The sequence below is a fragment of the Triticum aestivum genome, chromosome 1B (genome assembly GCF_018294505.1).
Source record: "Triticum aestivum cultivar Chinese Spring chromosome 1B, IWGSC CS RefSeq v2.1, whole genome shotgun sequence".
Lineage (NCBI taxonomy): Eukaryota > Viridiplantae > Streptophyta > Magnoliopsida > Poales > Poaceae > Triticum > Triticum aestivum.
Window position 1 is genome coordinate 346,240,985 of NC_057795.1, and position 72,089 is coordinate 346,313,073.

A 72,089-nucleotide genomic window follows, 5' to 3' on the forward strand; every position below is an offset into this window, starting at 1 on the left:
GTGGATAATAAAGCCTAATATTGTCCAAAACAGTAGATAATGTAGCATGGAGCAATCAAAAATTATTGATACGTTGGAGACGTATCAGGCATCCCCAAGCTTAATTCCTGCCCGTCCTCGAGTATGTAAATGATAAAAACAGAATTTTTGATGCGGAGTGCTACTTGGCATAATTTCAATGTAACTCTTCTTAACTTTGGTATGAATATTCAGATCCGAAAGATTCAAGATAAAAGTTCATATTGACATAAAAATAATAATACTTCAAGCATACTAACTAAGCAATTATGTCTTCTCAAAATAACATGGACAAAGAAAGTTTATTCCTACAAAATCATATGGTTTCGCTATGCTCCATCTTCGTCACACAAAATACTCAAATCATGCACAACCCCGGTTTCAGCCAAGCAATTGTTTCATACTTTAGAATTTTCAAACTCTTTCAACTTCCACGCAATATATGAGCGTGAGCCATGGACATAGCACTATATGTGGAATAGAATATGGTGGTTGTGGAGAAGACAAAAAGAGGGAGAAGATAGTATCACATCAACTAGGCGTATCAACAGGCTATGGAGATGCTCATTAATAGATATCAATGTGAGGAGTAGGGATTGCCATGCAACGGATGCACTAGAGATATAAATGTATGAAAGCTCAACAAAATGCAACTAAGTGGGTGTGCATCCAACTTGCTTGCTCATGAAGACCTAGGTCATTTGAGGAAGCCCATTGTAGGAATATACAAGCCAAGTTCTATAATGAAAATTTTCCACTAGTATATGAAAGTGACAAAACAAGAGACTCTCTATCATGAAGAACATGGTGCTACTTTGAAGCACAAGTGTGGTAAAAGGATAGTAACATTGTCCCTTCTCTCTTTTTCTCTCATTTTTTGGGCCTTCTCTTTTTTATGGCCTTTCTCTTTTTTTTATTCCTCACTTGGGACAATGCTCTAGAAAATGATGATCATCACACTTCTATTTGTTTACAACTCAATGATTACAACTCGATACTAGAAGAAAATATGACTCTATATGAATGCCTCTGGCGGTGTACCGGGATATGCAATGAACCAAGAGTGACATGTATGAAAGAATTATGAATGGTAGCTTTGCCACAAATACTATGTCAACTACATGATCATGCTAAGCACTATGACAATGATGAATGTGTCATGATAAAGGGAATGGTGGAAAGTTGCATGGCAATATATCTCGGAATGGCTATGGAAGTGCCATAATAGGTATGTATGGTGGTTGTTTTGAGGAAGATATATGGTGGGTGTATTGCACCGGTGAAAGTTGCGCGGTACTAGAGAGGCTAGCAATGATGGAAGGGTGAGAGTGCGTATAATCCATGGACTCAACATTAGTCATAAAGAACTCACATACTTATTGCAAAAATCTACAAGTCATCAAAAAACAAGCATTACGTGCATGCTCCTAGGGGGGAGGTTGGTAGGAGTTAACCATCGCGCGCCCCCGACCTCCACACAAGGGAAGACACTCAAAGAACATCTCATGTTTCAAATTTGTTACACAATGTTTACCATACGTGCATGCTACGGGACTTGGAAACTTCAACACAAGCATTTCTCAAATTCACAACTACTCAACTAGCATGACTCTAATATTAATACCTCCATATCTCAAAACAATCATCAAGCATCCAACTTCTCTTAGTATTCAAAACACTCATAAGAAAGTTTTTACTAATCTTGAATACGTAGCATATTAGGATTATTTAAGAAAATTACCATGCTATTTAAGACTCTCAAAATAATCTAAGTGAAGTATGAGAGATCAATAGTTTCTATAAAACAAATCCACCACCGTGCTCTAAAAGATATAAGTGAAGTACTAGAGCAAAAATATATAACTCAAAAGACATAAGCGGAGCACATAGAGTATTCTAATAAATTCCAAATCATGTATGGATCTATCAAAAGGTGTTTACAGCAAGGATTATTGTGGTAAACTAAAAAGCAATGACTCAAATCATACAAGACGCTCCAAGCAAAACACATATCATGCGGTGAATAAAAATATAGCTCCAAGTAAAGTTACCGATGGAAGTAGACGAAAGAGGGGATGCCTTCCGGGGCATCCCAAGCTTTGGCTTTTAGGTGTCCTTAGATTATCTTGGGGTGCCATGGGCATCCCCAATCTTTGGCTCTTGCCACTCCTTGTTCCATAACCCATCAAATCTTTTACCCAAAACTTGAAAACTTCACAACACAAAACTCAACAGAAAATCTCATAAGCTCTGTTAGCGAAAGAAAATAAAACACCACTTCAAGGTACTGTAATGAACTCATTCTTTATTTATATTGGTGTTAAACTTACTGTATTCCAACTTCCCTATGGTTCATAAACTATTTTACTAGCCATATAATCATCAAAATAAGCAAACAACACACGAAAAACAGAATCTGTCAAAAACAGAACAGTCTGTAGTAATCTGCAACTAACGCAAACTTCTGGAACGTGAAAAATTCTGCCAAATTAGGAAGTTCTAGATAATTTGTATATTGATCTACAAAAAAAATAATCAACTAAAAATCACGTTCCTGTGATTTACGAAAACTAATCTCGTGCATGCAAAGTTTCTGTTTTCTGCAGCAGAATCAAAATAACTACTACCGTAGGTTATCCTAACGGTTTTACTTGGCACAAACACTAATTAAAACACAAAAACAAATCTAACGAGAGGATAGAAAAATTATTTATTCCTAAAAAGAAGCAAAAAGCAAAAACTAAAATAAAATTGGGCTGCCTCCCAACAAGCGCTATCGTTTAACGCCCCTAGCTAGGCATTGAGATTTCGGTGATGCTCACATGAAAGACAAGAATTGAAGCACAAAGAGGGCATCATAAAACATGTGAAAAACACATCTAAGTCTAACTATGCATAGGCATCTTATAGGCAAACAAATTATCATAGCAAGCAAAAACTAGCATATGCAAGGAAGCGGAAAGAAACAATAACAATCTCAACATAACGAGAGGTAATTTATTATCATGAAAATTTCTACAACCATATTTTCCTCTCTCATAATAATTACATGTGGGATCATAAGCAAATTCAACAAAATAGCTATCACATAAAATATTTTCAACACGATCCACACGCATGCAAAGTTGACACTCTTCCAAAATAGTGGGATTAACATTAACTAAAGTCATGACCTCTCCAAACCCACTTTTCTCAAAAATTTCATAAGATTGAATATTATCGAAATATGTGGGATCTAAAGTTGACACTCTTCCAAACCCACTTGCAATATTATTGCAAACATTATTATCAATCTCATATTCATCATGGGGCTTAAATAAATTTTCAAGATCACAAGAAGAATCAGCCCAATCATGATCATTGGAACAAGTAGTAGATATAGCAAAACTAGCATCCCCAAGCTTAGGGTTTTGCATATTATTAACACAATTGACATCAAGAGAATTTATAGTAAAATCATTGCAATCATGCTTTTTATTCAAGGGGCTATCGTGAATCTCTTCATAAATTTCTTCATCACAATTTTCAGATTCACGAATTTCAAGCAAAACCTCATAAAGATAATCTAATGTACTCAACTCACTAGGAATAGGTTCAACATAATTGGATCTCTTAAAGAGACTAGCAAGTGGATGAGGATCCATAAACTCTTAGCAAGCAAAGATGCAAGCAAAAAGAAGGCACATGGTAACGCAAGATCAAACGAAAGAAGGGCGAATAAAACGGCAAAGGTGAAGTAGGGGAGAGGAAAACGAGAGGCAAAAGGCAAAAGATGTAGTGCAAGGGAGATGAGTTTGTGATGGGTACTTGGTATGGCTTGACTTTTGCATAGACCTCCCCGGCAACGGTGATGGATTCATGTACCTAGGGTAGGGTCATAGACCTGATCTAAGTACCCTAGGCAAGGACACCCTTAGAAGAGATCACCTTCCAGTCGACCTACGAGGAGCCCACTCGACTGACTTGAAGAACTCGACCATGAAGACTCACTCGACCACCAGAAGGTCAAGAGGCACTCTGTACTGCAACAGTCAGTAGTTAAGTAGACTTTATGATAGTTAAGACACTTTATGTGGGGCGTTACCAGTAACGTCCCGGACTTAATGTACTTTAAACCCTTCATTACGTGGGCTGGCAGGGGTCCTGGCGCACTCTATATAAGCCACCCCCCTCCACAGGCAGAAGGGTTCGCACCCCTGTAACTCATATACACATAATCCACTCGACCGCCTCCGGGCTCCGAGACGTAGGGATTTTACTTCCTCCGAGAAGGGCCTGAACTCGTACATCGCTTGTGTTTACAACTTCTCCATAGCTAGGACCTTGCCTCTCCATACCTACCCCCACTCTACTGTCAGACTTAGAACCACGACAGTTGGCGCCCACCGTGGGGCTGGTGTTTTAGCGATTTTTTGGAGAAGTTGCGATTCTTCCGAGTATATTCATCATGATGACTGCTGGAGTTTTGGTCGAGGGTCGCGAGATCCGTCTCGGCGCTCTCACCTTCATCGCCGACGACTCCGCCTGGCTCCAGGAGGCTCCACTCGACGTTGATGCGCTCCCCGTCCGCGGTGCGACGCATTTTCGCGCATGTATCCGCGGTGTTCTGCTGCGACAACCGTCGACCCCGTATCGGTCGACTCCCCTATCGGTCACCCTTCTGGTCTCCCACCAGCGCAAGCGCTCTGGTCGGTCGAGGCTCCAGCGGTGGGTGAAGCACGTGGTGGCTCGCCAGACGACCACCGCCCAAGTTGCGGCAATCGAGCCCGACGAATCTCTCTACGGCCTGTTCGATCTGTCGACTGGCTCCGTAGAGACTGCATCCGAGTGCGATAGCAGTGATCCGGTGGCGGAAATCCTGATGGTCAATGGACCCCGCAGCCCTCCTGGCTTCGCCCATGAGGGCGGGGCAGGCGGCGGAGGCGACCCCGTACGGGACCACGAAGAGTACCAGCCTGAGGCACTCGACTCTCTGCAGAGGGAAGAGCTTCGCCGTAGGAACATGGATGCTCTGCACACTCCCATCGCAGGAGAAACCCCCGAGGCTCGCGCCTTGGAGGAGGCACGTGTGGCCAATCTGGCTGAACACGCTCGTCTGGAGAACCTTCAGCGAGCACTCGACGAGCGCGCGCGGCAACGAGTTCCCGACGCCAATCGACGTCAACTCTTCCCGCCGACTCAGGTATATCGAACCCCAATCCAGAATTTAGCAGCTGCGACTCGTATAGCAGAGTCCATCCAGCCCTCTCAGTCGGAAGCTGGCAGAGGACTGATGCAGATCAGGGATTTGCTCCGGGCAGCAGGGGACCAGAATTCAGCCGTGTCGCAGTCGCGCAACAGAATTCACAGTCGATCCGTCACTGCGAATACGGTTCAGTCGGCTCATAGTCCCAGATCGCCTCCGCAGCGTGAAGGACGCGAGAATCGGCGAGACCAGTACGGAGACCGACACGACCGAGATGATAGGCATCGAGTGCCCACTTCCCCTCCGAGGGGTGGGTCTTACGCTCCTCAGCAGTAAGATGATAGGCGTCAGCTCAGTGTGGGGCGAAGAGCTCCAGTCAACCCCAGGGAACCAGGCTTCGACGCGCGATCTATTATCGTGCAAGGCTTGGTCGACCGTAACAGAGCCCATCGGGTTGGGCCCGACAGAGATGCGCCCACGAGCAGTCGAGTGCATGTTTCTGGTCCAGAGTGTTTCAGCAGGGCTATCAGAGCCGCAGTGATTCCCCCCAATTTCAGGTTGGCAACAGGAGTCAGCAAGTTCACTGGTGAGTCTAAGCCTGAAACTTGGCTTGAGGACTACCGAGTGGCGGTTCAGATTGGTGGTGGGAATGACGAGGTGGCCATGAAGCATTTACCCCTCATGTTGGAAGGTTCTGCCAGAGCGTGGTTGAATCAGTTACCTCCTAGCAGCATTTACACTTGGGAAGATCTGTCCCGAGTGTTCGTCAGAACATTTGAAGGAACTTGCAAGCGACCAGCTGGATTGACGGAGCTGCAAGTCTGTGTGCAGAAGACGAATGAGACTCTCAGAGAGTATATTCAGAGATGGATCACTTTGCATCATACCGTGGAGAACGTGTCTGATCATCAGGCAGTCTGCGCCTTCAAGGATGGTGTCAAGAATAGAGAATTGAGTTTGAAATTTGGTCGAACCGGAGACATGACCCTGAGTCGGATGATGGAGATTGCTACCAAGTACGCCAACGGAGAAGAAGAAGACCGACTCCGAAGCGGCAAGTACAAGCCGAGTCAGTCGGAGAAGGGAAACACCAGTCGGAAACAGAAGCGGAAGACTGAACCAGCAGCTCCTGGAGAGGCTCTGGCCGTGACTCAGGGAAAGTTCAAAGGGAAACCAAAAGGATCCTGGAACCCTAAGAAGGTAAAGGATAAAGAAGGGAATGCCGTGATGGATATGCCGTGTCACATCCACACGAAGAAAGATGAAGAGGGGAATATCATTTACCCAAAGCATACCACTCGCCAATGTCGACTCCTGATCCAGCAGTTTCAAGGAAAACAGTCTAAGGACAAGGAAAAGGAGTCGGACAAGGCGGAAGACAAGGAGGACATTGAGGAAGGATATCCGCATGTCAACTCCACTCTAATGATCTTCGCAGATGTGGAAAGCAAGAACCGACTGAAGGTCATTAATCGTGAGGTGAACATGGTTGCCCCAGCAAAACCAAGTTATCTGAGATGGTCCCAAACACCCATCACATTCGACCAATCTGATCACCCGACTCATATTGCCACCCCTGGGAGGCAGGCTTTGGTGGTCGATCCAGTTGTCGAAGGCACTCGACTGACGAAAGTGCTGATGGACGGTGGTAGTGGGCTGAACTTGTTGTATGCAGACACACTGAAAGGAATGGGCATTCCGATGTCCCGACTGAGCACCAGTAACATGAGCTTTCATGGAGTTATACCCGGGAAGAAAGCCGAGTCACTCGGCCAAATAGCTCTGGACGTAGTGTTTGGTGATTCAAAACATTTTCGCAAAGAGAAGTTGACGTTTGAGGTCATGGATTTTTAGAGTGCGTACCATGCCATTTTGGGGAGGCCAGCTTACGCACGGTTCATGGCTCGACCATGTTACGTGTACCTCAAACTGAAGATGCCCGGCCCCAAAGGAGTGATCACTGTCACCGGTGATCGGAAAAAGGCAGAAGAGTGCTTTCAGAAGGGCTGAAAGATTGCCGATTCCCAGGTGACAGCGGTCGAGTTTGAAGAATATAAACAAAGCGCAGATCCGAGTGATTTGCTACGATCCAAGAAGCCCGCCACAGAATCTGCATTTCAGTCGTCCGGTGAGACGAAGCCTGTCCACGTTCACCCGACCGATCCCAATGCAGCCCCGACCCACATCTCCACAACACTCGACCCGAAATAGGAAGAAGCGCTCATCCAGTTCCTCCGTGAGAACTGGGACATTTTTGCATGGAAGCCAGCTGACATGCCAGGTGTTCCCAGGGGACTGGCTGAGCATCGCCTTAGAGTCGACTCATCAGCAAAACCAGTTAAAGAGCATCTTCGGCGGTCCGCCGTCCAGAAGAGAAATGCTATTGGTGAGGAAGTGGCTCGACTGTTGGCGGCAGGATTTATCCGAGAGATATACCACTCCGAGTGGCTCACTAATGTCGTCATGGTTCCTAAGAAGGACAAATCGCTCCGAATGTGCATTGATTTCAAGCACACCAATCGGGCCTGCCCGAAAGATCATTTTCCTCTCCCTCGCATTGATCAAATTGTTGACTCGACCGCGGGGTGCAAGAGATTGTCTTTTCTAGACGCCTATTCTGGGTACCATCAGATCCGTCTGTATGGACCCGATGAGATAAAAACAGCTTTCATCACTCCATTCGGGTGCTTCTGCTATATCACCATGCCATTCGGCCTCAAGAATGCCGGAGCCACATTTATGCGAATGATTCAGAAGTGTCTGCTCACTCAAATCAGTCGGAATGTGGAAGCGTATATGGATGATATCGTTGTCAAGTCACGAAAAGGTTCCGACCTGCTCGCTGACCTCGCCGAAACATTTGCCAACCTCAGAAGGTATGATATCAAGCTCAATCCATCAAAGTGCACATTCGGAGTTCCTGGTGGCAAGTTACTCGGTTTTCTCGTTTCCGAGCGAGGGATCGATGCTAATCCAGAGAAGATCGGCACTATTCTCCGAATGAAACGCCCTGTGCGAGTGCACGATGTCCAGAAGCTTACTGGATGCTTGGCCGCATTAAGTCGATTCATCTCACGACTCGGTGAAAAGGCATTGCCTCTTTACCGACTGATGAAGAAGGCAGACAAGTTCGAGTGGACTCCAGAAGCTGATGCAGCGTTTGCCGAGCTAAAAGCTCTGCTCTCCACCCAGCCGGTGCTTGCTGCTCCAATCAGCAAAGAGCCTCTGTTGCTTTATATCGCAGCCACATGACAAGTCGTCAGTACAGTGCTTACGGTCGAGCGGGAAGAAGAAGGAAAAGCCTTCAAAGTTCAGCGCCCAGTGTATTATTTGTCTGAAGTCTTGACTCCATCCAAGCAGAGATACCCTCATTATCAGAAGCTTGTGTATGGAATATACATGACCACGAAGAAGGTTGCTCATTATTTCTCTGATCATTCCATCACAGTCGTCAGCGACGCTCCACTTTCAGAGATTTTGCACAACAGAGATGCAACTGGTCGAGTGGCCAAATGGGCGATTGAACTTCTTCCCCTTGATATCAAGTTCGAGGCAAAGAAAGCCATTAAGTCCCAGGCAATAGCTGATTTCCTCGCCGAGTGGATTGAACAACAGCAGCCGACTGAGGTTCACTCGGAGCATTGGACCATGTTCTTTGATGGCTCTAAGATGCTGAATAGTTCCGGTGCTGGGGTTGTCCTGGTTTCCCCCAGAGGAGATAAGCTCAGATATGTGCTCCAGATTCACTTTGATTCCTCCAACAATGAGGCAGAGTATGAGGCCCTCTTATACAGATTGCGCATGGCCATTTCACTCGGCGTCCGTCGCCTGATGGTCTATGGCGATTCAGATTTAGTGGTCAACCAAGTGATGAAGGAGTGGGACGTGAGAAGCCCAGCCATGACTAGATACTGCAATGCAGTGAGGAAGCTGGAAAAGAAGTTTGAGGGGTTAGAGCTCCATCATATACCCCGACTGAAAAATCAAGCAGCTGATGATCTAGCAAAGATAGGTTCCAAGAGAGAAGCCATTCCGAGTGGCGTGTTTTTGGAACATATTCATACGCCGTCAGTTAAGGAAGACCCTTTCACTGAAGAAACCCCACAACCCAAGAGTGCCACAGATCCGACTGAGGTAGAAGTCCCAGCAGTGGTCGACTTGGTTATGGAGATCTTGGTAGTCACACCTGACTGGACAATTACCTATATCGCGTATATCCTGAGAAAAGAGCTCCCAGAGGATGAGGAAGAGGCTCGACAGATCGTCCGTCGATCCAAGGCCTTTACCGTTATCAAAGGACAGTTGTATAGAGAGAGCGCGACTGGAGTTGGTCAAAAGTGCATAACGCCGGAGGAAGGTCGAATCATTCTCAATGATATCCACTCGGGGACCTGTGGTCATCATGCGTCCTCTCGGACCATCGTGGAAAAAGCATACCGAGCCGGATTTTACTGGCCAAAGGCGAATGAGATGGCAAAGGAAATAGTGGACAAGTGCGAAGGATGTCAGTTCTACTCAAATATGTCACACAAGCTTGCGTCAGCTCTGAAGACCATTCCACTCGTCTGGCCTTTCGCAGTATGGGGGTTGGACATGGTCGGTCCCTTGAGAACAGGTCGAAGTGGCTTCACGCATGTACTGGTGGCAGTCGACAAGTTCACCAAGTGGATTGAGGCTAAGCCAATCAAGAACCTTGACGCCGGTACTGCTGTTAGCTTCATCAGGGAACTGATATTCAGATATGGAGTCCCGCACAACATCATTACGGATAATGGGTCGAACTTTGACTCGGAGGAATTCAGAGATTTCTGCAACTCTCAAGGCACACGAGTCGACTACGCTTCAGTCGCCCATCCGCAGTCGAATGGACAAGCAGAGCGAGCCAATGGCCTGATCCTCAAAGGATTGAAACCCCGACTGATGCGTGATCTCAAGCATGCGGCTGGAGCGTGGGTCGACGAACTTCCCTCGGTGCTTTGGGGACTGCGGACCACACCTAATCGGTCGACCGGAAGAACTCCATTCTTCTTGGTCTACGGAGCTGAGGCAGTCTTGCCGAGTGATCTTCTCCACAATGCTCCTCGAGTTGAACTCTACAACGAAGCAGAAGCTGAACAAGCACGGCAGGACGCAGTCGACCTTTTAGAGGAAGAAAGGGAGATGGCTCTGATCCGATCGACCATCTACCAACAAGACCTGCGTCGCTTTCACGCCAGAAATGTGAGGGGTCGAGCCTTCCAGGAAGGGGATTTAGTAATCCGAGTGGATCAGCAGAAACAGCATAAGCTCGCTCCTTCTTGGGAAGGGCCCTTCATCGTCACCAAGGTTCTCCACAACGGGGCGTACCGTCTTTACAACGTCGAACACAATATCGACGAGCCCCGAGCTTGGAACGCGGAACTACTCCGCCCATTTTACACTTAAAGTTTTCACTCGGAAGAGTTGTAATAAAGTACTCCTGTAGTTCATGGATTACAAAATAATAGTGTCATAATTTCTCCATAATTTTTGTCACTTTTTATTTGTCCAATAAAATTTCCCCCTCAGTGGGTGACTTAGCCGCGAATCCGCTTCGCCTAAGTTTGTAAAAAAAAATCCTTACCGAGTGGTGAGCCAGGCTCCCACTCGGGGGCTTAGCTGCGAATCCGGTTCGCCTAAGTTATAAAAATCCTACTGAGTGGTGAGCCAGACTCCCACTCGGGGGCTTAGCTGCAGTCCAAGTACTCGCCTAAGTTATAAAAATCCTACCGAGTGGTGAGCTAGACTCCCACTCGGGGGCTTAGCTGCAGTCCAAGTACTCGCCTAAGTTATAAAAATCCTACCGAGTGGTGAGCCAGACTCCCACTCGGGGGCTTAGCTGCAGTCCAAGTACTCGCCTAAGTTATATAAATCCCACCGAGTGGCAAGCCAGACTCCCACTCGGGGGGCTTAGCTGCAGTTCAAACACTCGCCTAAGTACAATGTATGCTCGCAAGGAGGACGAGGCGCAGGTCGACTGCGACCCTCTCCTCTGAGCTACGCCATAAGTACAATGTGCGCTCGCAAGGAGGACGAGGTGCAGGTCGACTGTGACCCTCTCCTCTGAGCTACGCCATAAGTACAATGTGCGCTCGTAAGGAGGACGAGGTGCAGGTCGACTGCGACCCTCTCCTCAGAGCTACGCCATAAGTACAATGTGCGCTCGTAAGGAGGACGAGGTGCAGGTCGACTGCGACCCTCTCCTCTGAGCTTCGCCACAAGTACAACGTGAAAATCCTACCGAGTGAAGAGCAAACCCTCACTCGGGGGCTTAGCTGCAGCCCAGTGCTCGCCTAAGATATAAAAATCCTACCGAGCGAAGAGCAAACCTCTCACTCGGGGGCTTAGCTGCAGCCCAGTGCTCGCCTAAGATATAAAATTCCTACCGAGTTAAGAGCAAACCTCTCACTCGGGGGCTTAGCTGCAGCCCAGTGCTCACCTAAGATACAAAAAACCTACCGAGTGAAGAGCAAACCTCTCACTCGGGGGCTTAGCTGCAGCCCAGTGCTCACCTAAGATATAAAAATCCTACCGGGTGAAGAGCGAACCTCTCACTCGGGGGCTTAGCTGCAGCCCAGCGCTCGCCTAAGTGAATTAAGCAATAAGTCGACTGCAGTGAGCGTCTTGCTTTGAACCTGCAAAAGACATTTCGAGCCAAAAGCAATCATATTCAAACATCAAATCCAAGTTCAGATCGATACCTAAAAGAACCGAAAGTGCTCAGGCGCTAAGCCTGTTAAGGTTTATCGGTTACAACTCCACTCGGCATGCCGAGGCAAATTTAAAGTGTCGAGCTTAAAAGAAGTTTTTTACCCCTCCTGTGGAGGGCTGGAAGGTGCAACGAACTCATCAAGGTCGATTCCGTCTGCGATCCGAGTGGCAGCAGTGATGAAGGTTTCCATGAAGGACCTGAAGTCGTGTTTCTTGGTGTTGGCCACCCGGAGAGCCGCCAGCTTGTCTTCTCGTGCATCTTTGCAGTGGACTCGGGCCAGACACAGAGCAACATCTGCACCGCACCGAGCCGAGGACTTTTTCCACTCCTGCACTTGATCAGGAACCATGTTCAGTCGAGCCATCAGCCACTCGAGGTCGTTCTGGAGTGTCTCCCTGGGCCAGAGCGTTGAGTCGATGCGAGAAGTGGCGACCTTCAGCCTTGCAAGATAGTCCACGACAGCTGCAACACGGGACTCCAGTCGGAAAACATTCATGGCAACTTCATCGTTCACTAGAGAATTGACGGGGTCAAGGTTTGGTTCCAGCTGGCTAGTCTCTTCTTCAAAGTTTTGCAAAATTCTGCAAGGACAATCACCGAGTCAAGACAATGGTCGAATGGAAAGATCACAGTTGAAAATGATTGTCGAGCGTAAAGGGTTACCTTCGAGCATAAGGAACAACTTCTTGGCAAGTCCACTCAGGAAGGCCTCTAGATCATTTTTCTTCCCAGTCAACTGACTGATCTTGTCGGTCAGGGCAGTTTTGTCAGTCTTCAGTTGACTGACTTCCTTGTTGGCAATCCCAAGAGCAGCTTTCAGATTAGTATTTTCTTCTTCGAGCTTGGTGACTGAAGCTAGCTTCTCGTCAGCAAGCTTGATCTTCTCAGCCAGCTCAAGGTCTTTTTTCTTCTGGGCCTCCTTCACCTTACCTGCAAATTACGGCAAGATTAGATTTTGAAACAAATGAAGGGAAAAAGCAGTCGTCGAGGTCTCACCAAACATACCTTTGGTCTCCTCCTTCGCCTTTGTCAGATTCTCCTGAACCAGCTTCAGATCCAGCTCGAGCTGAATGTGCTTGTTTTCCAGCTCGGTGTAACGAGCCGCAACGTCACAGGATTTCTGCGAAGAACCAATCGACAAAATGTCAAGGATAATTCACTTCAGAGTGAATAAGAGAAAATCATACGTTTCTAAGACTACAGCCGAATACAAACATTCGACCGTAGTCTCGGGGACTACACCCAGTGGGTGCACTCAGCGTGCCCCCACTAGTTCTATTAAAGACAGAGTCAACCAGTCGACCCCCCCCCAAAAAAAACAGGACGTATTCTCTAGACTATAATCGACTGCAAGCAGTCGACCACAGTCTCGGGGACTACACCCAGTGGGTGCACTCAGCGTGCCCCCACCAGTTTGGGAAATCCATTCGCCTCAGTCGAATGACAGAAAAATGTTACTTATAAAGCCTAAGGCCGACTGCCAGCAGTCGACCTTAGCCTTGGGGACTACACCCAGCGGGTGCACTCAGCGTGCCCCCGCTAACACGGAGTTTCAATCGACACACCCACTGGGTGACTGCTATGGATTCCAGAAAGAAAAGTTTTTGATAGCATATCCTAACAGAACAAGCGATGGTCGACTGACCTGAACATTGCTTTGAAGGGCGGAGCTGGCGTCATAAGCTGCTTGACTTGCTTCCCGGATGGCCTTCACCTGCTCCATCATGACCCCTGCTTGGCGTATAGCTTCCTTCGCAGCGCTGGCTTGGTCCTCTGGGACGTGGTGCGTCGTGAAGAGAGAAGGTTGTGCAGCACTCGACGAAGCAGGATGAGCACTCGTCAACGACACCGCGAAAGACACGGTGTGTCGAGTGGTGTTCTCCTCCTCCGCGACCAGAGTCTCGGGCGCCGTCACATCCTGGCCACCCTGCCGGCAGACGCTTTCCTGCTCCTCCTGTGCTTCAGTGGTTCCTCATCGTCATCATCATCAGGAAGAGTGATAACGACATTGGATGAGACTAAAAAAAAGAATCAGAATTAGGGATGAAGAGTCAATCGACTAAAAACAGAATTAAGAAGTATAGTACCAGGGTTTGAGGTTGCTGCATCCTCCATCTCATGGTCGTCGGCCCTGGCTGAAGTCTCAGAAGTAGCAGCACTGCAATTCCAAAGAATCAGTCAGTTAATTCAAGTGTCAGTCAGAGATAAAGCTCACACAAAACAAGAAGACTTAAGCAACATGTTTACCCTGATATGGTGGGGATGGACACCTTCATCTTCGGCAGGAGCTTGGTCGGCTTTGACGGGGCCACCTTGGACTGCTTCGGCGCCTTTTCAGTCGGCACCGGAGAAGTGGTCCGAGGGCGCTTGGTCGACTGCGCGACAGTCGCGACCCCCTTCCCACGCTCAGTCACAGGGTCATGGGCAAGTTTCGACCGCCTCTCTGAGCGCGGTGGTGCGACCTCCTCCTCCTCCTCTTCTTCTTCCTCCTCATCATCATCGTCATCATCATCATCTTCGGCGACGTCCGAGTCCCACTCCTCCTGGCTCTCGCCTCCGCTTGCTTCTCCCTCTTCAGTCGGAGCCTGAGCTCCATTGGGCATCGAGTACAGCTCGGTGAGGGCCTGATAGACGTCAAGACAAAGATCAACCGACCAATTTGCGGAGAAAACAGAAATGAATATGACAAGAATACAATGGAAGGTAGAGCGGACATACCTTGTCTGGAACGCTGTGATGGTCGAGTGGAGGGATCCTTCTGGCTCCACGGGGGTTATCCTTGTTCCCAGTGACCGCAGCCATCCACCTTTCCAGCGTGGCATCGTCGACTACTTCTGGGTGGATCCGAGTCTCGTCTTCAGTCCCGCAGTACAACCACATGCAGTGGCTCCGGAATTGAAGGGGCTGGATACGCCGCCTAAGGAAAACCTCCAAGAGATCCATACCAGTTACTCCATCTCGAACCAGCTGAACTACACGCTCCATCAGCATCTTCACGTCGGCTTTCTCCTCCGGAATCACCTTCAGTGAAGAAGGTTTGTTCACTCGGTCCATGGTAAACTGAGGGAGCCCACTCGACTGCCCCGGCGTCGGCTCATTCTGGCAGTAGAACCAGGTCGACTGCCAGCCTCTGACTGACTCGGGAAATGACATGGCTCGGAAGGTGCTCTTGTTCCTCATCTGGATCCCCAGACCACCGCACATCTGGACAACTTGGGTCTTTTCGTCGCCTGGGCTTGCCTTCTTCACGGTCTGAGAGCGACACGTGAATATGTGCTTGAACAAGCCCCAGTGCGGTCGACAGCCTAGAAAATTCTCACACATGGACACAAACGCGGCAAGATAGGCGATAGAATTCGGGGTGAAGTGGTGGAGTTGGGCTCCAAAGAAGTTCAAAAAACCACGGAAGAAAACACTCGGTGGCAAAGAAAATCCGCGGTCGACGTGGGTAGCCAGAAGCACGCACTCACCCTCCGCCGGCTGGGGCTGCCATTCTTTCCCCGGAAGTCTTGCAGCTCCGTGGGGGATCAGACCGTCGTTGGCCATGTCGAGGAGATTCTTCTCCGTGATGGTCGACCGAATCCAGTCTCCCTGGACCCAGCCGTTCGGCAGACGGGATCTGGACGAAGACCCGCCGCGGCTGGTGGATCTCCCCTTTGCCTTCTCCGTCGCCGACGCCTTCTTCACGCGTTCCAGCGCCGCCGTCTTCTCCTTCACCATGGCTGCCGGCGAGACGAGTGAGGAGAAGTTGTGCGGAGGCGAGAGCGGGCGCGTTGGGCGGAGACGAGGAGAGCAGAGAGGGAATGCTGAGGCACTGTTCAAAAACCCTCGCCGGGCGCATTTATAAGATCCCTTCCGAGTGGATGACAGGTGGGCCCGGTCGATCTAATCATATCCCGAAACAGTTGCACGGACGCGATACGTGGCGAAAAAAGCGGCGCGAGGATCGAGGCGTCTATGCCCTATCCCATCCGAGCACCGTGGTTCGCCCTGCTTCGCGCGCTTCCCCAAATTTCATATCCCGCAGAATCCGCGAACGGCAGATCGGTCTGTCAGACGCGGAATTTCCTGCGATCCGTCGCTCGGAAATCAGCAAAGTCCAAAAGATCACTCGACGAAAGAAAAGAATGGATCGAGTCGACTGAAGAAAAGTTGCTCGTTATCAACAACGAGATTCTTAGTCCAAAACAACGCATGACCAGTATGCAAAAGTCAATCGGAAACTGCATCAACTCCTTCCTCACTCAAGCCTCAATCCATTCGGGGGCTAATGATGGATTCATGTACCTAGGGTAGGGTCATAGACCTGATCTAAGTACCCTAGGCAAGGACACCCTTAGAAGCGATCACCTTCCAGTCGACCTACGAGGAGCCCACTCGACTGACTTGAAGGACTCGACCATGAAGACTCATCCGACCACCAGAAGGTCAAGAGGCACTCTGTACTGCAACGGTCAGTAGTTAAGTAGACTTTATGATAGTTAAGACACTTTATGTGGGGCGTTACCAGTAACGTCTCAGACTTAATGTACTTTAAACCCTTCATTACGTGGGCTGGCAGGGGTCCTGGCGCACTCTATATAAGCCACCCCCCTCCACAGGCAGAAGGGTTCGCACCCCTGTAACTCATATACACATAATCCACTCGACCGCCTCCGGGCTCCGAGACTTAGGGCTTTTACTTCCTCTGAGAAGGGCCTGAACTCGTACATCGCTTGTGTTTACAACTTCTCCATAGCTAGGACCTTGCCTCTCCATACCTACCCCCACTCTACTGTCAGACTTGAACCACGACAAACGGCGCCAGAAATCTTCTTGCTACCTCTTGAGCACTGCGTTGGTTTTCCTTGAAGAGGAAAGGATGATGTAGCAAAGTAGCGTAAGTATTTCCCTCAGTTTTTGAGAACCAAGGTATCAATCCAGTAGGAGGCTACGCGTGAGTCCCTCGTACCTACACAAAACAAATAACTCCTCGCAACCAACACGATAAGGGGTTGTCAATCCCTTCACAGTCACTTACAAGAGTGAGATCTGATAGATATGATAGGGTAATATTTTTGGTATTTTTGTGATAAAGATGCAAAGTAAAATAAAAGCAAAGGAAATAACTAAGTGTTGGAAGATTAATATGATTAAGATAGACCCGGGGGCCATAGGTTTCACTAGTGGCTTCTCTCAAGAGCATACATATTTTACGGTGGGTGAACGAATTATTTTTGAGCAATTGACAGAATTGAGCATAGTTATGAGAATATCTAGGTATGATCATGTATATAGGCATCACGTCCGAGACAAGTAGACCGACTCCTGCCTGCATCTACTACTATTACTCCACTCATCGACCGCTATCCAGCATGCATCTAGAGTATTAAGTTCAGGAAAACAGAGTAATGCCTTAAGCAAGATGACATGATGTAGAGGGATAAATTCATGCAATATGATAAAAAAACCATCTTGTTATCCTCGCTGGCAACAATACAATACGTGCCCTGCTGCCCCTATTGTCACTGGGAAAGGACACCGCAAGATTGAACCCAAAGCTAAGCACTTCTTCCATTGCATGAAAGATCAATAAAGTAGGCCAAACCAAACTGAAAATTCGAAGAGACTTGCAAAGATAACCAATCATACATAAAAGAATTCAGATTTGACTCAAATATTGTTCATAGATAATCTTGATCATAAACCCACAATTCATCGGTCTCAACAAACACACCGCAAAAAGAAGATTACATCAAATAGATCTCCACAAGAGAGGGGGAGAACATTGTATTAAGATCCAAAAAGAGAGAAGAAGCCATCTAGCTACTAACTATGGACCCGAAGGTCTGAGGTAAACTAATCACACTTCATTGGAGAGGCTATGGTGATGATGTAGAAGCCCTCCATGATGGATGCCCCCTCCGGCGGAGCTCCGGAACAGGCCCCAAGATGGGATCTCATGGGTACAGAAGGTTGCAGCGGTGGAATTAGGTTCTTGGATCTGTATCTGATCATTTGGGGGTACGTCGGTATATATAGGAGGAAGGAGTACGTCGGTGGAGCAACAGGGGGCCCACGAGGGTGGAGGGCGCGCCCCCTACCTCATGGCTTCCTCTTTTGTTTCTTGACGTAGGGTCCAAGTTTCCTGGATCATGTTTGTTCCAAAAATCACGTTCCCGAAGGTTTCATTCCGTTTGGACTCCGTTTGATATTCTTTTTCTACGAAACTCTGAAATAGGCAGAAAACAACAATTCTGGGCTGGGCCTCCGGTTAATAGGTTAGTCCCAAAAATAATATAAAAGTGGATAATAAAGCCCAATATTGTCCAAAACAGTAGATAATATAGCATGGATCAATCAAAAATTATAGATACGTTGGAGACGTATCAATAGGACTATGTATTGGAGGGCAAGAGTGACAGAAGCTTCAACCTAGCATAGAAATTGATGCATACGGGATTGAAGGGGGGCCAATATATCTTAATGCTATGGTTGGGTTTTACCTTAATGAACGTTAGTAGTTGCGGATGCTTGCTAATAGTTCCAATCATAAGTGCATAGAATTCCAAGTCAGGGATGACATGCTAGCAGTGGCCTCTCCCACATAAAACTTGCTATCGGTCTAGTAACATAGTCAATGCTTAGGGACAATTTCGCAACTCCTACCACCACTTTTCCACACTTGCTATACTAACTTTATTGCTTCTTTACCTAAACAGCCCCTAGTTTTTATTTACGTGCTCTTTATATTCTTGCAAACCTATCCCGTTACACCTACAAAGTACTTCTAGTTTTATACTTGTTCTAGGTAAAGTGAACGTCAAGCGTGCATAGAGTTGTATCGGTGGTCGATAGAACTTGAGGGAATATTTGTTCTACCTTTAGCTCCTCATTGGGTTCGACACTCTTACTTATCGAAAGAGGCTACAATTGATCCCCTATACTTGTGGGTTATCATAGAATTTGATGTAGTCTTGGGAACCCACTTGACCAAGGCCTTGGGAGCTTCTTCAAATGCATCAATCTCCTCTTGATGCTTATCCTTGCCTTTTTGCTTGTGGTCTTGTGGTGGAAGATCATCTTGAGCTTGTGTCTCTTGGAAGGAAGTAGGATCATACTTCTCTTGTTGTGGAACAAACTTCGTCTTGGGGTATTGATCTTCTTCCCACTCAACTTCATTAGCATTGAACTTTCGTTCAAAACCAATACCTTGATTCTTCCGGTGCCTTCCTTGCTTGCGTACAATTTCCTCAAATTGCTTACTTTCGGCAAGGCTCTTGTAAACATCTTTCTCTATAATTCCCTTCAATAAGCTATTTTCTTGCTCAAGTGTAACTTGGCTAAGAGAATCATTAGTGGAATTAAGAGAACTACTAGAAGCAACAATATTGGATTTAGCATGATTATTGTTACTACTAGAAGAAGAATCTTTCTTGTTCTTGTTGCTAGATTTGACTTGTGGCATGTAAGTAGACAATAGTAAACGCTTGGCAATGTAAGAAGAACTTTTCTTGTGAAGATCATCATTGATTGCTTTTAAGAACCCATGCTCTTGCTCAAGGTTGAGCTTCTCAAAGCGTAGCTTCTCATGAGTCTTTAAAAGTTCTCGATGATATTTCAAGGTAGTTTCATGAGCTAACTTAAGAGTGTTTAGTTCTTTAGTTAATCAATCTCCTTCTTATCATCACCATTCGTTTTATCTTGATTAGCATGATTAATAGAAAATTCATCATAGTTTTCATCACTAGAGTTGTCAACAAGAAAATCATCATCACCTAGCAAATCATCTTCATCACTATTGAAATCAGCATACTCGGGGTGTGATACCTTTGGGACTTTAGCCATGAAGCATCTTCCAATTCCTTCATTTGGTGAGTCAAATATGTCGTAGGAGTTGGTTGACACCAGTGCTAGACCGGCAACACCTTCATCTTGAGTTTATTCGGAGTCGGAGTGATAACTTCTTTCGGAGTGATGGTCGGAGTCGGAGCCGGATACCCATTCACCAACATGAGCTTGATGTCTTCGTTTTGTGTAGCTCTTTGATGATTTGTCCTTCCTTTCCGAATCCTTGCTTCTCCGAGAGGTTCTTCGTTCATAACGATCATCTCTACTCCTTCTCTCTCTTGGTGGTGATTCTTCTCTCCTACTTCTTCTTTTGGGAGAATCTTCTCTTCTTTTGTAGGGAGCTGCACACTCATTTGAGTAGTGTTCGTGTCTTCCACAATTGTAGCAATTACGCTCACGACTAGAAGATATTTTATCATTGTAGGACCTTGACTTGGAACTTCTTTCCTTGCTTATACTCTTGTAGAACTTATTAAAGTTCTTCACCATTAGACTCAATTCTTCATTGAAGGTTTGTTTCTCACTTGATGATGTGGGAGCATCACATGAGGCTTTGTAAGCACCACTTGACTTGTTGTGAAGCTCTTCCTTATCCTTGAGTGACATCTCATGAGCAACAATTCTTCCAATGACTTCCGTATGCTTGAGATCTTTGTAGTTGGGCATCATTTGGATCAATGTGCACACTGTTTCATATTTTCCATCCAAGGCTCTTAGGATCTTCTTGATGATGAATCTGTCGGTCATCTCTTCACTTCCTAAGACGACAATCTCATTTGTGATGAGAGCAAGCCTAGAGTACATTTCAGCGACACCTTCACCATCCTTCATTTTGAACTTGTCAAGTTGACTTTGAAGCACATCCAATTTGGATTCCTTGACGGAGTCGGTACCTTCGTGCATATCAATAAAAGTATCCCAAATTTCCTTTGCATTCTCAAGATGGCTGATTTTGTTGAATTCTTCGGGGCACAATCCGTTGAAGAGGATATCACAAGCTTGAGCATTGTATTGCAGCATCTTCCACTCTTCTGCAGTAGCTTCACGGTTTGGTTCTCTCCCATCAAAGAATTCACCTTGCAAGCCAATACACACAATATCCCAAACGGTGGGGTTATGTCCAAGAATATGCATTTTCATCTTATGCTTCCAACTAGCAAAATTAGTACCATCAAAGTAAGGACCTCTATGGTGGTAATTTCCCTCGCTAGATGCCATACTCTCCTAGACGCCACACTAGCAAAATTAGTACCATCAAAGTAAGGACCTCTAGAGGGGGGGTGATTAGACTGCTTGACCAAATAAAAATCTAGCCTTTTCCCAATTTTAAGTCTTGGCAGATTTTAGTAACTTTGCACAAGTCAAGCAATCAACCTACACATGCAATTCTAAGAGTATAGCAGTGGAATGTAAAACAATTGCACATGAAGGTAAAGGGAGGAGTTTGAGGGAGCAAACACAATGAAGACACGGAGATTTTTTATCTGTGGTTCCGATAGGTGGTGCTATCGTACATCCACGTTGATGGAGACTTCAACCCACGAAGGGTAACGGCTGCATGAGTCCACGGAGGGCTCCACCCACAAAGGGTCCATGAAGAAGCAACCTGTCTATCCCACCATGGCCATCGCCCACGAAGGACTTGCCTCACTAGGGTAGATCTTCATGAAGTAGGCGATCTCCTTGCCCATACAAACTCCTTGGTTCAACTCCACAATCTTGATGGAGGCTCCCAAGTGACACCTAACCAATCTAGGAGACACCACTCTCCAAAATGTAATACATGGTGTGTTGATGATCAAATCCTTGCTCTTGTGCTTGAAATGGTAGTCCCCTCAACACTCAACTCTCTCTCATAGGATTGGATTTGGTGGAAAGATGATTTGAGTGGAAAGCAACTTGGGGAAGGCTAGAGATCAAGATTTATGTGGTTGGAATGGAAGATCTTGGTCTCAACACAAGTGTAGGTGGTTCTCTCTCTATGTTGGAAGTGTAGGCATATTCTGATGACTCTCTCCACGAATGAAGAGTGGGTGGAGGGGTATATATAGCCTCCACACAAAATCTAACCGTTACACACAAATTACCAAACTCGGTGAGACCGAATCATGAAATTCGATCGGGCCGATTTGGTTCAAAATGTGAATGTTAGGATTTTCGGTGGGACCGGCATGTCAACTTGGTGGGACTGATTTCATTAGGGTTAGGGCATAACGTAATCTCGGTGAGACCTATTACACAAACTCGGTGGGACCGATTTTGGTAATAAGCTAACCAGAGAGTTGGTCAGGCAAACTCGGTGGGACCGATTCGCTCATCTCGGTTAACCGAAACGTTACGAAGGGGAAACATAGAGTTTGCATTGTGAACTCGTTGGGACTGATCGCTCATCTCGGTTAGACCGAAATGTTACGAAGGGAAACAAAGAGTTTGCAATCCCATCTCGGTGAGACCGAAATGACTACGGTTTGTGGCAGTGGCTATGTCAAGAGAACTCGGTGGCGCCGGATAGAAGGTTTCAGTGGGGCCGAGTTTGACTTTTTGGTTTGGGACATATGTGGATATGAGAAAGTGGTTGAGGGCTTTAGAGCATATCACTAAGCATTTTGAGCAAGAAACCCATTAAGCAACACCTCATCCCCTTTTAATAGTATTGGCTTTTCCTATGGACTCAATGTGATCTTGGATCACTAAAATGAAAATGTAGAGTCTTGAGCTTTAGAGCTTGAGCCAATCTTTTGTCCTTAGCTTTTTGAGGGGTCCACATTTCTGATCCATGCCATGCCAACCATTGAACTTTCCTGAAATATTTATCTTGAAATAGCATTAGTTCAATGAGCTATATGTTGTTGACAATTACCAAAACCACCCAGGGATAGTTGCACTTTCATGTCTCAACGAATTTAGATGGTGCCCTATTTAACGTGAATGCAGCCGTCTCTAAAGCATAACCCAAAACAATAGCGGTAAATCAGTAAGAGACATCATAGATCGCACCATATCTAATAAAATGCGGTTACGACGTTTGGACACACCATTACGCTGTGGTGTTCCGGGTGGCGTGAGCTGCAAAACTATTCCGCATTGTTTCAAGTGAAGACCAAACTCATAACTCAAATATTCTCCTCCACGATCAAATCGTAGAAACTTCATTTTATTGTTATGATGCTTTTCCACTTCACTCTAAAATTCTTTGAACTTTTCAAATGTTTCACACTTATGTTTCATCAGGTAGATATACCCATATCTGCTCAAATCATCTGTGAAGGTCAGAAAATAAAGATACTCGCCGCGAGCCTCAACACTCATCGGACCACATACATCAGTATGTATTAGTTCCAACAAGCTCTGTTTCTCGCTCCAATGTTCCGGAGAATGGAGTTTTAGTCATCTTGCCCATGAGGCATGGTTCGCAAGCATTAAGCGATTCATAATCAAGTGATTCCAAATCCCATCAGCATGGAGTTTCTTCATGCGCTTTACACCAATATGACCCAAAAGGCAGTGCCACAAATAAGTTGCACTATCATTATTAAACTTATATCTTTTGGCTTCAATACTATGAATATGTGTGTCACTACTATCGAGATTCAATAAAAATAGACCACTCATTAAGGGTGCATGACCATAAAAGATATTACTCATATAAATAGAATAACCATTATTCTCTGATTTAAATGAATAACTGTCTCGCATCAAACAAGATCCAGATATAATGTTCATGCTTAACGCTGGCACCAAATAACAATTATTCAGGTCTAAAACTAATCCTGAAGGTAGATGTAGAGGTAGCGTGCCAACGGCGATCACATCGACTTTGGAACCATTTCCCACACGCTTCGTCGCCTCGTTCTTAGCCAATCTTTGCTTAATCCATAGTCCCTGTTTCGAGTTGCAAATTGATACATCTCCAACGTATCTATAATTTTTGATTGCTTCATGCTATATTATATTCTGCTTTGGACATTATTGGGCTTTATTACACACTTTTATATTACTTTTGGGACTAACCTACTAACCGGAGGCCTAGCCCAGAATTGTTGTTTTTTGCCTATTTCAGAGTTTCGCAGAAAAAGAATATCAAATGGAGTCCAAACGGAATAAAACCTTCGGGAACGTGATTTTCGGAACGAACGTGATCCAGAGGACTTGGACCCTATGTCAAGACATCAACCAGGAGGGCACGAGGTAGGGGGCGCGCCTACCCCCCAGGCACGCCCTCCACCCTCGTGGGCCCCCTGTTGCTCCACCGACGTACTCCTTCCTCCTATATATACATACGTACCCCCAAACTACCAGGTACGGAGCCAAAAACCTAATTCCACTGCCGCAACTTTCTATACCTGCGAGATCCCATCTTGGGGCCTGTTCCGGAGCTCCGCCGGAATTGGCATCGATCACGGAGGGCCTCTACATCATCTCTAAGGCCTTTCCGATGAAGTGTGAGTAGTTTACCTTAGACCTTCAGGTCCATAGTTATTAGCTAGATGGCTTCTTCTCTCTTTTTGGATCTCAATACAATGTTCTCCCCCTCTCTTGTGGAGATCTATTCGATGTAATCTTCTTTTGCGGTGTGTTTGTCGAGATCCGATGAATTGTGGGTTTATGATCAAGATTATCTATGAACAATATTTGAGTCAAATCTGAATTATTTTATGTATGATTGGTTATCTTTGCAAGTCTCTTCGAATTATCAGTTTGGTTTGGCCTACTAGATTGATCTTTCTTGCAATGGGAGAAGTGCTTAGCTTTGGGTTCAATCTTGCAGTGTCCTTTCCCAGTGACAGTAGGGGCAGCAAGGCATGTATTGTATTGTTTCCATCGAGGATAAAAAGATGGGGTTTATATCATATTGCATGAGTTTATCCCTCTACATCATGTCATCTTTCTTAATGCATTACACTGTTCTTCATGAACTTAATAATCTAGATGCATGCTGGATAGCGGTCGATGTGTGGAGTAATAGTAGTAGATGCAGAATCGTTTTGGTCTACTTGTTTCAGACGTGATGCCTATATACATGATCATACCTAGATATTCTCATAACTATGCTCAATTCTACCAATTGCTCGATAGTAATTCGTTCACCCATCGCACATACTTATGCTATCTTGAGAGAAGCCACTAGCCAAATCTATGGCCCCCGGGTCTATTTTCCATCATATTAATCTTCCAACACTTTGCTATTTCCTTTGCCGTTTACTTTGCTTTATCTACTTTGCATCTTTATCATAAAAATACCAAAAATATTATCTATCATCTCTATCAGATCTCACTCTCGTAGGTGACCGAGAAGGGATTGACAACCCCTTTATCGCCTTGGTTGCGAGGTTCTTGTTTGTTTGTGTAGGTGCAAGGGACTCGTGTGTGGCCTCCTACTTGATTGATACCTTGGTTCCCAAAAACTGAGGGAAATACTTACGCTGCTTTACTACATCACCCTTTCCTCTTCAAGGGAAAACCAACGCAGTGCTCAAGAGGTAGCAAGAGGGATTTCTGGCGCCGTTGCCGGGGAGTCTACACTCAAGTCAAGCCCTACCAAGTATCCATCAAAAACTCATCTCCCTCGCACTACATTATTTGCCATTTGCCTCTCGTTTTCCTCTCCCCCACTTCACCCTTGCCGTTTTATTCGCCCTCTCTTTTTCGTTCGCCTCTTTTCGCTCTTTGCTTGTTTGCTTGCTTGTTGGATTGCTTGTTTGTCACGATGGCTCAGGATAATACTAAATTGTGTGACTTTACCAATACCAACAATAATGATTTTCTTAGCACTCCGATTGCTCCTCTTAAAATCTTGTGAGATTAATGCTTCCTTGTTGAATCTTGTTATGAAAGATCAATTCACCGGCCTTCCTAGTGAAGAAGCCGCTACCCATCCAAATAGCTTTGTTGATTTGTGTGATATGCAAAAGAAGAGGAATGTTGATAATGATATTGTTAAACTGAAGCTATTTCCTTTTTCTCTTAGAGATCGTGCTAAAGTGTGGTTTTCGTCTTTGCCTAAAAATAGTATTGGTTCTTGGAATAAGTGCAAAGATGCTTTTATCTCTAAGTATTTTTCCTCCCGCTAAAATCATCTCTCTTAGAAATGATATTATGAATTTTAAGCAACTTGATCATGAACATGTTGCACAAGCTTGGGAGAGGATGAAATTAATGATACGTAATTGCCCCACTCATGGTTTGAATTTGTGGATGATTATACAAAAAATTTATGCCGAATTGAATTTTGCTTCTAGAAATCTTTTAGATTCGGCCGCGGGAGGCACTTTTATGGAAATCACTTTAGGAGAAGCAACTAAACTCCTAGATAATATTATGGTTAATTATTCTCAATGGCACACCGAAAGATCTACTAATAAAAAAGTGCATGCTATAGAAGAAATTAATGTTTTGAGTGGAAAGATGGATGAACTTATGAAATTATTTGCTACTAAAAGTGTTTCTTCGGATCCTAATGATATGCCTTTGTCTGATTGAGAATAACAACGAATCTATGGATGTGAATTTTGTTGGTAGGAACAATTTTGGTAACAACGCTTATAGAGGAAATTTTAATCCTAGGCCGTTTCCTAGTAATTCCTCTAATAATTATGGTAATTCCTACAACAATTTTTATGGAAATTTTAATAAGGTGCCCTCTTAATTTGAGAATAGTGTTAAAGAGTTTATGAATTCACAAAAGAATTTCAATGCTTTGCTTGAAGAAAAATTGCTTAAAGTTGATGAATTGGCTTGGAACGTTGATAGAATTTCTCTCGATGTTGATTCTTTGAAACTTAGATCTATTCCACCTAAGCATGATATCAATGAGTCTCTCAAAGCCATGAGAATTTCCATTGATGAGTGCAAAGAAAGAACCACTAGGATGTGTGCTAAGAAAGAGTGCTTTATGAAAGCGTGTTCTTCTAAATTTTATGAGAATAAAGATGAAGATCTAAAAGTTATTGATGTGTCCCCTATTAAATATTTATTTTGCAATATGAATCTTGATAATAATGGGACTGAAGATGATTTACCTTTACCAAGAAGGCGTTCCAAAAATTCAAAGTTTTTAGATCTTGATGCAAAATTTGGTAGAAGTGGGATTGAAGAAGTTAAAACTTTAGATATCAATGAACCCACTAATTTGGATTTCAAGGAATTTAATTATTATAATTGCTCTTTAATAAATTGTATTTCCTTGTTGCAATCCGTGCTAAATTCTCTGCATGCTTAGTCAAAATAAGGCTTTTACTAAACATATCGTTGATGCTTTGATGCAATCTTATGATTAAAAGCTTGAGTTGGAAGTTTCTATCCCTAGAAAACTTTATGATGAGTGGGAACCTACTATTAAGATTAAAATTAAAGATCATGAGTGTTATGCTTTGTGTGATTTGGGTGCTAGTGTTTCCACGATTCCGAAAGCTTTGTGTGATTTGCTAGGTTTTCGTGAACTTGATGATTGCCCTTTAAATTTGCACCTTACGGACTCCACTATTAAAAAACCTATGGGAAGAATTAATGATGTTCTTATTGTTGCAAATAGGAACTATGTGCATGTAGATTTTATCTTTCATGATATACATTGCAATCCTTCATGTCCTATTATTCTTGGTAGACCTTTTCTTAGAACGATTGGTGCAATTATTGATATGAAGGAAGGGAATATTAGATTCCAATTTCCGTTGAGAAAAGGCATGGAACACTTCCCTAGAAAGAAAATAAAATTACCATATGAATCTATTATGAGAGGCACTTATGGATTGCCAACCAAAGATGGCAATACCTAGATCTATCCTTGCTATGATGCCTAGCTAGGGGCATTAAATGATAACGCTTGTTGGGAGGCAACCCAATTTTATTTTAGTTTTTTTCTTTTTGATTCTGTTTAGGAATAAATAATTTGTCTATCCTCTGGTTAGATTCATTTTTGTGTTTTAAATAGTGTTTGTGTGTGGGGACCCCGACTCATAAGTCGAGATCACCGAATGCACGTGTACAGTGATCCTAGAGATCAATGCTCACTGAACACACAGAAGCTGAATAACAAGAGTCTTACATCCATACATACCGTCTTACACAAATTATGACCATTATGGTCAAGTCTTACATTGATAAAGCCTTAAGGGTTGAACATCAAATGAAACACAAGCAGCGGAAATCTTCGTCGATAAGTAGAACCCGTGCCATCTGCCTTAACCCTACAGGCATTCTGACTGGGAAACGTCCTAGTTCGCATGTTCGTCTCCAAAGAACTCTTCTTCGAACTCCGGTTCTTCCATGCCGGGTCAATTAAATAACCAGTGGCAAGCCAATAAGTACTTTGAATATACTCGCAAGCAACCCATGTTTTGGTTCGAGATACAACAATGCATGATATAGGTAAATTTTTGCAGAAAGCTAGTTTTGAGTGCAATGACATGTTCAAAAACTTGTAAGACATGCATCAAGAGAATTCAAGTAACCATGAGGACAAGTTACAGGTATCAACATAAATAGAGTGGGCACCAACCCATCTCAATCACGTCAAGTCCTTTGACTTGACCCAAGTAGTTATCCAAACACACACACTGGTTTGTAAACTCTGGACATAGTTTAAGCAGCACCGCCTGTAACATCCCCAGCATCACATTACAGTAATCTCCCCCTAATGAAGGTCATGTCATCATGATCATCATTCCAAAATGCCACTTGTCCAAAATCTGCTTCAAATTCAAATTCAAATTGCATGTCAAATATTTGCTTCTTCTTTCATGCAAATAAAATAGTTCATCCTATGGCAAATAATCCCGAGATATTTTTCATGTTGAAGCCAACATTTTTGGAATTCCCAAATTGCCCCTAGGAATTTATTATCTAGTCCAACAGTATTTAAGATGTCCTTTTCATTTTCTAAAAATGCTTGGACAACTCCTGCCCCAAACTCTTTGTGGCAGTGACAAATACTAGAAAGAATTTAAGTGGCCAGTCCCACATTTTTTTCAAAGTATTTTGGTAGCCCAAAATATTCCCTAGATGTCTCTGAATTTTTGAACATAAAAGAGAAATCAAAAAAGAGGAAAAAGCCCCCCCCCCTCAACTGGGCCGATTGGCCCAGCTGGCCACCGCGCCCCCCTGGGCCTCAGCCCATCTGGCCGACCCAGGCCACCCAGCTCCCCGCATCGCTCTCCCCTCCCCCTGTTCGACCGACCGAGGGCGCGCAGCCGTGCGTCGCCGCCGAACCACCTCCCCGTCGACGAGGGTGGGGATAAGAACGCCCCCTCGACGCCTCGGATCCTCCCCCTCACCTACCGCCACTCGCCCACTCACCCTTGCGCTCCTTCTCCACCTCCCCACTCAGATCCCCTTCCCCCACGGGCTGGTGCTTCTCCTCTCCGCCATGGCCGCGCCATCGTGAAGCCCGCGGCCACCGTCGCCCGTCCGCTGCTCCGACAAGTCCGGGAGCTCCGTCGTGGTCCTCCTCTTCTTCCTCTACACTGGATCGGGACCGGGAGTGCCACCGTCGTCGCCTTCTTCATCTTCCTCATCTACGGCCACCGCACGACCACGCCGTCGATCTGCTCCACCGGTTCTTCCCCGAGCCCACTTGTGCACACCTGCAGGGCCCGGTGAGCAGCCGCTTCGACCCTCCTCTCCCTTCTCCTCCCCGTGCACCATAGTTAGCTTCCACACGTGCTCGAGCTCCGGCCACCGTCGTTAGACTTCGCAGCCGACGCTGCGGGCCGTTTCAACGGCCACCGTTGCCGCCGTTCGACACGGTGTGATGCCCGCGTTCGAATGCACCTGTTTCCGCACCGAAAGAGCCCCCACAGCCCACTTCTCCTTGCGGCACCGAACGCCACCGCCGCCTTGCTCATCGCCGGCGATGCTCCGGCCGGCCCCGAGCCCTCCCATCAGCACTGTTGGATGCGCGGCTCGACGCTCGCTCAAACGAGCCTACGCACGGGCGGAGCGACCCCTTGTAGCCGATTTCCGGCCGTTCCCGAGCGCGCCGCCGTTGAATATGGTCGCTGGAGACAACTCCAGCGCCGTTTCCGGCGTTGCTGACGTGGCCGATCACGTGCCCCCCCACAACCGCTGCCATTGGGCCCCTGGTTCCCGTTGACCCAGTCAGATGCTGACTGGGTAGCGCCTAGTCATTGCCTGAGGGCCCCGCGTGGGCCCTGTTGACCAGTCAACCGGTCTGTTGACCGCTGATGCAGGGCTGACGCCAGGATGACGTCACAATTCATTTTCTGACGAATTTAGTAATTAAAAATAATTTCAGAAATTTTTTAAAACTTTGAAAATTCATAGAAATTAAACCGTAACTCCGATGAAAATGTTTTTTACATGAAAGTTGCTCAGAAAAATCCAATGAATCCGGATACGCGGTCCGTTTACCTGTCAGATGCCTCTAACTATCTGAACATGGAACATTCCCCCTCCGGTCATCTATCTGACACAGGTTCGGAACCGGGAAAACATTCCCGGTTGAATTCCCCCCTCGCCGGTACTGTGTAGCACCGCGTTAGAACACGTCTAGCTCTTCCTGTTGTCCTGTTATGCTATGTTTAATTTATATTTACTATTTCTTCCCCCTCTTCTCTCCGGTAGACCCCGAGACCGATGCTGCCCCTGTGATCGAGTACTTCGACGACGACCCCTCCTTGCCAGAGCAACCAGGCAAGCCCCCCCTTTGATCATCCCGATATCGCCCATTCCATTCTCTCATGCTTGCATCAGATTTTGCTATTGTTATTGTTTTCTCCTATTCTGATGCATAGCCTACTTTTGTAACCTACTTATTGTTACCTTACCGGCTTATCCTAAACTGCTTAGTATAGGTTGGTTAGTGATCCATCAGTGACCCCCACCTTGTCCTTGTTGCCCCTGCTTCATCATCGAAGACCAGGCCCCGGCACCGCACATCACTTTCCCCTTAGTTGCTCGACACTACTGGGATACTATCGAGTGCCGAGGGTGAGACCTCTACAACACTTCTGATTTTAACCCTGTAGTGTAGCTATTCGGTCGTGGTCATCGAGGGTGATTTCCTCTTTAACCACTTCCGATACGACTCTGTCATGCAACCCCTCAAGTGTGAACCTCGAGGGTGATTCCTCTTACATTCACCTTGATGATTACATCGAGTGGAATTCACCAGGGGTGATTCCTTGGGTTTTCCCCTTGATGTTTGGACACACGGATACTTGGACTTTACAACTGTTACTTGGAAGGGCGGGTCGACCCTGAGGGGTACCCGCGAGTGATGTGGAGACGGGTTGACCTGGAGGGTGCCCGCGAGATAATTACGAGGCGTGGCCGGGCATTCCTAGCCCTTGCCGCAAGTCCTCGAGACGGGGCAACGGGGTCACATCTTTCGTGAGTCTCTGCTTGTTACCGCGCGTTCCTAATCCACTACGATTTGGATATTTGATCCGAGGGGCCTCTGGCCTGATAGCACTAAGCATCACGTGGGCATAGTATGGGCGTTCTGCGTCGTATACATCAGCCGAAGCTTATTAGATGTCAGCGACTGAGCGGCGCGCGCTGGGTTGGACTGCGTAAGCACCTGCCTTGTTGAAGGAGGTAGCTAGGTCTGCTCACCAGCCGCGTACGCAACGTGCAGGAGTTCCCGGGGAGATGGCCCATGACCCCTGGGGGCATAGGTTTAGTCCGGCATGCTGGCCTCTCTATTAAGCCTAGGTCGGGTTGCGGCGTATTGTTTGGCCGAGGCCGGGCATGACCCAGGAAAGTGTGTCCGGCCGGAGTTAAGCGAGCGTGGTGGGTAAGTTGGTGCACCCCTGTAGGGAAGAACTAATCTATGCATAGCCTGTCCTACGATAACGGACACTTGGAGTTGTATCCCGATTGATACAACTAGAACTAGATACATGTGATGAGAATTGGATGGTGATGAGAATTGGATTGTGATGACAATTGGATAGTATGGCTCTGGGATTTCTTTCTCGCAGGGAGTCGAGAAAGGATCTCTGGCCGAGGTTGATAACACTACTACTACTTTTCTTTATGCTACTATACTCCCTCCTGTTTGTTGCAAGATGGTGGTTTCCAGAAGATGCTAGTCTTCGATAGGACTAGGCCTTCTCTCTATTCTGGCATTTCTGCAGCCCAGTCCACATATATAGCCTTCCTTTGATAATGTTGCATATGTAGTGTAGATCCTTGCTTGCGAGTACTTTGGATAAGTACTCACGGTTGTTTTGCTCCCCCTTTTCCCCCCTTTCTTATTCTTTCCGATTGATGCAACCAGATGGTGGAGTCCAGGAGCCAGATGCCACCTTTGACGACTGCTACTACCCCGAGGGCGCCTACTACCACGTGACGGAGACCGTCGATGACCAGGAGTAGTTAGGAGGCTCCCAGGCAGGAGGCCTTGCCTTTTCGATCGTAGATGCTTTTGTGCTAGCCTTCTTAAGGCAAACTTGTTTAACTCATGTCTGTACTCAGATATTGTTGCTTCCGCTGACTCGTTTGTATTCGAGCTTATGTATTCGAGCCCTCGAGGCCCCTGGCTTGTAATATAAAGCTTGTATTATTTTAATTTGTGTCTAGAGTTGTGTTGTGATATCTCCCCGTGAGTCCTTGATCTTGATCGTACACATTTGCGTGTATGATTAGTGTACGATTGAACCGAGGGCGTCACAAGTTGGTATCAGAGCCGACTGCCTGTAGGTAGCCCCCTTTCCAACTCCTTGGCCGAAGTTGAGTCTAGTCATTGAAAAAACTTTTACTAACATGGCCGTGTGTCTTACGGGCCCACGTCACCATTGGGTGGTGTTAGGATCTTTTACTCCTCGTCTATATTCTGGGACTCTGATCTCTCTTCTATTCGGGTTAAATGATTTTGCAAAGTCTAACATTAGGCTCTCGTACCCACTTTCTCCCGGAGAGCCCATCCAGTCCAGATGATTGCTTGCTGCTTCAGAAGATTTCGAAGATACTCTCCGATGTTTCCCTGAGACCCTTGTGCCCATCGCTTTTGCAATTCCTTTCCATCAATAAACCCCTATGGGTGACCACATACACTTGTCATTCATATAATCATTTCCCCGTTGGTCTTGTTATTACAAGATACCCCGAAATCCTCTCTATTGTTCCGACAATATTTTGTGTCGACTGACTTGCAGTACTTTGCCACATGAATACCCCTACGGATAATTCCTCACACTTACCGAGTTCCGCCATCCCCAGTTGTTCATGTGTTTCACAAGTCTTCAAATACTATTCAATCTTCCAAAAATCTTCAGCAGCCTATTGCTCTTGAAATTCTTGCTTGCTTGCATTATGGTTAATCCCATAAGTCTACTAATCTTATTGGCATCCTTTGTCACTATCATTTTGAGTACGTTGATTCAACTTGTGCATGAATGCATGCAATCATCAGATGATCTTTATAAATTATCTTCTGGCTCAGACGTCTTTCCGAACCTGAGTAGGTTCTCGATCAATCAAATTGCCGTCGATTGTACCCCTAAGTCTATTCAACTTATCCATCCTTTATCAGAGCTTTTGCTTATGATCTTCTGATTTGGAAATCATCATTCCTTTGCATTCAAGCTTGAATTAGTCAGTTGTTTCTATAGTCTGATCTCCTTGCATTCTTTCTTCTCCTGGTTGAGTACCAATGCTCACATCAGATCCCTTGTGGACCACCCGATCATTTGTTGGATTTTATCCGACAGTGTACTTCATAGTTAATCACCTTGTGAGATCTTTCCCAGATACATAATGCCTCTGGTAAATTGTATTCTCTGCTTTGTCAACCATGCTCTGCTTCCGAGCTTGAGTTAATTACCTCTAAAGTTTTTGCAAGGGTTCCTAAGATGCCCCGACGGGTTGAACTAATGCTTTCCCTAATTTGGGTGAACCCGGAAATTTCTACGGGTCATACTCTACTGGTGTTATGCTGGATAAAAATTTCTACACTACAACTTCGTCAAAAGCGAGAAGTAACTGAGAGGTTATGCATTGAAGAAGTGGGAGTCGACCTTCAACTTTGTATTCATGCTCATAGACACGATGTAGATCTTATCATGGAAGCTTCTCTTATAATCAAATGTTCCCTTGGTATAAGCTCATCTTGCATTTTTAAATTGATTCTTTGCAATCGTGGTTCCAACCATATTTTCTCCTTGATTCCATTTCCCGGACAAGTTAAAATACTTGTCTTTTGCAGATCATTTCATCTGTCCAACCTCTATTTGATCTACCTCAAGTATTGCCCCCTGTTATCTCGAGGATATTGTGTCATTGCACTACCTCTTATGAATTCTCATTGGAATGATACTCCATCACAACATTCCTATCCTAATCGGCTATATCATTATCGAGCAAATTTTAACTGTGCTACCTGGTCCTTCTTCCTGAAGCAACTTCCGACGACGAGCTAAGCTTACGTCGATCTTCTTCATCTTTATCATTTCGCCTTGAACAGCAAGCTTGATTTCGAGTATGTGTCGTACCCGAGGTTCCAATAAGCTTTCGCTTCATCATTCCTTTGACTTGATGTCATCGCAGATCGATTACATCTTCATGAAATCTCTCGACAAATGTGTCATGATCATCATCAACATTCTGAGCTCTTCCAGGTTATGAATCGAATTCATGATGATAATTACCATCCTTGCCCTCTTGATGATTTGTGTTAACATTGACAACCTTCTTGCATATCTACTTGTTGTACTGTCAGGTATATCCTACTCTACTTGTTCTTCTGAAGGATATACTCCTAATACTTGTGTTTAAACACATTTTCCTTTCCATTGGAGTGTTTAATCCGATAATCACATTTTTCCTTTCCATTGTTTTGTATAATCTTTCTTGTGATTTATAAGACATAAGCAACAATATTTCCCTACTTACGTAACCACCTCGATGTACAACCCTATCAAGTATAACCCTGTTACTATTGTTGATGACATTCCGGTAACCACCGGTTCGACGAGAACTTTGCCTATTGGTCCGCCTTGTTCAACGAGCAGGAAAATAGTTCTCTCCGTCCCTCGCCCTCCATACCAACGTTGTTAACAACATAACTGACAGTCTATCATCTGAGATGCCTTGCTATTGGCCCCCTTTTCTACTTATAACACACATGATGGGCTCATAACCCACAGTTTCACAGGATCGGAACCTGATCTCCTGTATATCTTTGATTCCAAAATATTCTTGCATTTGGCTTCTTATCATGTCACGAGCCACCGTCCGAGATGATCTATTCCCGATGCTCTGAACCCTTCTCACACTCTGCTCAGGTATCGATCGTTTGTCCATTCGCTTGAAACTTCTTATTGTACCTTCATATTTTGCTCTCAGCGTTTTCTTAAATTTCAACTCGAGAGATACTTCTGTCACATACCCTGCATTGTTCACCAGACAATTCACCCTATAAGGGCCAGTTCACCTGAAGTTACTCTTTACTTACCCACTTAAATCTCGGGACGAGATTTCTTGTAGTGGAGGAGATTTGTAACATCCCCAGCATCACACTACAGTAATCTCCCCCTAATGAAGGTCATGTCATCATGATCATCATGCCAAAATGCCACTTGTCCAAAACCTGCTTCAAATTCAAATTCAAATTCAAATTGCATGTCAAATATTTGCTTCTTCTTTCATGCAAATAAAATAGTTCATCCTATGGCAAATAATCCCTAGATATTTTTCATGTTGAAGCCAACATTTTTGGAATTCCCAAATTGCCCCTAGGAATTTATTATCTAGTCCAACAGTATTTAAGATGTCCTTTTCATTTTCTAAAAATGCTTCGACAACTCCTGATGGCCCCAAACTCTTTGTGGCAGTGACAAATACTAGAAAGAATTTAAGTGGCCAGTCCCACATTTTTTTCAAAGTATTTTGGTAGCCCAAAATATTCCCTAGATGTCTCTGAATTTTTGAACATAAAAGAGAAATCAAAAAAAGAGGAAAAAGCCCCCCCCCCTCAACTGGGCCGATTGGCCCAGCTGGCCACCGCGCCCCCCTGGGCCTCAGCCCACCTGGCCGACCCAGGCCACCCAGCTCCCTGCATCGCTCTCCCCTCCCCCTGTTCGACCGACCGAGGGCGCGCGCCCGTGCGTCGCCGCCGAACCACCTCGCCGTCGACGAGGGTGGGGATAAGAACGCCCGCTCGACGCCTCGGATCCTCCCCCTCACCTACCGCCACACGCCCACTCACCCTTGCGCACCTTCTCCGCCTCCCCACTCAGATCCCCTTCCCCCACGGGCTGCTGCTTCTCCTCTCCGCCATGGCCGCGCCACCGTGAAGCCCGCGGCCACCGTCGCCCGTCCGCTGCTCTGACAAGTCTGGGAGCTCCGTCGTGGTCCTCCTCTTCTTCCTCTACACTGGATCGGGACCGGGAGCGCCACCGTCGTCGCCTTCTTCATCTTCCTCATCTACGGCCACTGCACGACCACGCCGTCGATCTGCTCCACCGGTTCTTCCCCGAGCCCACTTGTGCACACCTGCAGGGCCCGGTGAGCAGCCGCTTCGACCCCCCTCTCCCTTCTCCTCCCCGTGCACCGTAGTTAGCTTCCACACGTGCTCGAGCTCCGGCCACCATCGTTAGACTTTGTAGCCGACGCTGCGGGCCGTTTCAACGGCCACCGTTGCTGCCGTTCGACACGGTGTGATGCCCGTGTTTGAATGCACCTGTTTCCGCACCGAAAGAGCCCCCACAGCCCACTTCTCCTTGCGGCACCGAATGCCACCGCCGCCTTGCTTGTCGCCGGCGATGCTCCGGCCGCCCCCGAGCCCTCCCATCAGCACCGTTGGATGCGTGGCTCGATGCTCGCTCAAACGAGCCTACGCACGGGCGGAGCGACCCCTTGTAGCCGATTTCCGGCCGTTCCCGAGCGCGCCGCCGTTGAATATGGTCGCTGGAGAGAACTCCGGCGCCGTTTCCGGCGTTGCTAACGTGGCCGACCATGTACCTCCGCACAGCCGCTGCCATTGGGCCCCTGGGTCCCGTTGACCCAGTCAGATGCTGACTGGGTAGCGCCTAGTCATTGCCTGAGGGCCCCGCGTGGGCCCTGTTGACCAGTCAACCGGTCTCTTGACTGCTGATGCAGGGCTGACACCAGGATGATGTCACAATTCATTTTCTGACGAATTTAGTAATTAAAAATAATTTCAGAAATTGTTTAAAACTTTGAAAATTCATAGAAATTAAACCGTAACTCCGATGAAAATGTTTTCTACATGAAAGTTGCTCAGAAAAATCCAACGAATCCGGATACGCGGTCCATTTACCCGTCAAATGCCTCTAACTATCTGAACATGGAACATTCCCCCTCCGGTCATCTGTTTGACACAGGTACAGAACCGGAAAAACATTCCCGGTTGACTTCCCCCCTCGCCGGTATCGTGTAGCACCGCGTTAGAACACGTCTAGCTCTTCCTGTTGTCCTGTTATGCTATGTTTGCTTTATATTTACTATTTCTTTCCCCTCTTCTCTCCGGTAGACCCCGAGACCAATGCTGCCCCTGTGATCGAGTACGTCGACGACGACCCCTCCTTGCCAGAGCAACCAGGCAAGCCCCCCCTTTGATCATCCCGATATCTCCCATTCCATTCTCTCATGCTTGCATTAGATTTTGCTATTGTTATTGTTTGCTCCTATTCTGATGCATAGCCTGCTTTTGTAACCTACTTATTGTTACCTTACCGGCTTATCCTAAACTGCTTAGTATAGGTTGGTTAGTGATCCATCAGTGACCCCCACCTTGTCCTTGTTGCCCCTGCTTCATCATCGAAGACCAGGCCCCGGCACCGCACATCACTTTCCCCTTAGTTGCTCGACACTACTGGGATACTATCGAGTGCCGAGGGTGAGACCTCTACATCACTTCTGATGTTAACCCTGTAGTGTAGCTATTCGGTCGTGGTCATCGAGGGTGATTTCCTCTTTAACCACTTCCGATACGACTCTGTCGTGCAACCCCTCAAGTGTGAACCTCGGGGGTGATTCCTCTTACGTTCACCTTGATGATTACATCGAGTGGAATTCACCAGGGGTGATTCCTTGGGTTTTCCCCTTGATGTTTGGACACACGGATACTTGGACTTTACAACTATTACTTGGAAGGGCGGGTTGACCCTGAGGGGTACCCGCGAGTGATGTGGAGACAGGTTGACCTGGAGGGTGCCCGCGAGATAATTACGAGGCGTGGCCGGGCATTCCTAGCCCTTGCTGCAAGTCGTCGAGACGGGGCAACGGTGTCACATCTTTCGTTAGTCTCTGCTTGTTACCGTGCGTTCCTAATCCACTACGATTTGGATATTTGATCCGAGGGGCCTCTGGCCTGATAGCACTAACCATCACGTGGGCATAGTATGGGCGTTCTGCGTCGTATACATCAGCCGAAGCTTAATAGATGTCAGCGACTGAGCGGCACGCGCCGGGTTGGACTGCGTAAGCACCTGCCTTGTTGAAGGAGGTAGCTAGGTCTGCTCACCGGCCGCGTACGCAACGTGCAGGAGTTCCCGGGGAGATGGCCCATGACCCCTGGGGGCATAGGTTTAGTCCGGCGTGCTGGCCTCTCTATTAAGCCTAGGTCGGGTTGCGGCGTATTGTTTGGCCGAGGCCGGGCATGACCCAGGAAAGTGTGTCCGGCCGGAGTCAAGCGAGCGTGGTGGGTAAGTTGGTTCACCCCTACAGGGAAGAACTAATCTATGCATAGCCTGTCCTACGGTAACGGACACTTGGAGTTGTATCCCGATCGATACAACTAGAACTAGATACATGTGATGAGAATTGGATGGTGATGAGAATTGGATTGTGATGACAATTGGATAGTATGGCTCTGGGATTTCTTTCTCGCAGGGAGTCGAGAAAGGATCTCTGGCCGAGGTTGATAACACTACTACTACTTTTCTTTATGCTACTATACTCCCTCCTGTTTGTTGCAAGATGGTGGTTTCCAGAAGATGCTAGTCTTCGATAGGACTAGGCCTTCTCTCTATTCTGGCATTTCTGCAGCCCAGTCCACATATATAGCCTTCCTTTGATAATGTTGCATATGTAGTGTAGATCCTTGCTTGCGAGTACTTTGGATAAGTACTCACGGTTGTTTTGCTCCCCCTTTTTTCCCCTTTCTTCTTCTTTCCGATTGATGCAACCAGATGGTGGAGTCCAGGAGCCAGATGCCACCTTTGACGACTGCTACTACCCCGAGGGCGCCTACTACCACGTGACGGAGACCGTCGATGACCAGGAGTAGTTAGGAGGCTCCCAGGCAGGAGGCCTTGCCTTTTCGATCGTAGATGCTTTTGTGCTAGCCTTCTTAAGGCAAACTTGTTTAACTCATGTCTGTACTCAGATATTGTTGCTTTCGCTGACTCGTTTGTATTCGAGCTTATGTATTCGAGCCCTCGAGGCCCCTGGCTTGTAATATAAAGCTTGTATTATTTTAATTTGTGTCTAGAGTTGTGTTGTGATATCTTCCCGTGAGTCCTTGATCTTGATCGTACACATTTGCGTGTATGATTAGTGTACGATTGAACCGAGGGCGTCACACCGCCCAACTGTCCTTGACCGTGGACACGGCTATTCGAATAGTTTTACAGTCTGTAGAGGTTGCACACTGTACCCACAAGATCCGGGGAACTTCCGTGTCATCCACGACCCGCGATACCTCAAGTACCCGGGGTAAGCACCCGATCACTACCTTTCCCTAGACAACACTAACATGGAGTCCACTCGATTGGTAGTAACCCCTGTGCCTAACATTTCACATCATAAAGTCGTGGAGCCTCGCTCCCATATTCATCACATATCACAAGCACGGGGTACCAACGGTGTGTCCGGTGCCCTGTGAAAATAGTCATGGCCGCCCTACCTGGCACGACCCCGTCCCGAGAGAGAGCACCAACTCTCCCCCGTCACTGGTAATGCGGGCTCCAAGCTAGTACCAGCCTAGGTAATCAATAATGCCCTTTCCCATACAAGGGTAGAGTGGTTGCGCATGTAAGGTTGGGACAGTCGACAAATCTTAAATCTAATCCGTTTACAAAAACAACACACACTTTCCTTGGTACACCACTTCGTCTTCAAGTGGTTACCCATCTCATCATCTCCCTCAGGCATAAGTGGCACCCGACGGGGTTTTCGAAAAGTCCTTTGAAAATACTTTGTCTCCTTCATCATGCATATACTCGTCCCTTTTTGCGTAGCATCTACTGTAGCATCCTATCTACTCCCACCGACATAACCCTCATAAGGAGATAGGGTCATGCACCATGCAAGTATCAACGAGGAAGTACGGTGGCAACCATCAAAGTGGATACCACCTCATCATGATTCCGTTGCAACAACAATATGGTGCTATATGACATGCATAAAAAGGGTTTCATAGACATGGTCAAAGGGCTGCTTGCCTGGCTCAACAAAGTCTTCTGGGTCTTCAAAGTCTTCTGGTCCAACTCCTTCATCAGCAACGCAATCTATCGTTGCAAAATAATAACGTGAAAAAATAAGGTAATAATAAAACAGAAAAACCAAAGTGCTCAGAAAAATGTTAACTCATTTTTGTTAAATACTAGGATGAAAACTAAGAAGGGGAAAATTCCTAGTTTTGGATTTGGAGTAGTAGAATGGGAGAAATGGATTTACAAAGGTATATTTAAATGCTAAAAAATCACATTTAAATATTTACAGTGAAGAAAAGGTTGTTGGATTTGAATGAAAGTTGCACCATTAAATAGGTGGGATTTTTACAAGAATTTAGGAACTAGAATTATTTCATCTGGATAAATATTTTATCCTGTGGGATTTTTGGAAGGGTGACAGAAAAAGAAAAAGAAAAGGGCTCTGTGCCTGCTGGGCCAGAACAGCCGCAGCGTAGCAGGCCGAGCCAGAGAGGTGGCCCAGCGCGCTGGTGCACGCGCGCGCGCCAGGTTTAAACCTGATGGGCGAGGCCCAGGCGTCAGCGAGAGAGAGGAGCGATGGAGGGGAGAGGCTGACAGGCGGGGCCCGCCTGTCATCCCTAACCCCGAGTCCAGACGGCTGGGGAGCTCACCGGCGACGATGCAGGGCACGGCGAGGTCGGGCGAGGGCACGGATGGACTCAGCGTTGTGTCGCCGTTCGGGTGGAGGTGGTGGACGTCACCGGAGCGGCCTGGTTCGTCGGCGACGAGGAGGCACGGCGGAGGAGCTTCGGGCAGCGGTGGCTCCGGCCGTTTCCGGCTGCAAAAGAGGCAGGGAAGAGAGGGGGATTGGTCAGTGTGCTGCATTGGTTCCAGATCGAGGAAGAGGAGCGGCGGAGAGGGCCTGTACCCGGAGATCGACGGCGACCCAAGGCGGCAGAGCTCGAGCTCGATCTCGAGCTCGGGCTCGTCTGGAGAGGGGTGAGTGGTGTAGGGGGTGATTTAGGGCAGTGAGAGAGTGAGTGGTGAGGAGAGTAGGGCTCGGGGAGGCCCTTAAATAGGTGAACGGCGGTCCACAGAGGACCCGTGCGCCGGCGAGCCTGCTGCGGTTGCTACGGGTCACGGGGGCTCAAATGAGTGTGTTTGGGGCGTTCCTGGATGTCGACTATGTCGGGTGAGACAGAGAGAGGGAGTGGGGAAGGGTCAGAGACGCGCACGTGTGAGCCGCGCCATTGGCGCGCTCGGGCGGCTGGTGTTTGCTAGCGCGGAGGCGCGGGGAGGAGGAGAGAGGAAGGGGACAGCGCCGTGTCGTGACGCGGACGTCGAGGGGCGTTGGTTGGCGTGCTGGGGAGGCCCGAGGTGGTCGGAGTGCGCGGCGTCAACGGTCGGATGCCCTGCCAGGCGCTCTAGAGCGCGACCTTGGCCGGCATCCGCGGTTTTCCCGCGTCCGCACGCGTCTACTTGTGTCTGGTAGCCGGAGGGGGCATGGGCAAAAGCTGGAGAGGGCCTTGGATGCTCTGGAAAGCTGAGGGGAGAGAAGGAGGCTGAGAGAGAGGGGGGAATCTACTGACGAGAGATGAAAAATTGGGTTCCCCCTCTCTTCATCATTGCTTCCTCGGGCAGGAAAGCATCCAGGTGATAGAGGGGAACTAGGAGGGGTTGTGGTAAAAAGCAGGGCTCATGGAGATTAGTGGGAGAGGCCAAAAATGGGATTTTGGTAAAGTGGCAGAAGGTGTTTGATAAAGGTTTTGGCAAGCAAATGATTTCTAATTGCCATGAGACTCCACAGGGTGAAATGACACATATAATTAGGGCCCTCCACCAATTTGGAGCTTATTTAGGGAAAGTTGCCAATGCAACTTTTGTAAACCCTAGAAATGAGCAGAAATAGACTTGTGTAGATCTAGTTGAGAAAATCACTTCTCCTTGATGCACCACTTGCTATAGTGGCCTCATTTGGTCATGTGAACATGCTCACCAAAGTTGGGGTTAAGGAGAGAAAGTTGGTAGTACAAAGTTGATCAAATATGATTCTGGTCAGAGAGGGTTTTGGGTCATTTTGGTGAACAAAAAGGACTTTAATTGACATGAGGCTTTGCAAGGGGATCACAATATTCATTTTTGACTTGCTGGATTTTTCTTGGATTTTTGTGGAAATATTTCCTGTAGAAATATTTCAAATCCTTGAAATGGGCAGAATTGGTTTTGGGAGGTTTTGTCCAATATTTTGAACATGACCATGTGTTGAAACTCTTATATATGGAAAATATATGTCCACTGAGTTTCCCTGATTTTTGTCAAATATTTTTGAAACAATAAAATAATTTTTCCGTATTAAAGACCATTTCTGGCCTTAAGAAAAATCTTTTAAATAAAATAGGAAAATAGTTTTTAAAATTATATTTTTGTGGTTTATGGGAGTCCTATATCTAATAGGTCTCAAATATACTTTTTGAAATATTTTTCATACCCCAAATCAAGTACTTGCAGTGCAAACCTCAATTTAGGGGTATTTGGAAAACTAATTTTTGAAAATACTTTTGGCCAAATTATTTCTTTAAGAAAATACTATGTTGTACAGTACACATGGCATGATCATTGGGCAGAAGTTTGGGGCAAGGAGATGAACTACAGAAGGTGGATTAGTTGACTTTAAAGAGCACTTGAAAAACCACACAGAGAAATCCAACTCCAAAATTAAAAGCCAAATAATGCAAAAGTTTTTGTTGGTCCAAATTTTCATGCTTTAATAATGCAAATGAAATGTTACAAAATGCAGGGTGTGACATTGTGCCAAGTAAAACCGTTAGGATAACCTACGGTGGTAGTTATTTTGATTCTGCTGCAGAAAACAGAAACTTTGCATGCACGAGATTAGTTTTCATAAATCACAGGAAGGTGCTTTTTAGTTGATTCTTTTTGCTGTAGATCAACGAACAAATTATATAGAACTTCCTAATTTGTCTGAATTTTTCACGTTCCAGAAGTTTGCGTTAGTTACAGATTACTACAGACTGTTCTGTTTTTGACAGATTCTGTTTTCCATGTGTTGTTTGCTTATTTTGATGATTCTATGGCTAGTAAAATAGTTTATGAACCATAGGGAAGTTGGAATACAGTAAGTTTAACACCAATATAAATAAAGAATGATTTCATTACAGTACCTTGAGGTGGTGTTTTGTTTTCTTTCGCTAACGGAGCTTATGAGATTTTCTGTTGAGTTTTGTGTTGTGAAGTTTTCATGTTTTGGGTGAAAGATTTTGATGGATTATGGAACAAAGAGTGGCAAGAGCCAAAGCTTGGGGATGCTCATGGCACCCCAAGATAATCTAAGGACACCTAAAAGCCGAAGCTTGGGGATGCCCCGGAAGGCATCTCCACTTTCATCTACTTCCATCGGTAACTTTACATGGAGCTATATTTTTATTCACCATATCATATGTGTTTTGCTTGGAGCGTCTTGTATTATTTGAGTCTTTGCTTTTTAGTTTACCACAATCATCCTTGATGTACGCACCTTTTGAGAGAGCCACACATAATCCGGAATTAATTAGAATACTCTATGTGCTTCACTTATATCTTTTGAGCTATGTAGTTTTTACTCTAGTGCTTCACTTATATCTTTTAGAGCACGGTGGTGGATTTGTTTTGTAGAAACTATTATTCTCTCATGCTTCACTTATATCATTTTGAGAACCTCATAAACAGCATGGTAATTTTTTCTAATCACGAAATTAAAATTCTCTTATGAGTGCGTTGAATACTAAGAAAAGTTGGACACTTGATGATTATTTTGAGACATGGATGTAATAATATTAGAGTCATGCTAGTTGAGTAGTTGTGAAATTTAGAAATACTTGCGTTGAAGGTTGCAAGTCCCATAGCATGCACGTATGGTAAACGTTGTGTAACAAATTTGAAACATGAGATATTCTTTGAGTGTCTTCCCTTGTGTGGAGGTCGGGGGCGCGCGATGGTTAACTCCTACCAACCTCCCCCCTAGGAGCATGTGTTGGGGAACGTTGCAGAAAATTAAAAATTTTCCTACGGTTTCACCAAGATCCATCTATGAGTTCACCTGAGCAACGAGTCAAGGGAGTGAGATTGCATCTACATACCACTTGTAGATCGCGTGTGGAAGCGTTCAAGGGAAGGGTGATGATGGAGTCGTACTCGCCGTGATTCAGATCACTGATGACCAAGTGCTGAACGGACAGCACCTCCGTGTTCAACACACGTACGGGATGGGAGACGTCTCCTCCTTCTTGATCCAGCAAGGGGGAAGGAGAGGTTGATGATGATCCAGCAGCACGACAGCGTGGTGGTGGATGCAGCAGAACTCCGGCAGGGCTTCGCCAAGCTGCTGCGGGAGGAGGACGAGGTGTAGCAGGGGGAGGGAGGCGCAAATGCACAGGGTGCGGCTGCCCTCCCCCCTGCCCTCCTTTATATAGGCCCCCAAGGGGGGAGCCGGCCCTGGGAGATCCAATCTCCCAAGGGGGCGGCGGCCAGGGGGTGGAGTGCCCCCCAAGGCAAGTGGGGCGCCCCCTCCACGCTAGGGTTTCAACCATAGGCGCAGGGAGTGGGCCAAGGGGGGCGCACCAGCCCACTATGGGCTGGTTCCCCTCCCCACTTCAGCCCTTGGAGCCCTCCGGGATGGGTGGCCCCACCCGGTGGACCCCCGGGACCCTTCCAGTGGTCCCGGTACAATACCGGGTGACCCCGAAACTTTCCCGATGGCCGAAACAACACTTCCTATATATAATTCTTTACCTCCGGACCATTCCGGAACTCCTCGTGACGTCCGGGATCTCATCCTGGACTCCGAACAACATTCGGTATGCTGCATACTCATATTCATACAACCCTAGCGTCACCGAACCTTAAGTGTGTAGACCCTAAGGGTTCGGGAGACACGTAGACATGACCGAGACGACTCTCGGGCAATAACCAACAGCAGGATCTGGATACCCATGTTGGCTCCCACATGCTCCTCGATGATCTCATCGGAGGAACCACGATGTCGAGGATTAAACAACCCCGCATTCAATTCCCTTTGTCAATCGGTACGTTACTTGCCCGAGACTCGATCGTCGGTATCCCAATACCTTGTTCAGTCTCGTTACCGGCAAGTCACTTTACTCGTACCGTAATGCATGATCCCGTGACCAACCACTTGGTCACTTTGAGCTCATTATGATGATGCATTACCGAGTGGGCCCAAAGATACCTCTCCGTCATACGGAGTGACAAATCCCAATCTCGATCCGTGTCAACCCAACAGACACTTTCGGAGATACCTGTAGTGCACCTTTATAGTCACCCAGTTACGTTGTGACGTTTGGTACACCCAAAGCACTCCTATGGCATCCGGGAGTTACACGATCTCATGGTCTAAGGAAAGGATACTTGACATTGGAAAAGCTCTAGCAAACGAACTACACGATCTTGTGCTATGCTTGGGATTGGGTCTTGTCCATCACATCATTCTCCTAATGATGTGATCCCGTTATCAACGACATCCAATGTCCATAGCCAGGAAACCATGACTATCTGTTGATCAACGAGCTAGTCAACTAGAGGCTTACTAGGGACATATTATGGTCTATGTATTCACACGTGTATCACGATTTCCGGATAATACAGTTATAGCATGAATAAAGACAACTATCATGAACAAGGAAATATAATAATAATCCTTTTATTATTGCCTCTAGGGCATATTTCCAACAGTCTCCCACTTGCACTAGAGTCAATAATCTAGTTACATTGTGATGAATCGCACACCCATAGAGTTCTGGTGTTGATCATGTTTTGCTCGCGAGAGAGGTTTAGTCAACGGATCTGCGACATTCAGATCCGTATGTACTTTGCAAATATCTATGTCTCCATCTTGAACATTTTCACGGATGGAGTTGAAACGACGCTTGATGTGCCTGGTCTTCTTGTGAAACCTGGGCTCCTTGGCAAGGGCAATAGCTCCAGTGTTGTCACAGAAGAGTTTGATCGGCCCCAACGCATTGGGTATGACTCCTAGGTCGGTGATGAACTCCTTCACCCAAATTGCTTCATGCGCTGCCTTCGAGGCTGCCATGTACTCCGCTTCACATGTAGATCCCGCCACGACGCTCTGCTTGCAGCTGCACCAGCTTACTGCTCCACCATTCAACATATACACGTATCCGGCTTGTGACTTAGAGTCATCCAGATCTGTGTCGAAGCTAGCGTCGACGTAACCCTTTACGACGAGCTCTTCGTCACCTCCATAAACGAGAAACATGTCCTTTGTCCGTTTCAGGTACTTCAGGATATTCTTGACCGCTGTCCAGTGTTCCTTGCTGGGATTACTTTGGTACCTTCCTACCAAACTTATGGCAAGGTTTACATCAGGTCTGGTACACAGCATGGCATACATAATAGATCCTATGGCTGAAGCATAGGGGATGACACTCATCTCTTCTTTATCTTTTGCCGTGGTCGGGGATTGAGCCAAGCTCAATCTCACACCTGGCAATACAGGCAAGAACCCTTTCTTGGACTGATCCATTTTGAACTTCTTCAAAATCTTATCAAGGTATGTGCTTTGTGAAAGACCTATGAGGCGTCTCGATCTATCTCTATAGATCTTGATGCCTAATATATAAGCAGCTTCTCCAAGGTCCTTCATGGAAAAAACACTTATTCAAGTAGGCCTTAATGCTGTCCAGAAGTTCTATATCATTTCCCATCAAGAGTATGTCATCTACATATAATATGAGAAATGCTACAGAGCTCCCACTCACTTTCTTGTAAACGCAGGCTTCTCCATAAGTCTGCATAAACCCAAACGCTTTGATCATCTCATCAAAGCGAATGTTCCAACTCCGAGATGCTTGCACCAGCCCATAAATGGATCGCTGGAGCTTGCATACTTTGTTAGCGTTCTTAGGATTGACAAAACCTTCCGGCTGCATCATATACAGTTATTCCTTAAGATGTCCATCAAGGAATGCCGTTTTGATGTCCATCCGCCATATCTCATAATCATAGTATGCGGCAATTGCTAACATGATTCGGACGGACTTCAGCTTCGCTACGGGAGAGAATGTCTCATCGTAGTCAATCCCTTGAACTTGTCGATAACCCTTAGCGACAAGTCGAGCTTTATAGATGGTAACATTTCCATCCACGTCCGTCTTCTTCTTAAAGATCCATTTGTTTTCTATCGCCCGCCGATCATCGGGCAAGTTTGTCAAAGTCCATACTTTGCTTTCATACATGGATTCTATCTCGGATTTCATGGCTTCAAGCCATTTGTTGGAATCTGGGCCCGCTATCGCTTCTTCATAGTTCGAAGGTTCACTGTTGTCTAACAACATGATTTCCAGGACAGGGTTTCCGTACCACTCTGGTGCGGAACGTGTCCTTGTGGACCTACGAAGTTCAGTATCAACTTGATCCGAAGTACCTTGATCATCATCATTATTTTCCTCTTCAGTTGGTGTAGGCATCACAGGAACATTTTCCTGAGCTGCACTACTTTCCCGTTCGAGAGGTAGTACTTCATCGAGTTCTACTTTCCTCCCACTTACTTCTTTCGAGAGAAACTCTTTTTCCAGAAAGGATCCGTTCTTGGCAACAAAGATCTTGCCCTCGGATCTTAAGTAGAAGGTATACCCAATGGTTTCCTTAGGGTATCCTATGAAGACGCATTTTTCCGACTTGGGTTCGAGCTTTTCAGGTTGAAGTTTCTTGACATAAGCATCGCATCCCCAAACTTTTAGAAACGACACCTTAGGTTTCTTCCCAAACCATAATTCATACGGTGTCGTCTCAACGGATTTAGACGGTGCCCTATTTAAAGTGAATGTAGCTGTCTCTAGAGCGTATCCCCAAAATGATAGCGGTAAATCGGTAAGAGACATCATAGACCGCACCATATCCAATAGAGTGCGATTACGACGTTCGGACACACCGTTACGCCGAGGTGTTCCAGGCGGCGTGAGTTGTGAAACGATTCCACATTTCCTTAAGTGTGTACCAAATTTGTGACTTAAATATTCTCCTCCATGATCTGATCATAGGAACTTTATCTTTCGGTCACGTTGATTCTCTACCTCATTCTGATCCTTGAACTTTTCAAAGGTCTCAGACTTGTGTTCATTAAGTAGACATACCCATATCTACTCAAGTCATCAGTGAGAGTGAGAACATAACGATATCCTCCGCGAGCCTCAACGCTCATTGGACCGCACACATCGGTATGTATGATTTCCAACAAGTTGGTTACTCGCTCCATTGTTCCGGAGAACGGAGTCTTGGTCATTTTGCCCATGAGGCATGGTTCGCATGTGTCAAATGATTCATAATCGAGAGACTCTAAAAGTCCATCAGCATGGAGCTTCTTCATGCGCTTGACACCAATGTGACCAAGGCGGCAGTGCCACAAGTATGTGGGACTATCGTTATCAACTTTACATCTTTTGGCATTCACACTATGAATATGTGTAATATTACGCTCGAGATTCATTAAGAATAAACCATTGACCATAGGGGCATGACCATAAAACATATCTCTCATATACATAGAACAACCATTATTCTCGGATTTAAATGAGTAGCCATCTCGTATCAAACGAGATGGAGATACAATGTTCATGCTCAAACTTGGCACTAAATAACAATTATTAAGGTTTATAACTAATCCCATAGGTAAATGTAGAGGTAGCGTGCCGACGGCGATCACATCGACCTTGGAACCATTCTCGACGCGCATCGTCACCTTGTCCTTCGCCAGCCTCCGCTTATTCCGCAGCTCCTGCTGTGAGTTACAAATATGAGCAACGGCACCGGTATCAAATACCCAGGAGCTACTACGAGTACTGGTAAGGTACACATCAATTACATGTATATCAAATATACCTTTGGTGTTGCCGGCCTTCTTATCCGCTAAGTATTTGGGGCAGTTCCGCTTCCAGTGACCCTTCCCCTTGCAATAAAAACACTCAGTCTCAGGCTTGGGTCCATTCTTTGACTTCTTCCTGGTAACTGGCTTACCGGGCGCGACAACATCCTTGCCGTCTTTCTTGAAGTTCTTCTTGCCCTTGCCCTTCTTGAACTTAGTGGTCTTATTGACCATCAACACTTGATGTTCTTTCTTGATTTCAACCTCTGCTGACTTCAGCATTGAAAATACTTCAGGAATGGTCTTCACCATCCCCTGCATATTGTAGTTCATCACAAAGCTCTTGTAGCTTGGTGGGAGCGACTGAAGGATTCTGTCAATGACCGCCTCATTAGGGAGGTTAATGTCCAGTTGGGTCAGGTGGTTGTGCAACCCAGACATTTTGAGTATGTGCTCACTGACAGAACTATTTTCCTCCATCTTACAACTATAGAACTTGTCGGAGACTTCATATCTCCCGACCCGGGCATGAGCTTGGAAAACTAGTTTCAGCTCCTCGAACATCTCATATGCTCCGTGTTGCTCAAAACACTTTTGGAGCCCCGGTTCTAAGCTGTAAAGCATGCCGCACTGAACGAGGGAGTAATCATCAGCGCGAGACTGCCAAGCGTTCATAACATCTTGGTTCTCTAGGACGGGAGCGTCACCTAGCGGTCCTTCTAGGACATATTGTTTCCTGGCAGCTATGAGGATGATCCTCAGGTTCCGGACCCAGTCCGTATAGTTGCTGCCATCATCTTTCAGCTTGGTTTTCTCTAGGAACACGTTGAAGTTCATGTTGACATGAGCGTTGGCCATTTGATCTACAAGACATATTTGCAAAGGTTTTAGACTAAGTTCATGATAATTAAGTTCATCTAATCAAATTATATCAATGAACTCCCACTCAGATTAGACATCCCTCTAGTCATCTAATTGTTACACGATCCGAGTCGACTAGGCCGTGTCCGATCATCACGTGAGACGGACTAGTCATCGTCGGTGAACATCTTCATGTTGATTGTATCTTCTATACGACTCATGTTCGACCTTTCGGTCTCTGTGTTCCGAGGCCATGTCTGTACATGCTAGGCTCGTCAAGTTAACCCTAAGTGTTTTGCATGTGTAAAACTGTCTTACACCCGTTGTATGTGAACGTAAGGATCTATCACACCCGATCATCACGTGGTGCTTCGAAGCGACGAACTTTAGCAATGGTGCACAGTTAGGGGAGAACACTTCTTGAAATTGTTGTAAGGGATCATCTTATTTACTACCGTCGTTCTAAGTAAACAAGATGCAAAAACATAATAAACATCACATGCAATTATATAGTAGTGACATGATATGGCCAATATCATATAGCTCCATCGATCTCCATCTTTGGGGCTCCATGATCATCTTGTCACCGGCATGACCCCATGATCTCCATCATCATGATCTCCATCATCGTGTCTTCATGAAGTTGTCACGCCAACGACTACTTCTACTTCTATGGCTAACGCGTTTAGCAATAAAGTAAAGTAATTTACATGGCGTTCTTCAATGACACGCAGGTCATACAAAAATAAAGACAACTCCTATGGCTCCTACCGGTTGTCATACTCATTGACATGCAAGTCATGATTCCTATTACAAGAACATGATCTCATACATCACAATATATCATTCATCATTCATCACAACTTCTGGCCATATCACATCACATGACAATTGCTGCAAAAACAAGTTAGACGTCCTCTAATTGTTGTTGCATCTTTTACATGGCTGCAATTGGGTTCTAGCAAGAATGTTTTCTTACCTACGAATAACCACAACGTGATTTTGTCAACTTATAGTTACCCTTCATAAGGACCCTTTTCATCGAATCTGCTCCAACTAAAGTGGGAGAGACAGACACCCGCCAGCCACCTTATGCAACTAGTGCATGTCTGCCGGTGGAACCGGTCTCACGTAAGCGTACGTGTAAGGTTGGTCCGGGCCGCTTCATCCCACAATACCGCTGAAGCAAGAAAATACTAGTAGTGGCAATAAAGTTGACAAGATCTACGCCCACAACAAAATTGTGTTCTACTCGTGCAATAGAGAACTACGCATAGACCTAGCTCATGATGCCACTGTTGGGGAACATTGCAGAAAATTAAAATTTTTCCTACGGTTTCACCAAGATCCATCTATGAGTTCACCTAAGCAACGAGTCAAGGGAGTGAGATTGCATCTACATACCACTTGTAGATCGCGTGCGGAAGCGTTCAAGGGAAGGGTGATGATGGAGTCGTACTCGCCGTGATTCAGATCACCGATGACCAGGTGCTGAACGGACAGCACCTCCGCGTTCAACAGATGTACGGGACGGGAGACGTCTCCTCCTTCTTGATCCAGCAAGGGGGAAGGAGAGGTTGATGATGATCCGGCAGCACGACGGCGTGGTGGTGGATGCAGCAGAACTCCGGCAGGGCTTCGCCAAGCTGCGGCGGGAGGAGGACGAGGTGTAGCAGGGGGAGGGAGGCGCCAATGCATAGGGTGCGGCTGCCCTCCCCCTGCCCTCCTTTATATAGGCCCCCAAGGGGGGGGGGCGCCGGCCATGGGAGATCCAATCTCCCAAGGGGGCGGCGGCCAGGGGGTGGAGTGCCCCCCAAGGCAAGTGGGGCGCCCCCTCCACCATAGGGTTTCAACCCTAGGCACAGGGAGTGGGCCAAGGGGGGCGCACCAGCCCGGGCTGGTTCCCCTCCCCACTTCAGCCCTTGGGGCCCTCCGGGATGGGTGGCCCCACCCGGTGGACCCCCGGGACCCTTCCGGTGGTCCCGGTACAATACTGGGTGACCCCGAAACTTTCCCGATGGCCGAAACAACACTTCCTATATATAATTCTTTACCTCTGGACCATTCCGGAACTCCTGTGACGTCCGAGATCTCATCCGGGACTCCGAACAACATTCGGTATGCTGCATACTCATATTCATACAACCCTAGCATCATCGAACCTTAAGTGTGTGGACCCTACGGGTTCGGGAGACACGTAGACATGACCGAGATGACTCTCGGGCAATAACCAACAGCGGGATCTGGATACTCATGTTGGATCCCACATGCTCCTCGATGATCTCATCGGATGAACCACGATGTCGAGGATTAAACAACCCCGTACTCAATTCCCTTTGTCAATCGGTACGTTACTTGCCCGAGACTCGATCGTCGGTATCCCAATACCTCGTTCAGTCTCGTTACCGGCAAGTCACTTTACTCGTACCGTAATGCATGATCCCGTGACCAACCACTTGGTCACTTTGAGCTCATTATGATGATGCATTACCGAGTGGGCCCAGAGATACCTCTCCGTCATACGGAGTGACAAATCCCAGTCTCGATCCGTGTCAACCCAACAGACACTTTCGGAGATACCTGTAGTGCACCTTTATAGTCACCCAGTTACGTGGTGACGTTTGGTACACCCAAAGCACTCCTATGGCATCCGAGAGTTACACGATCTCATGGTCTAAGGAAAGGATACTTGACATTGGAAAAGCTCTAGCAAACGAACTACACGATCTTGTGCTATGCTTGGGATTGGGTCTTGTCCATCACATCATTCTCCTAATGATGTGATCCCGTTATCAACGACATCCAATGTCCATAGCCAGGAAACCATGACTATCTGTTGATCAACGAGCTAGTCAACTAGAGGCTTACTAGGGACATATTATGGTCTATGTATTCACACGTGTATCACGATTTCCGGATAATACAGTTATAGCATGAATAAAGACAATTATCATGAACAAGGAAATATAATAATAATCCTTTTATTATTGCCTCTAGGGCATATTTCCAACAGCATGCGCGTAGTGCTTGGTTTTGATGACTTGTAGATTTTTACAATAAGTATGTTAGTTCATTTTTACTAATGTTGAGTCCATGGATTATACGCACTATCATCCTTCCAGCATTGCTAGCCTCTCTAGTACCGCGCAACTTTCGCCGGTGCATTACACCCATATATACCTTCCTCAAAACAGCCACCATACCTACCTATTATGGTATTTCCATAGCCATTCCGAGATATATTGCCATGCAACTTTCCACCGTTCCGTTCATCATGACACGTTCATCATTGTCATATTGCCTTGCATGATCATGTAGTTGACATAGTATTTGTGGCAAAGCCACCATTCATAATTCTTTCATACATGTCACTCATGAATCATTGCCCATCCTGGTACACCGCCGGAGGCATGCATATAGAGTCATACTTTGTTCTAGTATCGAGTTGTAATCATTGAGTTGTAAATAAATAGAAGTGTGATGATCATCATTCATAGAGCATTGTCCCTAAGAAAAAAAGAAAGGCCAAAGAAAAAAAAGAGGCCCAAAAAAAGAAAAAAAGGGGCAATGCTAATATCTCTTTTTCCACACTTGTGCTTCAAAGTAGCACCATGTTCTTCAGGTCAGAGAGTCTCTTGTTTTGTCACTTTCATATACTAGTGGGAATATTTCATTATAGAACTTGGCTTGTATATTCCTACAATGGGCTTCCTCAAATGCCCTACGTCTTCGTGAGCAAGCAAGTTGGATGCACACCCACTTAGTTGCATTTTGTTGAGCTTTCATACATTTATAGCTCTTAGTGCATCCGTTGAATGGCAATCCCTACTCCTCACATTGATATCTATTAATGGGCATCTTCATAGCCCGTTGATATGCCTAGTTGATGTGAGACCATCTTCTCCTTTTTTGTCTTCTCCACAACCACCATATTCTATTCCACATATAGTGCTATGTCCATGGCTCACGCTCATGTATTGCGTGAAAGTTGAAAGAGTTTGAAAATTCTAAAGTATGAAACAATTGCTTGGCTGAAACCGGGGTTGCGCATGATTTGAGTATTTTGTATGACGAAGATGGAGCATAACCAAACTATATGATTTTGTAGGGATAAACTTTCTTTGGCCATGTTATTTTGAGAAGACATAATTGCTTAGTTAGTATGCTTGAAGTGTTATTATTTTTATGTCAATATCAAACTTTTATCTTGAGTCTTTCGGATATGAATATTCATACCACAATTAAGAGGTTTACATTAAAAACCATGCCAGTTAGCATTCCGCATCAAAAATTCTGTTTTTATTATTTACCTACTCGAGGACGAGCAGGAATTATGCTTAGGGATGCTTGATACGTCTCCAGCGTATCTATAATTTTTGATTGCTTCATGCTATATTATATTTTGTTTTGGACATTATTGGGCTTTATTATACACTTTTATATTACTTTTGGGACTAACCTACTAACCGGAGGCCCAGCCCAGAATTGTTGTTTTTTGCCTATTTCAGAGTTTCGCCGAAAAAGAATATCAAACGGAGTCCAAACGGAACAAACCCTTCGGGAATGTGATTTTTAGAACGAACATGATCCAAAGGACTTGGACCCTACGTCAAGACATCAACCAAGAGGGCACGAGGTAGGAGGGCGCGCCTACCCCCCAGGCGCGGCCCCACCCTCGTGGGCCCTCTGTTGCTCCACCAACGTACTCCTTCCTCCTATATATACATACGTACACCCAAACTACCAGATATGGAGCCAAAAACCTAATTCCACTACCGCAACTTTCTGTACCTGCGAGATCCCATCTTGGGGCCTGTTCCGGAGCTCCGCCCGAAGGGGCATCGATCACGGAGGGCCTCCACATCATCTCCAAGGCCTCTTTGATGAAGTGTGAGTAGTTTACCTCAGACCTTCGGGTCCATAGTAATTAGCTAGATGGCTTCTTCTCTCTTTTTGGATCTCAATACAATGTTCTCCCCCTCTCTTGTGGAGATCTATTCGATGTAATCTTATTTTGTGGTGTGTTTGTCGAGATCCGATGAATTGTGGGTTTATGATCAAGATTATCTATGAACAATATTTGAGTCAAATCTGAATTCTTTTATGTATGATTGGTTATCTTTGCAAGTCTCTTCGAATTATCAGTTTGGTTTGGCCTACTAGATTGATCTTTCTTGCAATGGGAGAAGTGCTTAGCTTTGGGTTCAATCTTGCGGTGTCCTTTCCCAGTGACAGTAGGGGCAGCAAGGCATGTATTGTATTGTTGCCATCGAGGATAAAAAGATGGGGTTTATATCATATTGCATGAGTTTATCCCTCTACATCATGTCATCTTTCTTAATGCATTACTCTGTTCTTCATGAACTTAATACTCTAGATGCATGCTGGATAACGGTCGATGTGTGGAGTAATAGTAGTAGATGCAGAATTGTTTCGATCTACTTGTTTCAGACGTGATGCCTATATACATGATCATACCTAGATATTCTCATAACTATGCTCAATTCTATCAGTTGCTCGACAGTAATTCGTTCACTCGTCGCAAATACTTATGCTATCTTGAGAGAAGCCACTAGTGAAACCTATGGCCCCCGGGTCTATTTTCCATCATATTAATCTGCCAACACTTTGCTATTTCCTTTGCCGTTTACTTTGCTTTATTTAATTTGCATCTTTATCATAAAAATACCAAAAATATTATCTATCATCTCTATCAGATCTCACTCTCGTAAGTGACCGAGAAGGGATTGACAACCCCTTTATCGCATTCGTTGTGAGGTTCTTGTTTGTTTGTGTAGGTGCAAGGGACTCGTGCATGGTCTCCTACTGGATTGATTCCTTGGTTCTCAAAAACCGAGGGAAATACTTACGCTGCTTTACTGCATCACCCTTTCCTCTTCAAGGGAAAACCAACGCAGTGCTCAAGAGGTAGCACAAATATGAGCAACAAAACCAGTATCAAATACCCAGGCACTACTGCGAGCATTAGTAAGTTACACATCAGTAACATGTATATCAAATATACCTATCACTTTTCCATCCTTCTTATCCGCCAAATACTTGGGGCAGTTCCGCTTCCAGTGACCAGTTCCTCTTATCAGTAGAAGCACTCAGTCTCAGGCTTAGGTCCAGACTTGGGTTTCTTCACTCGAGCAGCAACTTGCTTGCCACTCTTCTTGAAGTTCCCCGTCTTCCCTTTACCCTTTTTCTTGAAACTAGTGGTCTTGTTAACCATCAACACTTGATGCTCCTTCTTGATTTCTACCTCCGCAGCCTTTAGCATCGCGAAGAGCTCGGGAATAGTCTTGTTCATCCCTTGCATATTATAGTTCATCATGAAGCTTTTGTAGCTTGGTGGCAGTGATTGAAGAACTCTGTCAATGACACTATCATCAGGAAGATTAACTCCCAGTTGAGTCAAGTGGTTGTGGTACCCAGACATTCTTAGTATATGTTCACTGACAGAACTATTCTCCTCCATTTTGCAGTTGTAGAACTTATTGGAGACTTCATATCTCTCAATCCGGGCATTTGCTTGAAATATTAACTTCAACACCTAGAACATGTCATATGCTCCATGACGTTCAAAACGTCGTTGAAGTCCCGGTTCTAAGCCGTAAAGCATGGCACACTGAACTATCGAGTAGTCATCAGCTTTGCTCTGCCAGACATTCACAACATCCGGTGTTGCTCCTGCAGCGGGTCTTGCACCTAGCGGTGCTTCCAGGACGTAATTCTTCTGTGCATCAATGAGGATAATCCTCAAGTTACAGACCTAGTCCGTGTAGTTGCTACCATCATCTTTCAACTTAGCTTTCTCTAGGAACGCATTAAAATTCAAAGGAACAGTAGCACGGGCCATTGATCTACAACAACATAGACATGCAAAATACTATCAGATACTAAGTTCATGATAAATTAAAGTTCAATTAATCATATTACTTAAGAACTCCCACTTAGATAGACATCCCTCTAATCATCTAAGTGATCACGTGATCCAAATCAACTAAACCAAGTCCGATCATCACGTGAGATGGAGTAGTTTTCAATGGTGAACATCACTATGTTGATCATATCTACTATATGATTCACGCTCGACCTTTCGGTCTCAGTGTTCCAAGGCCATATATGCATATGCTAGGCTTGTCAAGTTTAAACCGAGTATTTTGCGTGTGCAAAACTGGCTTGCACCCATTGTATGTGAACGTAGAGCTTATCACACCCGATCATCACGTGATGTATCGTCACGATGAACTGTAGCAACGGTGCATACTCAGGAGAACACTTATACCTTGAAATTTAGTGAGAGATCATCTATAGTGCTACCGCCGAACTAAGCAAAATAAGATGCATAAAGGATAAACATCACATGCAATCAATATAAGTGATACGATATGGCCATCATCATCTTGTGCCTTTGATCTCCATCTCCAAAGCACTGTCATGATCACCATCATCACCGGCTTGACACCTTGATCTCCATCGAAGCATCATTGTCGTCTCGCCAACTATTGCTTCTATGACTATGTCTACCGCTTAGTGATAAAGTAAAGCAATCACATGGCGATTGCATTTCATACAATAAAGTGACAACCATAAGGCTCCTGCCAGTTGCCGATAACTTCTACAAAACATGATCATCTCATACAACAATTTATATATCATCACGTCTTGACCATATCACATCACAACATGCCTGCAAAAACAAGTTAGGCGTCCTCTACTTTGTTGTTGCAAGTTTTACGTGGTTGCTACGGGTTTAGCAAGAACTGTTCTTACCTACGCATCAAAACCACAACGATTTTTCATCAAGTGTGCTGTTTTAACCTTCAACAAGGACCGGGCGTAGCCACACTCGATTCAACTAAAGCTGGAGAAACAGACACCCACTAGCCACCTGTGTGCGAAGCACGTCGGTAGAACCAGTCTCATGAACGCGCTCATGTAATGTCGGTCTGGGCCGCTTCATCCAACAATACCGCCGAATCAAAGTATGACATGCTGGTAAGCAGTATGACTATTATCGCCCACAACTCTTTGTGTTCTACTCGTGCACATAACATCTACGCATAGACCTGGCTCGGATGCCACTGTTGGAAAACATAGTATTTCAAAAAAATTCCTACGATCACGCAAGATCTATCTAGGATAAGCATAGCAACGAGCGGGGAGAGTGTGTCCACGTACCCTCGTAGACCAAAAGCGGAAGCGTTAAGTAACGCGGTTGATGTAGTCGAACGCCTTCGCGATCCAACCGATCAAGTACCGAACGCACGACACCTCCACATTCTGCACACGTTCAGCTCAGTGACGTCCCTCGAACTCTAGATCCAGCTGAGGCCGAGGGAGAGTTCTATTAGCACGACGGCATGGTGACGGTGATGACGAAGTTACCGGCGCAGGGCTTCGCCTAAGCACTACGATGATATGACCGAGGTGTAAAACTGTGGAAGGTATCAAGTAACAACAGTGAGCACAAACGGTATTGCAATGCTTGAAAATGAGGCCTAGGGTCCGTACTTTCACTAGTGCAATCTCTCAACAATGCTAATCTAATCGGATCACATAACCACCCCTCAACGTGTGATGAAGAATCACTCCAAAGTTCTTATCTAGCGGAGAACATAAGAAGAAATTGTTTGTAGGGTACGAAACCACCTTAGTTATTATTTCCGTTCAATCCATTTGAGAGTTCGTACTAAAATAATGCAAAGTTATTCTTTCCATTCGATCTATCCAAGAGTTCATACTAAAATAACATCATATGATACGCATCAACCAACTCTAATGTCACCTAGATACTCCAATGTCACCACAAGTATCCATGAGTTAATTATACGATACGCATCAAACAATTTCAGATTCATAATACTCGATCCAACACAAAGAACCTCAAACAGTGCCCCAAGATTTCTACCTGAGAAACAAGGATGAAAACGTGCATCAACCCCTATGCATACATTACCCCAACGTCACCTCAGGAATCCGCGAGTTGAGTGCCAAAACATATATCAAGTGAATCAATATAATACCCCATTGCCGCCATGGGTATTCATATGCAAGACATATCAAGTGCTCTCAAATCCATAAAAGTATTCAATCTGATAAAACAAAATCTCAAACGGAAAACTCAACTAATCACAACAAGATAGAGAGGGAGAAAAACCATATGATCCAACTATATTAACAAAGCCCCCGATACATCAAGATCATGCCATCAAGAACACGAGAGAGAGAGAGAGAGAGAGAGATTAAACACATAGCTACTGGTACAAACCCTCAGCCCTGAGGGTGGACTACTCCCTCCCAAGGTTGGAAAAGGCGGTAGGCGGAAGCGATGCGGTTGGCCTTTGTCTAGTGCCTAGGCAGTGCCTAAGCGCCCTAGGCGCGGCCTAGGTGGTAATATAGTTTTTACTCGTAGTGTATCTGTGATTATTATATGCGTGTTGATATTAGTGTAAGGCATATAAATAAGTTAATTACCGTTGACTACCATTGGAATATAACCCGTTTGGCATATTAGTGCAGTACATGACATGATTTCTTGCTTGCCTAGGAAATTCCTTGCTTGCCCTGCCTAGACCTCCATTTATGCCCTAGGCGAGGCGTTTGGCCATTGCCTAGCACCTAGACGTGCCGAAGCGCCTCCTAGGCACTGCCTTTTCCAACAGAGCTCCCTCCTCATCATGGTGGCTCCCGGGATGATGAAGATGGCCACCGGTGATGATTTCACCCTCCGGCAGGGTGCCAGAACGGGGTCTACATTGGTTTTTCGTGGCTACAGAGGCTTGCGGCAGCAGAACATCTGGTCTAGGGTTATTTCTGGGGGTTTCTGTATTTATAGAATTTTTTGGCGTTGGTATCACGTGAAGATGGGCCTCGAGGTGGGCACAACCCACTAGGGCGCGCCTTGGCCCCTGGCGTGCCCTGGTGTCTTGTGCTCACCTCCTTCACCTTCTAGTCCTCCATGAAGCTTTTAGTGCCTCTTTTGTTCCAAAAAAATCGTCAAAAAGTTTCATTACATTTAAAGAACTTTTGTTTCTGCACAAAAAACATCACCACGGTAGTTCTGCTGAAAACAACGTCAGTCCGGGTTAGTTCCATCCAAATCATTCCAAAACCATATAAAATTATTATAAACATGGCATGAATACTTCATAAATTACAGATACGTTGGCCGCGTGTCAGCATCCCCAAGCTTAATTATTGCTCGTCCTCGAGTAGGTAAATGATAAAAGAAATAATTTATGAATTGTGAATGCTAGCAAAGTGCATAATTTTGATCAATGATAATTTGAATCAATTTTCCTAGCATCATAACAACAACTCTTTCTCATAAAACTCATCATGATAAAGTAGCAATTGAAAACATATTTTTTAATGTGGAATGCTACCTATCATATTCATCATAAACTCTTTACTTTTGTAGCATGGACATTTGGACTTGAATGATTCAAAGCAATAGTCTATAATTTGACATGAGGACATCAATACTCAAGCATATCAACAAGCAACCATCTCTTTCAAAATATCAGCACTAAATAAGAGCTATCCCTAGCCCATCATGCTCAATCATTGATCCATTCATGAAACACACTCGCATATTAGCTACATCCAATGCTCAAGTACGATCATGTGCCCCTTAGTTAGTGCTTTATAAGAGAAGATGGAGACTCAAATAAAAATAAAAAATGCATAAAGTAAATAGATAGGCCCTTTGCAGAGGGAAGTAGGGATTTGTAGAGGTGCCAGAGCTCAAAGCTTAAATTGAGAGGTAAAAATATTTTGCGAGGCATACTTTTTCCGTCAACGAAAACGACCGAGTAATTCCCAACACTTTCCATGCTAGATATATTATAGGCGGTTCCCAAACAGAAAATAAAGTTTATTCCTTTTTCCACCATACTTTCACACTCCACGGCTAGCCATATCCACAGGTACCGTCCATACCAACACTTTCCAAGGAATTTATTATTTGACAACATAAAGTAAGTTTCTTTTTCATTTCGGGACCGGACGTCCCTATTACCTTTGTCGTACTCTCGTGCAATGACAAGTGAATAAACACTCATCCTGAGAATAACACGTCTAGCATGGAAAATATTGGCCACCCCCTGCCGCTCCATGAGCGGTACGAGCACACAAAAAGTAAATTATTTTGAAAATTAGAGATGGCACATACAAATTTGCTTAGAACGGTACGGAAATACCGCATATAGGTAGATATGGTGGACTCATATGGCAAAATTGGGTTTAAGGATTTTGGATGCACAAGTAGTATTTCTACTTAGTACAAATAGGGGCTAGCAAAAAGATTGAGAAGCAACCAAGCAAGAAACGAAAAATCACATAAGCGAGCATTAAGCATAACTAACACAGAATAATGCACCACAAGTACGATGTAATTTCCTTGCATAACTATTGAATGAGTAAAAGAGAAAATGCCAAACAATCAAAGCAACAAATGGATGTCCTCGAATGAGTAAAATATACATCCAGCATGCTCACACAATAAAATGGCAACTGAAATATGTGATAAAGCATGCACAAACACTCTAGCATCTATCAAGCAATTGGCGATGACTAGGTCCTCTATATATGAGTATATTGACTTAGGAGTCAAATGAGAACATTTGATCATAGGTCATACTCATCGTTTAAGCACAAGTGGTGTTACCACTTTTACATAAATCGTTGTTGTGTTCACACCATTAGAGTTGCTTTAGCTCAATTGATTAGAGTAAAGCTGCCCCTAGATGTGATATCTCCCCAAAGAGGGATGAACTAACCTTGGGTTTTGTCGACGATGACTTCATGTATGTGTTGAAGATGTGGATGCTCAATGTTGATGTAGATCATTCGGAGTAATCCATTGGAGTGAGTTGCACTTTCAATACCTACACGGGTTAGCCCCACAAAGAACAAACAAGGATATCCATAGACATAGAGTGATGTGAACACAAGATGATGTCCATGAAAGCATTAGGTTACCTTGTCCCTTGTCTTGCCAACAAGAGGGTTTGTGACTCCTTGAACTAGTGCAAGATATGGAAGTTGTTTGCACTTGTCCTTGCCAAAATGATATAAGTGAAGTTTGTTGGTGGAGTCACCCTCAAGAACTCTCTAGTTCTTATTCTTTGGGATCCACATCATCTTGATGGGAATCCTTGGGGTTGTAGTCGTACTTGATGAAGTAGAATGATATGTCTCCGTCGTACCTATAATTTTTGATTGTTCCATGCCAATATTCTACAACTTTTACATACTTTTGGCAATTTTTTATACTATTTTTGGGACTAACATATTGATCCAGTGCCCAGTGCCAACTCCTGTTTGTTGCATGTTTTTTGTTTCGTAGAAATCCATATCAAACGGAGTCCAAACGGGATAAAAACTGGCGGAGATTTTTTTGGAATATTTATGAATTTTGGGAAGTGGAATCATTGCGAGACGATGCCCGAGGGGGCCACGAGGCAGGGGGCGCGCCCCAGGGGGCAGGCACGCCCCTGACCCTCGTGGTCACCTCGTAAGGCGGTTGGAGCCCTTCTTTCGCCGCAAGAAAGCTAATATCCGGATAAAAATCATGTTCAAATTTCAATCCAATCAGAGTTATGGATCTCCGGGAATATAAGAAACACTGAACGGCCAGATCTGAGAATGCACAAACAGAGAGAGAGACAGAGAGACATATCCAATCTCGGAGGCGCTCTCGCCCCTCTGCCACCATGGAGCCATGGACCAGAGGGAGAACCCTTCTCCCACCTAGGGAGAAGGCCAAGGAAGGAGAAGGAGGGGGGCTCTCTCCCCCTCGCTTCCGGTGGCGCCGGAATGCCGCCGGGGCCATCATCGTCGCCGCAATCTTCACCAACACCGCCATCATCTTCACCAACATCTTCAGCACCTTCCCCCATCTATCTACAGCAGTCCACTTTCCCGCAACCCGTTGTACCCTCTACTTGAACATGGTGCTTTATGCTTCATATTATTATCCAATGATGTGTTGCCATCCTATGATGTCTGAGTAGATTTTCGTTGTCCTATCGGTAATTGGTGAATTGCTATGATTGGGTTAATTTGCTTGTGGTTATGTTGTTGTCCTTTGGTGCCCATCATATGAGCGCGCGCGTGGATCACACCATAGGGTTAGTTGTATGTTGATAGGACTATGTAATGGAGGGCAAGAGTGACAGAAGCTTCAACCTAGCATAGAAATTGATGCATACGGGATTGAAGGGGGACCAATATATCTTAATGCTATGGTTGGATTTTACCTTAATGAACGTTAGTAGTTGCGGATGCTTGCTAATAGTTCCAATCATCAGTGCATAGAATTCCAAGTCAGGGATGAGATGCTAGCAGTGGCCTCTCCCACATAAAACTTGCTATCGGTCTAGTAACATAGTCAATTGCTTAGGGACAATTTCGCAACTCCTACCACCACTTTTTCACACTCTCTATACTAAATTTATTGCTTCTTTATCTAAACAGCCCTAGTTTTTATTTACGTGCTCTTTATATTCTTGCAAACCTATCCCGTTACACCTACAAAGTACTTGTAGTTTTATACTTGTTCTAGGTAAAGCAAACGTCAAGCGTGCGTAGAGTTGTATCGGTGGTCGATAGAACTTGAGGGAATATTTTTTCTACCTTTAACTCCTCATTGGGTTTGACACTCTTACTTATCGAAAGAGGCTACAATTGATCCCCTATACTTGTGGGTTATCAAGACCTTTTTCTGGCGCCGTTGCCGGGGAGCCATAGCGTGGGGTGAATATTCTTGTGTGTGCTTGTTTGCTTTATCAACTAAGTAGATTTTATTTGATGTTCTAAGTTGTTCTCTATCTTTAGTTATGGATATGGAACACAAAATACCCAAAAAAAATTAGGTGTACTTGCTACTCATGGAGATGGGGAACCTCCTAAAACCCTCGATTCTGGTTATGTGAAAAAATTTATGCACTACTTTAATAACCCTGAGAAAACCCCTTTCAATTATGTAATGGGAGACACGTTGGATCAACGTGAATACTTTAGGGATTATCGCTTGACTCCAAAAGGGAAACTATTATGGGATCAAATTCATATGTTGCATTGGTATGCTCGGGAACTATGCTTGAGATATGATTATACTTGTTGCTCTAAGATGAAGGCTCCACACCTTCCCTTTTCATGCAAATTAAATGATGATAAAACATTGGCTTCTTATGCTAATGGTATATATGATTACTATGATGTGGAACAAATAGAAGAATTCGTTGCTTTTATGGGTGCTTATGAAATTGAATCTTTGTTTAAAGAGTGTGAAAATCTTTATGATGCTGTTTACAGATCTAATTTTTTTGCTATACTTAAATATTGTTACGAGAATTATGAATACAATTCCGATATTGATGCATTTATTGAGAAGGTCTCTGCTGTCCAAGAAGAGACTATTTTGCAGGAAACTGTGGAAGAAGAAATTACTGAAACTGCGAGCTCATTAGATGAAAAAAGATGACGAGGAGAGCGAAGAACAAAAGGAGGAAGAGCGGATTGATCACCCGTGCCCACCTTCTAATGAGAGTAACTCTTCAACTCATACATTGTTTAATTTCCCTTCATGCTTACCGAAGGATGATTGCTATGATAATCGCTATGATCCCTTTGATTCTTTTGAAATATCCGTTTTTGATGATGCTTGCTATGCTTGTGGCCAAGATGCCAATATGAATTATGCTTATGGAGATAAACTTGCTATAGTTCCTTATGTTAAACATGAAATTGTTGCTATTGCACCCACACATGATAGTCCTATTATCTTTTTGAATTCTCCCGAGTACACTATATCGGAGAAGTTTGCCCTTATTGAGGATTATATTTATGGGTTGCTTTTTACTACTACACATGATGATTTTGATAGATATAATATGCATGTGCTTGTTGCTCCTACTTGCAATTATTATGAGAGAGGAACTACATCTCCGCCTCTTTATGTTTCCAACACGATAAAATTGCAAGAAACTGTTTATACTATGCATTGACCTTTACTATGTGTGCATGAATTGTTCTTTTATGACATGCCGATGCATAGGAAGAGAGTTAGACTTCTTCATTCCTTGATATATGTTACTTTGTGCTCACTACTAAATCACAAATCATTGTTAATTAAAATTGGCTTTGATATACCTTGGGATCCGGGTGGATCCATTACTTGAGCACTATATGCCCAACTTAATGACTTTAAAGAAAGTGTTGGGGAACGTAGTAATTTCAAAAAAATTCCTATGCACACGCAATATCATGGTGATGCATAGCAACGAGAGGGGAGAGTACGTCTACGTACCCTCGTAGACCGAAAGCGGAAGCGTTATGACAACGCGGTTGATGTAGTCGAACGTCTTCACGATCCGATCGATCCAAGTACCGAACGCACGACACCTTCGAGTTCAGCACACGTTCAGCTCGATCACGTCCCACAAACTCCGATCCAGTAGAGCTTTGTAGGAGAGTTCCGTCAGCACGATGGCGTGATGATGGTGTTGATGATGCTACCGATGCAGGGCTTCGCCTAAGCACCGCTACGATATAACCGAGGTGGAATATGGTGGAGGGGGGCACCACACACGGCTAAGAGATCAATGATCAATTGTTGTGTCTCCAAGGGGTATCCCCTCCCTGTATATAAAGGAGTAGAGGAGGGGGAGGCGGCCGGCCAGGAGGAGGGCGCGCCAAGGGGAGTCCTACTCCCACCGGGAGTAGGACTCCCCCCTTCCAAGTTGGAGTAGGAGAGGGAAAGGAAGGGAAGGAGGGAGGAAGGAAAGGGGGGGCCGGGCCCCCTCCCAGTTAGGATTGGGCTTGGGGGGTGCCCCCTCCTTTGATCCTCTCCTCTCTTTTCCACTAAGGCCTAATAAGGCCCATATACCTCCCGGGGGATTCCGGTAACCTCCCGGTGCTCCGGTATATTCCCGATCTCACTCGGAACCATTCCGATGTCCAAATATAGTCGTACAATATATCGATCTTTACGTCTCGACCATTTCGAGAATCCTCGTCATGTCCGTGATCATATCCGGGACTCCAAACTACCTTCGGTACATCAAAACACATAAACTCATAATACCGATCGTCATAGAACTTTAAGCGTGCGGACCCTACGGGTTCGGGAACTATGTAGACATGACCGAGACACGTCTCCGGTCAATAACCAATAGCGGAACCTAGATGCTCATATTGGTTCCTACATATTCTACGAAGATCTTTATCAGTCAAACCGCATAACAACATACGTTGTTCCCTTTGTCATCGGTATGTTACTTGCCCGAGATTCGATCGTCGGTATCTCAATACCTAGCTCAATCTCGTTACTGGCAAGTCTCTTTACTCGTTCCGTAATGCATAATCCTGCAACTAACTGATTAGTCATGCTTGCATGGCTTATAGTGATGTGCATTACCGAGAGGGCCCAGAGATACCTCTCCGACAATCGGAGTGAAAAATCCTAATCTCGATCTATGCCAACTCAACAAGTACCATCAGAGACACCTGTAGAGCACCTTTATAATCACCCAGTATAAGTCAATCACATCATTCTCCTAATGATGTGATCCCGTTAATCAAATGACAACTCATGTCTATGGCTAGGAAACTCAACCATCTTTGATCAACGAGCTAGTCAAGTAGAGGCGTACTAGTGACACTCTGTTTGTCTATGTATTCACACATGTATTATGTTTCCGGCTAATACAATTCTAGCATGAATAATAAACATTTATCATGATATGAAGAAATAAATAATAACTTTATTATTGCCTCTAGGGCATATTTCCTTCAGAAAGTGCTGCCATGGAGACAGCCCAGAAGTTTTAGAGAGTCATTTATTTCTGTTGTGTGCTTTTATAAAGTTTAAAAAACAAAAAAAATAAAGAGGGTAACCCAAAACTTTTCAAAAAGGAAAGTGAAAGTGAGAGAGACAAACATTGTTGAAGTGGGAGAGCTCCTTGAACTTTGTTCATGCTCATGGAAACTTTGTGAATCTTAATTATAGAAAATTTCCAACAAAAATAATTACCCCCTTGTTCAATTCCATTGTATTATAAAAATAATGTGCCAAGGTTTGCCGTTAGGATGTTTGCATTGCTTGTTGGTTTGTGCGGTGCAAGACAGAAACTTTGGCTGTAGTGTGCGATTTTTCATTTTATACTGGAACGTAAAACGGTTCTGAAACTTTTTGCACTGTCTTTCTATACAAATTTTTATTTTTCCTAATTAGTTCAGAATTTTTGGAGTACCAAAGGTATGGTGAATGTTCAGATTACTACAGACTGCCCTATTCAAGATAGATTCTGTTTTTGATGTATAGTTTGCTTGTTTTGATGAAACTATCGATTTCTATCAGTGGATCAAGCTATGGAAAAGTTATATTACAGTAGCTACAATGCAAAAACAAAATATTAATTGGTTTGCAACAGTACTTAGAGTAGTGTTTTGCTTTATTATACTAACGGACCTTACCGAGCTTTCTGTTGAGGTTTGTGTGGATGAAGTGTTCGAAGATCGAGGAGGTCTCGATATGAGGAAAAGGAGGAGAGGAAAGAGCTCAAGCTTGGGGATCCCCAAGGCACCCCAAGTAAATATTCAAGGAGACTCAAGCGTCTAAGCTTGGGGATGCCCCGGAAGGCATCCCATCTTTCTTCAACAAGTATCAGTATGTTTTCGGATTCGTTTCGTTCATGCGATATGTGCAAATCTTGGAGCGTCTTTTGCATTTAGTTTTCACTTTTCTTTTATGCACCATGCTGGTATGAGATATTCCATGGTTGATTTATAGAATTCTCATTGCACTTCACTTATATCTTTTGAGTATGGCTTTATAGAATGCTTCATGTGCTTCACTTATATCATTTGAAGTTTGGATTGTCTGTTTCTCTTCACATAAAAAACCGCCATTTGTAGAATGCTCTTTTGCTTCACTTATATTTGTTAGAGCGTGGGCATATCTTTTGTAGAAAGAATCAAACTCTCTTGCTTCACTTATATCTATTTAGAGAGATGACAGGAATTGGTCATTCACATGGTTAGTCATAAAATCCTACATAAAACTTGTAGATCACTGAATATGATATGTTTGATTCCTTGCAATAGTTTTGCGATATAAAGGTGGTGATATTAGAGTCATGCTAGTGAGTAATTGTGGATTATTAGAAATGCTTGTGTTGAGGTTTGTGATTCCCGTAGCATGCATGTATGGTGAACCGTTATGTAACAAAGTTGGAGCATGAGGTATTTATTGATTATCTTCCCTTGTGTGGAGGTCGGGGGCGCGCGATGGTTAACTCCTACCAACCTCCCCCTAGGAGTATGCGTGTAGTAATTTGTTTTGATGGCTAATAATTTTTTTCAATAAGTATGTGAGTTCTTTATGACTAATGTTGAGTCCATGGATTATTCGCACTCTCACCCTTCCATCATTGCTAGCCTCTTCGGTACCGTGCATTGCCCTTTCTCACCTCGAGAGTTGGTGCAAACTTCGCCGGTGCATCCAAACCCCATGATATGATACACTCTATCACACATAAGCTGATGTAGGGCGGAACCGTAGGGGCTGATCTTTCACGTTTGGAGAGGATCCTACGGGGAAACACGAAGAACACGCGGAAGACACAAGGGGAAAACACGGGGAGAAACGAGAGAATCACTCAACTGACAAGTAATCGATCACACAAGGGATCACCGAACACATAAGGTAGCACAAGATTCAAAATCAACAAAGGAAAGATACAAGAGTAGCCGTTCTTCTCCGTGAGGAGGTCTTGATTGTCTTCCCTTAAAGGGGTCTTGAATCCGCTTGGAAGGATCTTCTCCGATGGAGGCGCGATCTCCGAGGAGAAGGTAACCAAGTGGATGAGCAAAGATCTCACACAAACATGAGCTAATCCTTTGCTAACCCTAGCCAGGAGGTGGGAGAGACCTATTTATAGTCGTAGTGCAAAAGGAAGTCAAAGTGAAGGGGTACAAGGGCTGCAGCCCGTGGGCGCGGTCACTCAGGTGCCGGTCGTCCGGAAGACGCCGGACGTCCGAAGGCTTGGGACAGTCCAGACATCCGGCAGGTCTCGGATGTCCGTAGATTCGGCTCTGTCGTGGGTGCATCGGACGTCCAGAGAGGGCCGGTCGTCCGGAGCTTCGAGACGGTCCGGACGTCCGATGGCCATTGGTCTTCCGTAGATTCGGCTCGGTCGTTGGTCGTCTGGTCGTCCGGTCCTCCACGGATATCCGTAGATTTGGCTCGGGTGGTGAAGTACCGGACGTCCGGAAGGCTCGGTCGTCCGTGACCTGGGATACGTCGGAAGTCCATACTGGGTCGGTCATCCGACGCCTGTAGCTTCCAAGGCACCTCTTCTTCTTGTCCATCATGCTTGGGGTTCTCGCCGTCTTGGCTCTTGTATGTAGTTGTTCTGTTGTTCTCCTCCATGCACCTGATCACACACAGAGTTTTCGAATGAGGTAGTAGCCATGTCTCGTGAGTAGGAAGAGGGAGCTCGGAGAGGAGCGAGTTCACCTTATCTTCAATAGCCTTAGCTCGAGCTCGAGTCATGGGTCCAAGTGGTGTTGAGGGAGATGTAGATGCGTCCATGGGGATGAGTGAGGGATAATCCGCATCATCTCCCCCCCCTTGGGAGAGATCCAACCTCGGATCAAAAGCTTCATCTCCATGGTATGGCGCGAGGTCCTTGACGTTGAAGATGTCGTTCACATTGTACTTTTCTCGTGGTAGGTCGATCTTGTAGGCGTTGTCGTTGTAGCATGCTAGCACCTTAAAAGGTCCATCAGCTCGAGGGAGAAGCTTGGACTTGCGTTTGTTGGGGAAGCGGTCCTTGCGAAGGTGTAGCCACACTAGATCACCAATGTTGAAGACAATGGGTTGCTTGTTGACGTTGAGCTTGGTTGCTAGTCGTTGTACTTGGCGCTCGATGGTGTGCCTTGTATCCTCATGCATCTTCTTGATTTAGCTTGCCCGAGCACTCGCATCCATGTTGGTGCACTCTTGTAGAGGAAGAGGTAGAATGTCCAATGGGGACAACGGGTTGAAGCCGTAGACGACCTCGAAAGGGGACTTGCCGGTAGTCGAATGTCTTGCACGGTTGTAGGCGTACTCGGCGATGGGTAGACATGCTTCCCACTCCTTGATGTTCTTCTTGATCAACACGCGAAGTAGAGTGGAGAGTGTCCGGTTTGTCACCTCCGTTTGGCCATCGGTTTGAGGGTGGTATGCGGATGAGAACAAGAGCTTGATTCCGATCTTGGCGCATAGGGTCTTCCAAAAGTAACTCAAGAACTTGACATCACGATCGGAGACAATTGTTTTTGGTACTCCATGGAGTCTCAAGATTTCCCTACAAAAGAGATTTGCAATGTGTGAAGCATCGTCTATCTTGTTGCAAGGAATGAAATGTGCCATCTTAGAAAATCGGTCCACAACAACTAACACGGAATCCTTTCCATTTTGAGTTCTTGGTAAACCAAGTACAAAATCCCTGCTAATGTCTTCCCAAGGTTGATAAGGAATAGGGAGAGGCATGTAAAGACCATGGGATTGAGCTTTAGACTTAGCTTTGCGACATGTAGAGCATCGGGTGGTGAAGCGTGAGACGTCTCGAAACATCTTGGGCCAAAAGTAGTTCTTGGAGAGCGTGGCGAATGCCTTATCTCGTCCAAAGTGTCCCATGAGTCCGCCTCCATGAGCCTCTTGCAAAAGTAGCAAACGAAGAGAAGACTCGGGAATGCATAGTTTGTTAGCTTTCATAAGATAAGCATCCTTGATATAATATTGTTCCCAAGAAGTATGCATCAAACACTTAGCATAAGGAATAGCAAAAGATGGATCATTAGCATACAAGTCTTTGATGTGCTCAAAACCAATAACATTCAACTCAAGTTTAGTGACAAATGTGCATATGCGTGAAAGTGCATCCGCAACTACATTTTCCTTACCCTTAATGTACTTGATCACATAGGGGAAATATTCAATAAATTCACTCCATTTGGCATGACGCTTGTTCAACTTAGTTTGAACTTTTAAGCACTTAAGCGTTTCATGATCGGTATGTATGACAAACTCATGAGGTCTAAGATAATGTTCCCAATTATGTAACACACGCACAAGAGCATACAATTCTTTATCATAGATGGGATAGTTAAATTGAGAGCCGGAGAGTTTTTCACTAAAATAAGCAATAGCTCACTTTTCTTGCATCAAGACTCCGCCAATTCTGGTACTACTTGCATCACAATGAACCTCAAAAGTTTTGTCAAAATTGGGCAAAGCAAGAATCGGAGCATGAGTAAGCAAAGACTTGAGCTCATCAAAAGCGGTGGATTGCAAAGATCCCCAAACAAAAGGAGCATTCTTCTTACTCAATGCATGCAAAGGAGAGGCAATAGTGCTAAAATCTTTCACAAAGCGACGATAAAAACCCGCAAGACCAAGAAAACTACGCACTTGTTGCAAATTGGTGGGTTGGGGCCAAGTTTTAATTGCTTCAATTTTAGATTCATCAACATGGACACCCTTGGATGATACAACAAAACCCAGGAAAACCACTTTGTCAACACCAAACGTGCATTTTTTCATGTTTGCATAAAGACGTTCCTTGCGAAGGGTTTGCAAAACAGCCCTAACATGATTAACATGTTCTTTCATGGTTTTGCTAAACACAAGAATATCATCGAAGTAAACCACAACAAAGACTCCAATATAAGGCCGAAGCACATGATGCATAAGATGCACGAAAGTACTGGAAGCTTCCGATAAACCCATAGGCATAACTAACCACTCATATAAGCCAAATTTGGTTTTGAAAGCAGTTTTCCATTCATCACCCTCTTGTATGCGGATTTGATAATAGCCACTTTTAAGATCAATTTTTGAGAAAAAGTTGGCTCCACTAAGTTCATCAAGCATGTCATCTAAGCGAGGAATGGGATGCCTATATCGAACGGTAATAGCATTTATAGGTCTACAATCGGAACACAAGCGGAAACTTCCATCGGGCTTAGGCACAAGTATAACCGGAACGGCACAAGGGCTTAAGCTTTCACGTACATGACCGTTGTCGATGAGTTGTTGTACTTGCCGTTGAATCTCCTTGGTTTCGTCGGGATTGACACGGTATGGAGCTTTGTTTGGAAGTGGCGCTCCGGGGATGAGGTCGATTCGATGCTCAATGCCTCAAAGAGGAGGTAGACCCAGAG